Here is a 72,089-nt window from a genome sequence, read left to right on the forward strand (position 1 = left end):
GCACTAAGAGCCCAAATTGAAGGTACTTACCAGGTTATGAAATTTAGTCTTGCACCAACCTTTGACATCTTCGAAGGAATGATGAGAACCTCACCACTTAGAAATGAAGCTATTACTTTGATGAAAGATGATGTTCTGCAGGAGAATCTCTGAATCTAATCTAATCTCAGGTTTTCATCCTTTAGAGTTCGATAGAGATGACCATGGCCAATCTTCCTGCTTCATAGAGTGGGGAGGTTTCTCTCCTATATTTTTTTGTTGTTGTTTTCCAAGAAAATCCCCATGATGCAAGATTCACCTTGAGCCATCTATGATTTAACACCTTCTTAAATTCTCTAGCTTGACCCACCGATCTATTGAAATGGCGTCCAGGATGAGGGAAGGAAGAGGGAAAGCGAGCGTATTTAGTGACTCTGAGAAATGGGCTAGAAGAGGATGCAGAGTAGGTCATCACCCCTAGGGGTATCGAATTAGGGCCTGTAATGATATGATGGACGTTCCTCTGATGTTTGGTCTTCCTTATTTTGACCACCTACCAAACCCCTTCCTCTTTTCTCTTTGTTGCCTTACACATGGAGGGGAAAAAAATAGTAAGACACATGGTAGAAAAATTCCATGAAACGTGTTTTAATAAATAATTTAAAATACATATTATTAACATAATCATTTATAATCTAAATTATATTCATAATATAAATGAAATACAATATTACATATCCTTATCATATAATATTAAATCTATATAATGCAATAATAGAAAAAAGGTTAATACATTAATTATAAATAATTTATTAACAATAACATTAACAAAAGTATATAATAATAAAAATATTATTAATAATTATATTAAAAAATTTCATTAAATAATTTAATTTGATGGTTATAATTTAAATAAATGATTATAATTTAATTTATAATCCTTAATCATATTATAATTAATGATTAGGATTAAAATTAGATTTAGGATAAGGGCTAACATTAGGGTTAAAAATAAGGTTGAAATTATTTCTAAATTAAGATTACAATTAGGCTTAGAGTTAGTTTGAGAATTGGGATTATTTTTTATTTAAAAAGGATTAGGGTTGTATTTAACATTATAATTAGAGTTAGAATTAGGTTTTACAAATTATGTTAAGGTTTGAATTAGCTATAGATATTATTGTAATTTTATAACTATGTCATAATTATGGGTACTAATATGTGTGTAAACAAAATTAATGTCACGCAAGTAAATTTTTTTGTTAAAAATATACAAGTAAAAGTAAGAAAACATATTTTGGCCCATTGTTATAAGAATAGTTTTTTTCCTTTAATATCTTTGTTCATCATAAATTACTATGTTCAGTTAAAAAAGTCAAAGATAATAAATTTTTAACCTTTCTTATTATGTAGTGAACTTACAATATTTTACAAAAGAGTCAAATTTATTAATGTAATATATATGTCATTATGTACTTTGTCTTTCCAATCAAGAGTTAAATTCTTAGGTTAGGCTTATTATTTTAAGATTAAGATTTTTATCAACATTAAGGTTAAGGTTATAGTTACATTTGATGTATAAATAAGTTCAATTCATGTTAGGGTTACAATTTAGGATACAATTTAATAAGGGTTCAATTAAAGTTACATTTACGATTATGGTTATATTAGAAATGGGGTTTTAGGGATAATTTTTTTAAGTTCATTTACTTTTAAATGTCAAAGGTGAAGAGGATAGTACTTAAATTTTGATATACATACATACAAGAAATAGAAAAGTAAAAAATATTTTTTCCGTATATCTATAAAAAAACAAAATTGTGCTAAAAATATTATGAATGGTTGAAGGAAGTTTAAAAGAAAACATGATTACATATATGATTAGATATAAGCAAGAAAATATTAGGTTTTGTGAAAATATATTCAAATATATATAGACCATGTCTTTATGTGAAAACATAATAAAAAAAATTTCAATATATTTGAGATGTTTCATGTCTATGAAATATGAGAGAGTTTAGGAATTTGAAGTTTTGTTTTAAATTTGACAACGAGATTTTAGAAAATAGAAAATGATAGTATATAAGTAGGGTATTTAACATTTTCAAAATAGATTAAAACTTAAGAAATATGTAGAATTATAGAAATAACATGTAAAACATAATTAATTAAAATAATTAAAAATTTAATCAAATAAAATAATATAATTTAATTTAATTTATAATTCGATTAATATTTATAGAAAGAAAGGGTCATTTAATTTTTAACAAGTGCCACATAGTGGCTACTACTTACAGTCTTTATAGTATTGCAATAATGAAAAAAAAGTCTAGTTAATAAATGAGTTATAAAATATCAATTTGGACATATGTTTCAACAAGAGTTATATTATCTCTAACTATTGTTTTTGATAAAGATAAATGGGTTTTACATGGACCCAAAACCAAAAGTCTTACAACAACTGGCCATCAGCCAAACAGACATGAACCAACATTAAAACAGGGGAGTGACCCCGAGCACTCACGAAACCAAAGGAAATACATACTAACAAGACAAAAACAAAAGAAAAATCTCTCAGCTAAGAGAGAGGACTAGATCCTTTTTTTTTTGGATGGAAATCCTGTTGATTTCCTCAAGCTCCTCCATAATGAATCTGGAGGTACCCTTGTTGTTGCTCCTGCTTGTGGTTCTAGAACTAGGTCCAGTAGTTTTGTTGTCTCCAACAACCATATCCTCCCCTCCAAGATCTTTCACCGGTTCGCTGTGGTAGGATCTGTAATCAACAACCATGGCATTAATCTTTTTAAGCCCCTCTATACTAATGTTTATGGCTTCTTTTCTTATGTCAACCAGGTTCTTGAGGTTTTTCTTAATTTCAGCCATAGAATGCTCAACCTTTTCAATCATTTGTTGGTGATTGTATTTCATCACCTCAATGTGCTATGAGAGTTTTATCTCTAACTATTGTTAAAACATGTATCCAAAATGATATTTTATAACCCATCTATTAATTAGATAGTTCTTTCATTATTGTAGTCCTATAAAGGCAACATGTACTAGCCACTATGTGGTACTTCTTTTTATAAAAGCAAAAACAAGGATGCAATCATCAATGAGGTGCCATTGTAGGTACAACTACTTATCAGTTATTTAAAACAAAATAGGTAAAGAAAATAATATTAAATCTTACTAATGCTTAGAAAGATGATATAATGCTTGTTAAACTTAAGCTAGAAGAGTAAATAATAATTTCCTCTATCATGAATTTCAGGATAAATTCTATTTTTGTTATACTATAACAAAATTTGAAAACTTGTACTAATATCTAAGATTTATTATACAATCTAACAATTATTTTTATCCACAATAGTATATTAACATCTTGTTTCTCAACTAGGTAGAAGAAAATTAAGACACAATAGGATTTCCATTTACAATTTTAGTGGAGGAGGCTAATATTTTGTCTAACTACTACTTAGTTACAAAAGTGTAAATATTTTACGTTTATATATCATGTGTATTTAATAATGTCATCTTTAGATATTTGTAAGAGAGTATCATTTTCAAAAACATTTTTTTGACAAAGCATTGAGAATATTGTTCACATAATTTTCATACTCATCATTCATACACACATTAAGTTTTTTGCCACTTTAGCAAAAAATGTTTTGACATCTTAGATTCTTGTAACAAAAGAATATCTATTTTAATAAAAATATGTGTACACTTCAAAATATGTTGTTTGTGAGGACTATTCAACCCTATTATGTTCTAGAATAGGATCATTATTTCTTTGATCTTTTAGATCTGGACATATTATGAAGGGTCCTTTATGTGTTTCTTTATGTGTAGGTCTTTCTTTCCTTCTATCCATTCTTGAGTCAACATTCTTTCCATCTATCTTCTTTTTTATTTGTTGTTGTCTATCAACATGAAGTTAAGCTCTTGGCTAGTTGAGGAGGGGATTAGAAGGGACTATTTAAACTGAGTATAACTTCTACTAAGTTGTTTGACTGCACAAGAGTTTGAGATTCTTCCAAAATAATGTTAAGGTCCTTGACTAAGAACTCCACTTCCTCTTTATCTATATTTGTTAAGGTTATCCCTCACTATTTAGCTCAAATAGAAGGTTCAATATTAGTAATTACTAAAAACTCTAGATGAATTACAAAACTAACACACACATGTTGTGTGTGTATATATACTATATGCAAGGTGAAAGAAAAATACTCTTAGTAATAATTAAATTAAGTTCAAATAAAATAGAACACAATCCAATAAAAAATCATTGATCGTCAAAATGAATTAGGATGACCTCATTATTTAGTACAATTAAACATTGTTGGTAAATATTATGTAATTTCCAATATTTTCAAAGTTGATTAAAACTTAAGAAATATATAGAATTATTGAAAAAACATGTAAAATATAATTAATTAAAATAATAAAAAATCTAATGAATTAAAATGATACAATTTAATTTAATTTATAATTCTATTAAGATTTATAGAAAGAAATCGTCATTTAATTTTTAACAAGTTCCACATAGTGGCTAGTACTTACCGTCTTTATAGTATTGCAATAATGAAAAAATATATGGTTAATAAATGAGATATATAATATCAATTGGGACATACGTTTAAACAATAGTTATATTATCTCTAACCATTGCTGAAACATATGTCCAAATTGATATTTTATAACCCATCTATTAATTAGATAGTTCTTTCTTTATTTCAGTATTATAAAGACAACAAGTACTAGCCACTGAGTGGCACTTGTTTAATATAAGAAAAAAAGTGGATGCAAACATCAATGAGGTGCCATTGTAGGTAAAAAGTACATATCAGTTATTTGACACAAAATAGGCAAACAAAATAATATTAAATCTTACTAATGCCTAGAAAGATGATATAATGCCTCTAAACAAAAGCTAGAAGAGCAAATAATAATTTTCACTATCATGAATGATAGGAGAAATTGTATTTTTTTTATACTATAATAAAATTTGAAAACTTATACTAATATCTAAGATTTCATATACAATCTATAAATTATTTTTATCCACAATAGCATATCAAAACTGTGTTTCTCAATTAGGTAGAAAACATTAAAACATAATAGGATTTTCATTTACAATTTTAATGGAGGAGGCAAATATTTTATCTAACTACTACTTAATTACAAAAGTGTCAATATTTTACTTTAATATATCATGTGTATTTAAAAATCTGTGTATTTAAAAAATTCATCTTTAGATATTTGCAAGAGAGTATCATTTTCAAAAAGAATTTTTTGAGAAAGCGTTGAGAATATTGTTCAAATAATTTGCATATTCATCATTCATTAATACATTAATTTTTTTGCCACTTTAGCAAAAAAGGTTTTGACATCTTAGATTCTTGTAACAAAAGAATATCTATTTTATTAGCAATATGTGTATACTTAAAAATATGTTGTTTGTGAGGATTATTAAGCCCTATTATGTTCTATAATAGGATCCTCGTTTCTTTGATCTTTTAGCTCCAGATATATTATGAAGGATCCCGTATTTTCGCATTGCTAGCTCGTTATCCAATTATCTTTTATGTGTTTCTTTATGTGTAGGTCTTTCTTGCCTTCTATCTATTCCTAAATCAACTTTCTTTCCATCTATCTTCTCTTTGATTTTTTGATGTCTATCAACATCAAGTTAAGCTCTTGGCTAGTTGAGGAGGGGATTATAAGGGACTATTTAAACTGAGTATAACTTCTACTAATTTGTTTGACTACACAAGCATTTGAGAATCTTCTAAAATAAAGTTAAGGTCCTTTACTAAGAACTCCATTTTCACTTATTTGGTACAATTAAATGTTGTTGGTAAATATTATGTAATTTTCAATATTTTTAAAGCTGATTAAAACTTAATAAATATATAAAACTATAGAAATAACATGTAAAATATAATTAATTAAAATAATAAAAAATTTAATGACATAAATGATATAATTTAATTTAATTTATAATTCTATTAATATTTATAGAAACAAATCTTCATTTAATTTTTAACAAGTGTCACATAGTGGCTAGTACTTATTGTCTTTATAGTATTACAATAATGAATAATTGTGTGGTTAATAAATGAGTTATAAAATATCAATTGGGACATATGTTTCAACAATAGTTATATTATCTCTAACCATTGTTGAAACATATGTCCAAATTGATATTTTATAACCCATCTATTAATTAGACAGCTCTTTCATTATTTCAGTACTATAAAGATGACAAGTACTAGCCACTACGTGGCACTTGTTTTTTAGATAAGAAAAAAAGAGGATACAAACATCAATGAAGTGCCATTGTAGGTACAAGTACATATCAGTTATTTGAGACAAAATAGGTAAACAAAATAATATTAAATCTTACTGATGCCTAGAAAGATGATATAATGCCTCTTAAACAAAAGCTAGAAGAGTAACTAATAATTTTCTCTATCATGAATGATAGGAGAAATTGTATTTTTGTTATATTTTTTTTGAAAACTCTTACTAATATCTAAGATTTCATATACAATCTAACAATTATTTTTATCAACAATAGCATATCAGCATCGTGTTTCTCAACTAGGTAGATAACATTAAAACATAATAGGATTTGCACTTAGAATTTTAATGGAGGAGGCTAATATTTTGTCTAACTACTACTTGCTTACAAAAGTGTCAATATTTTACTTTTATATATCGTGTGTATTTAAAAATGTCATCTTTAGATATTTGCAAGAGAGTATTATTTTGAAAAAGAATTTTTTGAGAAAGTATTGAGAATATTGTTCACATAATTTACATATTCATCATTCATTCACATATTAATCTTTTTGCCACTTTAGCAAAACAGGTTTTGGCATCTTAGATTATTGTAACAAAAGAATATCTATTTTATTATCAATATGTGTACACTTCAAAATATGTTGTTTGTGAATTTTTTGAGAAATCATTGAGAATATTTTTCACATAATTTATATATTCACCATTCATTCACACATTAATTTTTTTTCCACTTTAGCAAAAAAGGTTTTGACATCTTAGATTCTTATAACAAAAGAATATCTATTTTATTATCAATATGTGTACACTTCAAAATATGTTGTTTCTGAAGACTATTAAACCTTACTATGTTCTAGAATAGGATCCTCATTTCTTTGATCTTTTAGCTCCAAATATATTACGAAGTGTCCCATTTCTTTGATCTTTTAGCTCCAAATATATTATGAAGTGTCCCATATTTTCGCATTTCTAGATTCCACTTATGTTTTATGTGTTTCTTTATGTGTAGGTCTTTCTTTCCTTATATCCATTCCCTCTTCAACTTTCTTTCCATCAATCTTCTTATTTATTTTTGTTGTATATCAACATCAAATTAAGCTCTTGGCTAGTTGAGGAGGGGATTATAAGGGACTATTTAAACTATGTATAACTTCTACTAAGTTGTTTGACTACACAAGAGTTTGAGAATCTTCCAAAATAAACTTAAGGTCCTTCACTAAGAACTCCACTTCCTCTTTATCTGTATTTGTTAAGCTTGTCCCTCACTATTTAGCTCAAATAGCAGGTTCAATATTAATAATTACTAAAAACTCTAGATGAATTGTAAACTCATACACACATATTGTGTGTATATTCTATATCCAAGGTAAAAGAAAAAAATTCTCATTAATAATTAAATTAAGCTCAAATAAAGTAGAACACAATCCAATGAGTATAATCTAATGTATAAACTCATTGATCATCAAAATGAACAAGGACGGCCTGATTATTTAGTACAATTAAATGTTGTTGGTAAATATTATGTAATTTCCAACATTTAATTCTACAAATTTCTTAAAAATATTGTTTATCTATACTTACATTTGAGTAATTTAATAAATTTGATTATGAACTCAATTCAATATTCAAGTCAAAATTTCTATAATACTTCAAACCTATCTAATTGAAGAAATCTAAATAAAATTGAATCTTTTGCATGGTTAGACATATAGGTTAAGGTTAAAATAAGCATATAATCATATTTTAGTTTATATAAATTGAATGAAAATCACAATTAAAAAATCAAATTAAATTTTCACTATTCATACTTAATTAATCATGTTTATAATAAAATCAAACATTAAGTAAATCAATTCAACAATAGATCTTAATATTGACAAACATCATCAACATAGAATCCAAGAGTTACATAATATGAAATTACGCATAACATCCCAAACAACTAGAGAGAAAGCTTGCATTCTTAGTCTATGCATGTAAAATCCCATACCATGACTATCCAAGGCTTTTCTAGATTTTGAAGAACCCAGATCTCATCTAACTTTACTATTTATTCTTTACTGACATGGCTAAGCAATATCTCTATTTAATATAATTTAGCCTAATCCACTCCACCCATCTAATCTAAGCCACTCCACACTTCAAATATAGTCTAATTGCGTTTTCTATTTTATAGGCTTGTATTCTCCCATGAGAGAAGCAACACAAAAATCTACAAAAATAGATATTCATAATTCATGACGATAGCTACATCGTAGCGTCTCAATTCTGGCATTTATGATAACAATAGAAAATCCAATCATAGCATTCTCCAAGTTCTTGATGATCTTCATCTACACACGCCGAATTGCACTCTGCAGCCCTAAAATCAAAGCATGGCCTGCTGAAGGAACCGCTGAAGCTGTGACAATACCCCGGGTGCTCAGCAGGCTCCGACGACACTGATCATATTGAAAATTAGTAACTAGTTGAGAGTTTTCGATATATTTGCATTGCTATCAAGAAATAAAAGCTGCTAATGTTGAAAAGAGGAAAAATAAATATTACCAGAAGCTGCGAGCAATAAAAGCATGAGAAACACATACATGCCCTTCGCCATATGACCAACTACAGATCTCCAAAGGTATTTAATGTATTCTTTGAAGAAACTATTGCTGCTTGGACGTTTGATTTAAACTAATTCCTTTGGGGTACTTATATAGTGTAAATGACAATCCAAAACGAGATTCACAAGATCAACATCAGATCACACAAAAGTAATTTCCTTCATTTGTTCCGCACAAGTAATGACCTTCAAACTTCTTAGACACATATCTAGCATTAGTATTGAAGCTTGCATTTCTGTTAGGATTGTCTCTACAAACATTTGCAGTGTGACCAGGTTTATGGCAAACAAAACAAATAGGTTTAAAGACTTTCTTACCGGTAGGCTTTTTGACCTCAAGAGAAGATTTGTTCTTAAAAGTGTTTCTCTTGGTATCAAAGGATTCACCTTTTTCAGATGTGTGAAAACCAAGTCCATAGGTATCACCTTTCATCCTTTGAGACTGAATTTGTTCTTCCAATAGGATTGAACTTTTGATAAACTTGTCCAACTTCCCATTTGCTTCAGTAAGCTGTGTGGTGAGATCTTCATTATGCTTTGACAGGTTCTGTTTCAAACATGATGCTAATTCAAGATCTAACTGCAGGTTCTCCTTCTCTTCTCTTTTAGCATTCAAATGCTCATGCAAGGTAGCATTTATCACTTGACCTTGGCAATCTCATGATCTCTTTCCTTGATAAGATCTTCAATAGCTCTTCTGGCTTCCAGTTCTTGACTCATGTGGGTAGTAAGACTTTCCAACTCTCTCCTCAAATTTAGCTTTTCACCGTTGAGACTTTCAACTTCTTTAGCTAAAGAATCAATATTAGCTTCATCTGAAGAACTATTATCAGATATCTCCAATAGTTGTTCCGTAAGCTCTCTCCTCTTGACTTGAGAAGCTTTTTGTTTGACCCTTAGGTTTTTGAATCTCATTTCTACTAGCTTCTAGCTCTCTACCCATCTCAAGGTAGCTCATGTCCCCCATGGTGGTTTCAAGACTTCCTTCTAACCGATTATGTTTCAAATAAGTTAGGCTCTGATACCAATTGGTGGACTAGAAAAGCATTGAGAGGGGGGGGGGGTGAATCAATGATGCCAAAAATGATACTACTTCAGCTAGTAACCAGTCAATGAACTTAGTAAAGCTTTTAAGTAAAATGCATACAATCCAAAATGATATAACAATATCCACAATAAGTAAAACGTCCACCATAACATAAATATTTATACGTAGAAAACCAAAATAGGTAAAAACCACGGTGAGATGTAACTCACAAGTTAACTATCTGTAGTAATAGATAACTAACCGATTAGGGTCTACAAAGTGCTTTGGTAGGAGTGAATCTTGTTAGAGATCCCAAAGCTTGATTAGAAGCTTATACCCTGTGAAAGGTACTACCCTGTTAGGAGTAACCTCAGTGGATGATTTCTGAATCCAAACTAATGGATCACCGTGTTAGAAGATTTGAACATTGAAGCTTGTTAGAGCTTACTCTATTAGGGGATTTGACTTCTATTGTAATTGTTAGAAGACAAGAGGAATGGTTTGATCTGTCTGAGTAGCACAATACTTGCTTGATCAGATCCTTCTAAGCATATTCAACACTGCTATTCATCATACTCTACAACTTAACACTCTGTCTCTCACACATAACATATCACTTTTTCTCATCATCATACATAAAATAATTTATTGTGATGTCAATATATAAACATTTAGATTTCATGTCGGCCGAAAGAAATCATAACACATTTTCCTAGGTACAGTGTATCTGGTCAAGTGATCATAACTCATCACAAAAATACCACCAAATTTTTTTTGTGGGATAAATCATCATGATTTGTGATAACTCATCACACTATCAATGAATACCAGTTGGAATAATAAATATCGGTTGGAGTTAAATATAAACCATTACCCTTGAATCTCTTGACATAATCTCTGTTTGATCTTCATCTTGATGCTGACTAATGTATATCCATTGGTTATATTTTATGCATATACTGGTTATCACAAAGTACGAGTTAGAGATAAAACTCTTAGTATACCACTTGTAGTGTAATCAATTTGAAGTTACAGCGGTAGACAATATGAACATATGTGTGTGTATTTGTTTCATCAATGACAACATGTGATAAATATATTACAATCATCATCAAGCCAACACTTCCGTCAGGAAAAGATTACTAAACTTAGTAATCAGTACAGAGAGATATAATCTAAATATAGAGAATAGTCAGAAGACATGGAGAATGCATTTATCGATGAGGACTATATATCGGTGTCACGTACTGAGAATGTAATCAGTATACAAATACAATCTCATAGGAGCTTGAGAAGATCATATTTTTAATCCAACCTTGGAGAAAAATCTTATTGGTTCAAGTTTGATTAATTGAAGTGGTGATTAATGAGATTTGATAGTAGTGGATGTTGCAGCTAAGTTTGTAGAGTTGTTTAGACAAGTGTGAGACCGAGCAAGGATATGAGAAGCTAAGTGTATGCCAGAAGTTGTGTGTGTGTAAGCTGATGATGAGGAGTTTCATGTGAAGCACAAAAGGGAGAATATGTTACAAAATAAGGTATAACTAGCAGAGATGAAAAATAGAGACATGTATTCAGAAACAAGTGGAAGTGTAGTGAGTGCAAGTAGGAGTAGAACCGAAAAGGGGGTAAGGAGTAGAAGAAAACTATTGAGTAGTAGTAGCGTGTGAGATGAAAGGAAAAGAAGAGAGAATAGGATGCACCAGTGAAAAGAAGCAACATTGATAGATAGAGAGACAAGAGAGTTGAGAGCCGAAAGGTGGAGAAAGAAGATTGAATCAAGCAGAGAGCAGAGAATAAGAGAAAACAATAAGTTGTGATAAAAGCTCATTTGTAACAAGGTGCATAATTTCTTTTAAATATAGGATCATAGTAATTCTCTAAGTGGGTGTTCAGAGCAGAGGTTGGTGCTCTTTTGGGCTGGTGCCCATAAAGCCAGGGGTTGGTACCCAAAACATCTAGGGGTTGGTGCCCATAAATATTCAAGGGTTGGTGCTCCTTGTGTTGGTGCCCTAAAATTTATAATCAGTGATTTACCAATGAAGCTGGATTGGAGTAGTCATCTCCAACAACATTTCTTACCATGGTTTTTCCCACCGTGGGTTTTATTCATATATCTTGTGTTATGTGTTTGCCTCTTATGTTTTTGTTGATTTGTTTAATATATCTTCTTATAGCCTATTAGTTTATGTTTTTAGAGTTTCAACCATTTTGATAATTTAAATTTTTTTATTACCACTGATTCACCCCCTGCCCGTCTCAGTGGTCCATTGTGTTCCTTCATTATCAAAGGTCCCATATTTCCTATTGCTAGATCATTATCCACTTATCTTTTATGTGTTTCTTTATGTGTAGTTCTTTCTTTCCTTGTTTCCATTCCTCCTTCAACTTTATTTCCATCTATCTTGTTTATATTTTTGTTTCCTAATAACATCAAGTTAAGGTCTTGGCTAGCTAAGGAGGGGATTTTAAGGGACTATTTAAACTGAGTATAACTTCTTCCAAGTTGTTTGACTGTAGAAGAGTTTGGGAATCTTCCAAAATAAAGTTAAGGTCCTTGTCTAAGAACTCCACTTCCTCATCTCCCAAAATAAAGTCAAGGTCCTTGATTAAGAACTCCACTTCCTCTCTATCTACATTAGTTAAGGTTGTTCTTCACTATTTAGCTCAAATAATAGGTTTAGTATTAGTAATTACTAAAAACTCTAGATGAATTACAAAACTAACACATACATGTTATGTATGTATATATTATATCCAAAGTAAAGGAAAAATAATTAAAAGACTTATTCATTAATAATTAAATTAAGCTCAAATATAATAGAACACAATCCAATGAATACAATCTAACTAAAAACTCACTGATCATTAAAATGAACTAGGATGATCTCATTATTTGGTACATTTAAAATGTTGTTGGTAAATATTATGTAATTTCAAAGTTTTAACTCTAAAAATTTCTTTAAAATATTGTTTATATATACTTACATTTTGGTGATTTAATGAATTTGATTATGAACTCAATTCAATATTCAAGTCAAATTTTCTATAATATTTCAGATCTATCGAATTGAAGAAGTCTAAATAAAATTGAATCTTTTGCATGGTAAGACATATAGGTTAAGGTTAACATAAACATGTAATCATATTTAGTTTAATGTAAATTGAATGAAAATCAGAATTAAAAAATCAAATTAATTTTCACTATTCATACTTAATTAATCATGTTTATAATCAAATCAAACATTAAGTAAATCAATTCAACAATAAGTCTTAATATTGACAAACATCATTAACATATAAGAATCCAAGAATTACATAATATGAAATTACGTATAACTTCCTAGATCAAGCTTGCATTCTTACACTATCCCATACCATGGCTAACTAGAAGTTGCCAGAAGTTGCATGTAAAATCCCATACCACGACTATCCAAGGCCTTTCTAGATTCTGAAGCACACAGATCTCATCTGACTTTATTAGATGAGATTTATTCTTTACCGACAAGACTGAGCAATCTCCTTATTTAATATAATTTAGTCTAATCCACTCCACTCATTTAATCTAAGCCACTCCACACTTCAAACATAGTCTAATTGCATTTTCTATTTTATAGGCTTTGTATTCTCCCATGAGAGAAGCAACACAAAAACCTCAAAAATAGATATTCATCATTCATTGCGTTTTCAAATCTTGCATTTATGATAACAATAGCAAATCCAATCATAGCATTCTCCAAGTTCTTGATGATCTTCATCTACACACGCCGAATTGCACGCTGCAGCCCTAAAATCAAAGCATGGCCTGCTGAAGGAACCGCTAAAGTTGTGACAATACCCTGGGTGCTCCGCAGGCGCCGAGGACACTGATCATATTACAAGAAATTACTAACTAGTTGAGAATTGTTGATATATTTGTATTGTTATCAACTAATAAAAGCTGCTAATGTTTAAGAGAGGAAAAATAAATTTTACCAGAAGCTGCGAGCAATAAAAGCATGAGAAACACATACACGCCCTTCGCCATATGACCAACTACAGATCTCCAAAGGTATTTAATGTATTCTTTGAAGAAACTATTGCTGCTTGGACGTTTGATTTAAACTAATTCGTTTGGGGTACTTATATACTGTAGATGACAATCCAAAACGAGATTCACAAGACCAGATCAGACAAAAGTAATCTCCTTCGTTTGTTCCGCACAATTATTTGCGCTGACCTGTGCATCTTAAAATCTGACAGCGCATCTTAGCCATCAAAATTATTTGGTTTGATTTATAATTAGTTTTATATAGCTCAAACACCAGGTAAAACCCAAGTTATCTCTTTCGTTTATTCCAATGATACGAGAAATTAACGATGTTTTTACATACGAGAAATCAATACGAAGCTTCCAAATAATAGCCATTACAAATCCTAAGCTAATCTCCTTCCTGCATTCCATACAATTTATTTATTGAAGCTTTATTGCTATGACAAAATTAATATAGCCACCAAAAATATTTGTTTTGATTTCAAACGTTTTAAGCTGTGTATCTTAAAATCGGACAGCGCATCTTACCAGCTAATATCCAGCATAGTAATATTTATTATTATGTGTTATATTGCTGTTGCTTAATTTTGACGAACAATTCGAAGTAAGTCTGTTGGAGTACTTGTACAATATACCCATTCATTCTAAATGGCGAATATAATAAAATTTTATTATTTGGAGCGATTTGGGGGTTTTGGGTGATAGAGGTGGCAGGAATTTGATGACTTTGTAAGAGTTGAAGATGTAAGTTATGGACGCGATCAATCCAAGTTTAGATGGGGAGATTCCATGGAGCAAGAATATCCTTTGGAAAATTTTAGAGCAAGACTGTTCAATGGTTGGAAAGCATATGGAAACCCTAGATTGGATCTGGAAATTAGGTGGTATGGACACAATAGTCATCAAACCCGCACAAACGATTACATCCTGTAGTGGGTCTTTGAGAAGGGCAGATGGGTGGATAAATTGGCAATTCAGTTTGCTCGGTAGGGGGGCTACGACAGTGTGACTTTTAGGAGACACAGAGTGAGGAGATCGGGTAAGAAATGGAATACAAAACCACTGTCGATGAGGCAAGTAGAAAATTGGAAATCATCAAAATTGAGTGATCTGATTAAAGGATCTATGACTGATTGCATAAAAATGCTAATGTTAGAATGCTTAACAAATTGAAATTAGCATGTACATAAATGTTTAATTACAACTAAATTGAAGTGATTTAATAGAAAAAATAGAGAGAAAGAGAAAGGAGACACAAACAACAAGAGTTGATTATGGAGTTCGCCACAAGTTAACTACGTCTCCGGGTCTGCCCAACTAGGTGAGACCGATCCAATTATGCTCCAAAAAAGAGTTTACAAAGAGTTACAAAGTCACTCCTATCCGCACAATGCCACTTTTCGAAGTGCAGGAGTGAAATACCAAAATCCAAAATAGCTTCCTCTCGTTTCACCAAAAAATTATCTCCTCAGATGATAATGAATTACAAAATTCTTTCTCCAGCTAGTACGACAAGCTTGATTTTAAGCTCCCAATGCACAGAGATGAACAATTCACTATGAATGTCTCCAAAAGAAATTCCCTCGCACTTCTCCCATAATTCTCCAATATTTTAGATCCCTCATTACAAAAATCACCTCCCTTTAAATACTATTTTACATTCTAAAATGGGGTTAAAACAATAATATTTTCAAATCCCCCAATTTTAAACTATATCTCTAAAACAAACCCTTAAAATACCATTTAATCTTTTTTTAAATCCCAACCCATTTAAATACATGGCTCGTATAATTCGAGCTTTAACAATATATTTCTAGGGCTGACTTGAATATAGTTTAATGTATATTTGAGGGACCCTTTTATTTCGGATCACCGCCACATTCCACAAAACTCTAAACTGTCGAGTCTTATCCTGAAATAATCACATGGCATTACGGTAGGGGAGTGGAAGCCCATAATTATGGGGTCACCGGTTCAAACCACCGGCCCTCCATAATTCTTTATAGGGCATTCAATAGTCGTTAAATAGAAGCAGGGTGAAAACATATCTGAAGAATCTGCATAGCCTAGCGGTGGAGAGTGAAAATAGGAGAGGAGAGGTTAGGGGTTCAAATCCCCCTACCCATATTTTGTTAAAATTAATCAAATCTTTTCCGTAACTGTTGCAGCATAAACCATTTTTGGTGAATGAAGAATTATCCACTTGGATCAATCTTCCCCACTAGAGAACTTTTGGACCTCCAAAAGTTGCATTTATTCATAAATTAAGTGGGGGCATGGCCTCGCCACTTGCCCTGTGTCATCTGTGCTTCTTTGTACCTAGCTCACAATCAAGATTAAGACTACAAAAATATTGTTGATTATAAACATCATGACATCACTCCCATATGCCTCTACATCAACTATTGTAGCCACTAACCAATAACCACTAAGTAGTATCAAACTGAGCAACAATGCAAATACAAAAGTGAACAAATCAACAAAAAAATGGTCTTTCACCACAAGAACATTTTTACCAGAAGGATCTCGATTATCCATGCTTTCATTTTCTATCTCCACAAGCTATCTTGTTGGCATATCCTGTAGCATTTGTTCATCAGTAGCCTTGACCACCTTTGTATCCTACCTCAAAACACCTAAACTGACAAACATGAGAGTCAAATCCTTACTCGCATTAATCACCCTCTTTAGTTGTCCTGTATTTGCAAAAGAATGATTAGTCTTAAATCTGTGAGAATGCACAATATACTGCAAGCCATCTTTAAGCAAATGATAATGATTCTTCTCTCGATAGAAAATAGCCTTTTGATCAAATAGATAAGGGCTTCCAAGCACTATTCCACAGATATCCAATGGAACCACATCGAATTGTACCTCAACAACAAACTTGCTTGTGATCGTGAATTGTAAGGTGCATTGCCTTGTTATTTGCAACTTAGCATTGTCACAAATCCAACCTAGTGGATAGGGTCTCTTATGCAGTGTGATTTTCAATCCCAAGTTTTTGACAACACTTTCAGAAATCAAGTTAACTTGAGAACCACTATCTATGAGTGCATCAATTTTCACATTCTTAATGATAACCCTTACATGAAAAAGTTCATTTCTCTTTGGATCTTCAAGAACACTATCAACTCAAGAAGTAGAAGCACAACTATCAGAAGAAACAAAAGCAATGGGAGCTTTACCTTTCAAACCCATCGCAAAAATCTTAGATTCATCCTCAGAATCTTAACCAAGATCGATGGCAACATTTGTGGTCTTCTCCTTGCCTTTCTTTTTTTGATCCTTTTTCTGAGCCCACATTAGTCTCAATTCAGGATGTAACTGCCAATAGTGTTCTTCATCATGCCCATTCCTGTCACAATGTGAGCATGTCAAAGTCAACTGAACATCCTTCTTTTTGGTAGTATTTGTCTTATTTCCTTTAGATGACTCTGCAACTTTGGATGACTTCTGTACAAAGCTACCATCACCAAAGTTCTTATCAAAAGAACCCTTTCCTCCTGCCTCTAAGTGTGTGGCTTGGACACAAACTTCATACAAGTTACTAGGGTTCAAGACCAAAATGGAATGTCTAAGATATAAGTGCAAACCACCTATGTACTTTAACAAAGTATCATGTGTATATAAAGGGACATTCAATGCAATATCCCTCTTCCTGAACTCATGGGTGTACTCTTGCACAGACTGCCCTTTCCCTTGCCTAAAACTTTTCCAGTTCATCATTAACTGTTGTATATGACCCAAGGGGTAGAATTGCTTCCTAAGAGCACCAACAAATTCTGACCAAGTCAAACTAACTCTACCATGTTGTGAGATTTCAGATCGAGTTCTACTCTCCCACCAGGTGAGACCAATACCTCCCAACCGAAGGGTAGCCAACTGGATTATAGAGGCATCATCAAGAAGACCTTGAACTCTACAATAAACCTCTACTTGCTAAACCCAATCATATAACTTCTCAGCAACTAATTCCCCACAATATTTAGGCAGTTCAAATTTAACACCCAACTTAATTTTAGGCTTATACACACCCTTAAAAGGATTTCTAGAAGAATGAGAAGAAGGGGAAGAAGGAGGAGAAGGAGATGAAGGAGGATCTTCACCACTAGGTGGTCATTTATCCTTCTTATCTTCATGATCTTCCTACTTCAATGAACCTTCTTCATGTGCCTTTCGCTCTTTGTGCTCGTTGAATAACAAATCCACCTTCACGCTCAGAACCATGAAATCTCTTCAAAATTCATCCTCACTGATATCCTCAAGTACCTCCATTTCAGATACTAACTTCTTTGGAAATGTCCTTCGTTTCCTGATTTCAGGATTGTAGCCTTCAAGCTCACCTTGGCCTTGTAGGAGCTTGGATCTTGTCAGCATTCAAAATCTGCAATACTAGTCAAACTAGCTCTAATACCACTTGATCTGATTAAAGGATCTATGACTGATTGCATAAATATGCTAACATTACAATGTTTAACAAATTGAAATTAGCATGTACATAAATGTTTAATTACAACTAAATTGAAGTGATAAAATACAAAAAATAGAGAGAAAGAGAAAGGAGACACAAACAACAGGAGTTGATTATGGAGTTCACCACAAGGTGACTACGTCTTCGGATATGCCCAACTGGGTGAGACCAATCTAATTATGCTCCAAAAAAGAGTTTACAAAGAGTTCCAAAGTCACTCCTATCCACACAACACCACTTTTCGAAGTGCAGGAGTGAAATACCAAAATCCACAATAGTTTCCTCTCGCTTCACCAAAAAATTATCTCCTCAGATGATAATGACTTACAAAATTCTTTCTCCAACAAGTACAACAAGCTTGATTTTAAGCTCCCAATGCACAAAGATGAACAATTCACTATCAATCTCTCCAGAAGAAATTCCCTCACACTTCTCTCACAATTCTCCAATATTTTATATCCCTCATTACAAAAATCACCCCCTTTAAATACTATTTTACATTCTAAAATGGGGTTAAAACAAAAATATTTTCATATCCCCCCATTTTAAACTATATCTCTAAAATAAACCCTTAAAATACCATTTAATCTTTTTAAAAATCCTTGCCCATTTAAATACATGGCTCGTATAATTCAAGCTTTAACAATATATTTCTCGAGCTGGCTTGAATATAGTTTAATGTATATTTTAGGGACCCTTTTATTTCATATCACCGCCACATTCCACAAAACTCTAAACTGTCGAGTCTTATCCCGAAATAACTACATGGCATTGCGGTAGGGGAGTGGAAGCCCCTAATTATGGGGTCACCGGTTCAAACCACCAACCCTTCATAATTCATTATAGGGCATTCAATAGTCCTTAAATAGAAGCAGGGTGAAAACATATCCAAAGAATCCGCATAGCCTAGTGGTGGAGAGTGAAAATAGGAGAGGAGAGGTTAGGGGTTCAAATCCCCCTACCCATATTTTGTTAAAATGAATCAAATATTTTTCGTAATTGTTGCAGAATTAACCATTTTTGGTGAATGAAGAATTATCCACTCGGATCATTTAGGCATCCCAACAATAGGAGAAGAAGCATTAACAGTAGATTCGCAAAGAAGCGATATCAAAATCATTCCAATGGGTGGTTTAGGAAAGGCCCAGGGATGGATAAACTGAGGGATGAGCAAAAATTAGGAGGACCAGGCATTGTTGTGGAATGGAAGGAGAAAGGAAAGGGAGTGTTGATTGAAGAGGAAATACTTTCAAAGGAGGTGGAGCAAGATCATGGTAAGTCACTAACTGAAAATCCTCTTAGTATTAATATAGATGAAAATAATATTCAATCAAATAAGGAGTTTTTGAGAAGAAAGTAGACTGTATTAAATGGGAAGGGTTGATGCAGAAGAATTGGGAGGATATTAGGGTTTGGTCTCAAAAGAAGTGGGGTAAAAAAGTGGTTGTGAGGCCATTGACAAATAAGTTTTACCTAGTTTCCTTTGACTCACATGAAGAAAAAAAGAATGTCCTTGATGAGGGACCTTGGTTTTTGGATGGGATTCAAATGCACATCATAGATTGGACACCCAATTTTGACACTTTGTCATTTATAATATCTGAGATCTCAAATTGGTTCAGATAATATAATTTGGCTGCAGAATACTTGTCAGATGACATTACCAAAGACATTGGTAGGAGGATTGGTAGGTACACTTTCACTGACTCTCCCTTGGTAGATTAAAAAAATGATTCATATTTCAAAATTTGTGTCAAGGTGGCCAATGAAATGGAGTTCCCAAAGGAGATTGAGTTTGTGTCTGAGATTATAAAATGAAAAGTAAAAATCAAATGCGAAGATAAATTGGACTTGTGTCCTAACTATAAATCGGTACAACATGGGAAGGAGAAAATATTTATAGAGGTAGTAGTCAAGGTTTTGAATAAGTTTGTGCAATCTTCGATGGTGAAGACATATGAAAGAATACCAAAGGGGGTTTCTCTTTCTGAGATGAAAAAGGAATAGATTGATTCAATTTGGTTGGAAGTAAAAATATCCTTGCACTTGGAGGATCCGATGAGGGAAGTGGGAGAACCAGAGGAAGGTGATATTGTGCATATTAAGGGTAGAGAGGCAGAGTTTCTACACTTTGAATCTCTACCAAGGAGTGGCAAGGATATAGACTCAGGAATACTGAAAGATGAAAAGAGTCATAAATTGGGCTCTATTTCTCATCAAGGTTAGCAGATAGGTCTGGAAGATTTAAGCCTCACCAGCTCTGAGACTCAGGGAGGGGAGATTATATCTATGGAGGGAATGGGGGAAGTAGAATCAGAAGGTATATAGAAGAAAATGGGGACTTAGACTAAGAGGCACAAGAAAATTTTGAAAAATTTGAAGCTGGCAACTTGGAGGATAGGGGGCTGGAGAAAATCCAATCTATGATTAAAACCCCAAAGGCGAGGTCCAATAGATGGAAGGGACACAAGACAAACAAAGATAAACTGGAAATAACAAGCAGAGCCAAGGGGAAAATCAAGCTCTTTTAAACTATTCTTATAAATGGGAAGGATTTACCCCTTCATAAAGAGCCATGAGGAACATTACTTAGAATGATATGGGCTTAATGCCCCTAGAAGATGCGAAGGGGAAAACCAAGCTCTTTTAAACTATTCTAGAATCCAATAAAAGCTACATGTGTAGTGTTATAGAAAATTTTAAACTGGTTGTTGGTCTCACTCACGGGCCATCGGGGCAGTAGAACTTGGAAGGTCATTAATTTCTATGGACCAATTTCATCATAGGAGAAGAGGAGGGTCTGACAAGATATTTCAGATGTGCTAGCTAGAAGTAGATGGGATAAGAGGATTTCAATGCTATGCTCAATGGTTCGGAAAAACAAGGTGGAAACAATAACTACACTAGGGTACAATAATACTTTCAAGAATTTGTGGATATTGATAAGCTCAGGTATGTAGAGTTTTCAAAGGGTAGATTTACTTGGACTAATAAGAGAAAGGGATTCACAACTATTGCAGAAAACTTGGATAGATTCCTTCTATTTGGCAATTGGACGAATGATGATGATCGATGTATAGTCTTTGTTTTACCTTTTAATGGCTCAGATCACTTCCTAATTCAAATTGATTTCTCTTTCTATACCGACTCGGGTGGGTCCCCTTTTATATTTTAAAAAATGTGAATTATGGATCCAAATTTATTTGATTTAGTTAAATAATGGTGGGGACAAGTATGGGTTGGAAACATTCCAAGATGTTGTTAGTCCATACAAATCTTACATATCTAAAATGAGTGCTGAAAGAGTGGAATAAACAAGACTTCAAAAGTATATTTGTCGAGAGACTGGATTGAAAAGGAGGTAAAAACATTGAATGAGATTATTATAGAGAATGAAATGTCTAAAGTGGAATCCATCAAGGAACATGATCTAAAGGCTGAATAGGCTGAGTGGATAACAATAGATGTGCAATTCTAGAGGCAAAAGTCTAGAGAGGTCTGGATCAAGGAAGGAGACCAGAATAGTAAGTATTTCCAATTCAACAATGATCAACATAAGCATAAATAGGACTTTTTAATTGACTAAGGAAGGTGGATCAATTATTCATACTAGGGAAGAGATAAATCAAGAAGTGGTCAAGTTTCTTCAAAATCTTTTGAATCAATTCAATCCAGTAAAGGACATGGTTGGAGCTGAGTGTCTTGACACAATCCCCAAGATCATTTTAGAGGAAGGGAACAAAGAACTCAAAGGCTCAATAAGTTTGGAGGAACTCAATCTGGCCACTTTCTCTTTGAACCTTGATAAATCCCCAGGGCTAGATGGCTTCCCTTCTTGTGTTTACCAAACCTATTGGGATATCATAAAGGAGGATTTTCTAAACGAAGTTTAGGAATCCTAGAAAAAGAAGACAATGCTAGGGGCTATTAATCACACATTCACAACCCTAATTATGAAGAAGAAAGAGGCAACATGCATGGGGGATTTCAAACCAACTGCGTTGTGCAACATGGTCTATAAGATAATCACTAAAATCATTGCTCAAATATTGAGGAAAATTATAGATAAAGTCATCTCTAAGGAACAAAGTGGATTTTTTCCGAGTAGATCCATTACAGAAGGGATTATTGTGGCTCATGAGGCTATCCACTCTATCAGAATGTGAGGAATTCCTTCAATGATAGTGAAATTATATATTTTGAAAGCTTATGATTTGGTATTTAGTGAATTTTTAATGAAATTTCTCAAAATATTTGGGTTTGATAATTACTATGTGGATTGGATTAATAGCTCCATTGGAAATCCCATATTTTCAATTCTAGCTAATAGAGTCACTCAAGAATTTTTGGGTAGCTCCAGAAGAATAAGGCATGGAGACCCTATATCGCCTTTTTTATTCATAATTATGAAATAAGCTCTAGGAAGGAGCATCTCTAAAGTTATATTTGAAGGCAAGTGGCAGGGGATGGAGGTTATGCCTAGAGTAGAATTGATTACACATCAACAATTTGTTGATGACATTATCCTCTTTGGAGTAGCATCAATGGGGGAAGCTAGGACTATGAGAAAATTTCTTGATAATTCTATTAAAGTTTCTGGTAAATCAATAAGCTTGAGAAAGGTAAAAGATTTATTATTCAATGTTCAGTCAGGACTACATAGAGATATCGCCAAGATCCTAGGTCTCAAAGTGGTTTTTCTTCAAGGTAGATTCTAGGGCATACATCTATTTGGAGGATTGAACAAGAAGTGCTATTGGGAGAAATTTATTGAGAAGTGTAATATCAAAATAGAATCTTGGACTGGGAAATGCCTTCATGGTGAAAGAAGTCCTTTTTGCACTCCCTGTTTACTCAATGTCTTTTTTTAGACTTCTTTCTTTTGTGGAGGAATTCCTCAATAAAATTATGAGGATATTCTATTAGAGTGTGATGCATCAAATTTAGAAGCAACCTTTTGTTTCTTGGGACAAAGTATGTAAGCCTATGAAGATGGTTAGTGTAGGGATCAGACAATTGAAGATCATGAGCTATGCTATGGGGGCCAAATTGGCTTGGTTGATGACAAGAAGTAGTTTAAAATGGGCTAGGATTGTAAGGAAGAAATATTTGAATTCAGAGGATTCAATCAACATTATCAAAATTAGGCATACACCGAGAGGGTCAGCCATTTGGGGTAAAGAGATATCCAATTATGGAAAATTATTCATTTCAGAAGGAGATGAGAGATGCTAATGGAACTCCCCGGATTAGCTTAATGACCCTTAGGTCCAAAAGGACACACTACTTAAGATTCTTTGGAATAGATCTAGTCCATCTTCAAAATATGGTGATAAATTAAGGTGGTGTGCCTTTGTTGATGTGTGGTCTATAAAATTTGTGAGGAGGATTCAAATAATCTACTTTGGAAGTTCCCTTATGCTATATTTTGTTGGTTGTAAATTAGGATGAGGTTGAACTGATAGACCGTGGACTCATTTACTCTTGCTGATTGGTTTATGGTGTGGCTAGGTAAGGGACATATAGGCTTGTTCAGTAGTATTTTGATCATAGCTCCTCCCATCATTATGTGGGAAGTGTGGAAGGAAAGGAACCGAAGGATCTTCCATGATGCAACAATGTCAATGGAAGTGTTTATAAGAAAGATAGTCAATTCTATAGTCGAAGTTGTAAATAAAGCAACCAACAGGAATTATAAACATTCCGATGTTTTTTGTAGTAAGGATAATAAGTTGATGAAAATTTTGGTGGGGCTTTAATTTCCATCAAGGGTGGTGAGGAAGTTGCAATCAATTCAAAGGAAGCTAGAAAAAATACAGTTTGGACTATCCTTGAGAAGAATTGGGTCAAAGTTAATTTTCATGGTGACTTGAAAGGAAAACTGAGCTTGTTAGGGATTGCTTGCATTCTAAGGTATGAGTTAGGTAAGACAATTGGGAAAGTAGCAGAGCACACCGAAATAACCACTAATAATGAGGTCATGGTGTCGGCTTCCTTGCAAGCTTTGTAAGTGGGTGTCCAAATGGGAATAAAAATTTTGTATCTAGAGGGAGAGTCCTTGCTAGTGATCAATGCAATTAGCAAGAATGAAAGACCCAACTAGTAGCCATGTAGATGGTTCAACCCAATTGGGAGTCTCTTGAAAAGGTCTAGTGAGTACAAGTTGAGTCACATATATTGACAGGGTAACTTGGAGGCTGATGACCTAGCCAAATTGATACCCAATTAAGTTTAATTCCACAACATCCTAAAATGATGAGGTTAGCTAATGGGGACAACCTGGATGCTCTAAATTGGGGGTGATGCCGATGAGGATGATCTCACAAAAGAGTTGCACCATGATTAATAGATGGGTAAAATATGTTATAGTGGGCTTCCAAACTTTTTCACACCCTTCTCTTGGCTAATATCAAGTCAAACAACTAAAATCCTTTGGACTGCTCCCTATCAAGTTGTTTTCTCCTATTACTCAAATCATGGTTGGGATTCACTAGAGTAAATCCAACCATCAAGTTCTGAAAATCTCCAACATACTCTTGTAGGGGTCTTAGGGGGTGTAGAGAAGGTGTTTCAATTATATTCATGTGGTTATTTGATTGGTTTCTCTCCATTTTCCCATTGCTTTCTCTTGTTCCTATTTTCTAGGCCTAGTAGCCCTCACAGCCCCTATTAGCCCTACCTTCACCATTTTTGTTTAATCGCTCAGAAAATTTCAAAAATATCTCCTAAGAGATTTAGGGATTTGAATACCCTTTTGAAAAATCTTTTACATTCATTAGGTTAGGCTGTCTGGTATGTCTGTATAGTGACAGAACCCAAAATGGCTCTTTTTGAGGGTTTGAGGGTTAATAGTATTCTCCAATAGGGTTTATTGATTTCTAAAACCTGTCACACCTCCCTGCTTCTACTGAGATGTCACTAGGTCTCTTTCTTTCATTCAAAACACTTGGAACATACACATTTGATCTTTCCTGCAAGCAGTGATAAAAATAACAGCCATATCCCTAACTGGGCTATGATAGAGCTTGCCTAGGATATGAAGGAAAATGGCTTCCAAGAAACATCCAGGACATTAAAAATAATATCTACATTATTCACAGGGTCCATGACTTTAATCCCAAGGGCCATTTAACAAACATAATGCTATTTCAAGTTGGATTCATGTCTAGGGTCTTAAACCCTTGCTCAGGCCGAGAGCAATGCATTAGGAGAAAATTTGTAATCAGACACTAAACTTGCACTAAGAAAAAATAAAATAACTTTTTTGAGAACAACAAAAACATATACTAAACCAACATAAAAGGATATAACCAAGATGAGATCATGTGGTATAGACTGCTATCACCAAATTTACAAATCTTATGCAAAAACTTGAAAAATTGCTTTCAAATATTATTCAAAACTTGATCATGAAACTTCCAACCAATTTACAATCATTTCAAAAGAATTTTATATGACTCCTTGCTAATAACTAACCTCCCATCAGTTTCATATCCACCGATTTGATTAATTTTTGAAAAGTTGGTCCAAAAGTTGCAAAACGTAGTCAAGCAACAATGACAACTTTTGCTCCATTTTGTATTTTTGCAACTTATGCATTTTTACTCACTCTAAACCCCCTATGATAGTTCTCTAACATAAAAATAATATTACCAAATTCCTAATCAGGCCTTACAAATATTTTTACACTATTTTGCAGAATAATGCCCTTTTTGGCTTACAAGGGCACATTGGCCAAATCTGAGAAATCAAACAAACCTTGTTGACAAACATAATTAAAATAACTCCAAAACACACTTTTGGACCTATCAACAATCCATTATTCATTCATTGATCCCAAACATGATCACTCACTCCAAAATTTTGAATCATGCATCAATAAAATTAGGTAAAACTAGGTGCTCCTGCACCATACTCCTCCAATGAGAAAGAAGTAAAGTGACTCCTTTAGGAAATAAAGAGAGTGAAATTCCAAGATTAGGAATGTCTAATCTAGGTACCCAAGTGGCCTTAGATTCTGGAAGATGCTTCCACTTGACCAAATGTTCCATATAGGCAATATTCCTACCCTTTCTGAGGATTCTTGAATCCAATACTTTTTCGGCTTGTAGTATAGATGTAGGTGGTTAAGGCGGGTTTGAAATTTATTGGGAGACCTCTTAGAATCTATTGCATTCCTCTAGAAAATTGGATTTGTAATGCACCAAGTCTGCAACATTAAAAATAGGAGCTAAAGCCATGTCCTCAGGGAGACCAATTTTGTAGACATTTTGCCCATACTTAGCTAAGACCTTGCATGGTCCAATCCTCCTCATTTAAGTCTTGATAGGGACACCTTTTTGAAGCCTTTATTTTCTCAAATTCAACATTACTAAATCATCAACAATAAATTGAACATCCCTCCTCTTTTCATCCACTTTGTCCTTAATTCTTTAAGAATTGTCTAGTAAAGCCTACCTAACCTGCTCATGAATCTCTTTCATGGACTAAGACATGTCAACAACATGTCTACTCTTTTGTTCCATCTTCCCAATATCTCTAATCTCCAACACACCTCTTGGATGAAGGCCATAAACTACTTCAAAATGACTCTTACTGGTTGATTTAATCACACTATCATTGTAGGGAAATTTAGCTTGATGGATGATTTGATCCCAAGCTTGTCCATACTCCTTTTTCAAACACCTGAGAAGTTTCCAAAGTATCTTATTTACCACCTTTTTTTGGCCATCCATTTGGGGATGGTAGGCTGAGTTGAAAGACAAGTTAGTACCCAATATCTTCCATAAAGTTTTCCAAAAAATGACCAATAAATTTTGCATCTTTATCTGATACTATAATGATGGGTAAATCATAAATCATAATGACCTCCTTGAAAAAAAATGAGCAATATGAATAGCATCATGAGTCACCTTACATGGTATGAAATAGGCCATTTTGCTAAATATATCTACCACAACATAGATACTATCAAATCTTGATTTGGTCTTGGGTAAACCAACAAGAAAGACCATACTTACACATTCCCATGGCCAGTTTGGTATAGGTAAATGCTGATAGAGTCTAGCATTAGAGGAGTTACCCTTTGCCTTTTGACAAACCACACATTTCTCCACATATTTTTGACATCCGTTTCCATCTTTGGCCAATAATAGAATCTTTAGACAAGTTCCAAAGTCTTATTCAAACCAAAATGTCCACTTAAACAACCATTGTGATTCTCTTCAATCAAATTCTCTCATGGACCCTCTAACACTAATACATTTGGACTAGATTTCCGATGGAGGTTTTTGACGGAGAAGGTATATTGTGACCAAATTTGATTTTTTTGGAAAAAAAACCCGAATTCATTGGAATTCCAATGGTAATATGCCATTTGGTTTTGATGAAGAAGGCATTAGTAATGAAATTTATATTTTTTCAAAAAGTGCTTGAGTTTGTCGTAATTCCGACGACAATGGGCATTACTTAAAAAAAAAGAAAGAGGGCAAGTCATTTGTGCATTGCAATCCCACGTAGGTGTCTATGGTGACTTCAACCCCCAACACGATCAAACTTGCTTCGAAGGCATTTGTGCATTGCAATCCCACACAAGAGGTAGATTCTTCACCTTAATTTCATGTTGCAAAAAATTAAACCATTCAAGAGATTCTACAACTTTTTCTTTTATACATGCTAGCTATGCCTGCATTCTTGTGGGATATTGACCAATTGTGAAAGCAACTCTTGGAGTATGAGAGATTCATTTTCTATGCAAAAGATGTTAGGAAATGAGACATGTGGTGGTTAATTGCCCAATTTTTAGATGCAAATTGGTCAATCTCATATTCATATTGATTATCCAATGTTAGGCCGGATGGCTCCTAGTCAAAGGTGTGGTTCCATGAATGCGTAATCCCTATAGGAATCCACACCTTGTAAAACCATAGAACTATGATTGAGGAGTGACCGTTAAATTTTTTCAGAGCAATCCCTTCCTCTCATATATGTTTTGATTGATCATTATTGTATGAGATAATATATAGGACGGTGTCTGTCTCTGGCTACTGAATCGATGGAAATCAAACCAACGCACAAGAAAACAATTGGAATGAATATTATTCTAGGGATTTGCAACCTTCATTCAGTGTTGTTCGGGTAAGCATTTCTTTCTCTTGCCATCCAGCCTAAACCCCTGAGGAAAACAATCCAACTAGGCAACTAAAAGTGTGTAAAAAAAAACCCCTAAGGAAAACAATCCAACTAGGCAACTAAAAGTGTGTAAATTTTTTATTTTTTTTTAAAGATTAAGTGCATAATCATATCAATAGCAAGTTTAATGACACAACCGAAGTCTAACACTTGATTCCCTAAGGGTTACCAATGAAGATTACTTCATAGATTATATTAACACCATGGAAAATCCTATTGTTCAGCTATTTAGGAAAATTAAATGTTTAAGATAAAAACTACACATACATCTGAATTCCATAATGAAAGAATCAAAGAAATCCAATATATTTATTTCCAATAGATCACATATACAAGAGATTATAGAAACTGAATAACATACATTTCAATGACTCCTTTTTACAACATCCATAAATACATGGTTACCAAAAAAAAGCAACGAATTACAAAGTTACAATATCAAGGTTCCATAAAGGTTTGATACAATGACCTCAAGACTTCAACTAAACAATGATCATGAACAAGAGCTGGTACATGAACCACGAACCAAGAACATCAGTGAAGTCCTTCCTCACCTAAAGATACATTTCAGAACATCCAATGGGAAGTGGCACTACCACCCGACCATGTGATTCCAAAATGGAACCACCCCACCGTGCTGGAGATAGTAGATAACCCTCAAGAAAGCAAAATGAGACAAGTACGAAAGGACTACAAGACTCCACACACATCCATGTGACTCCACTCACAAAACACTAGTGACTGTAAGGAAAGAGTCTCATCACATAGCTTACGATGGATACCATGGTACAACCTCCTAGGTCCCAGCCCCCATCCTGGGTTATCTTGGTAACCTCTCTCAGCTTCCGGCTCCAACTAAGTCTCATGCAGACCCTACCAATCCTTTCATGAAGACAAGGTGGTAAGTTTTCGATTCCAGGCCTTCTCGCTACATTATGAGCCCTGTACTAGCACTCACCTATGTACGAGGCACATTATCTTAATTAATGATTATCTCACCCATCCCAAATCAATTGTTATGTTATCACTTTTTAACTAACTTTCGATGGGTTATCCTGTCATCCACTTCGGGCACAACCCCCGCTTGAAATCCACTCTCTCTCATATGACACTATAGGATAGTTCTTTCCGTATGTGGGAAAAGTGGGCTGATAAAACTTAATATGTGAAAATATTGTAAAAGACTTGTCCACACACACACAGGACTTCTTAATGCAAGCTATGGAGTAACAAAGTATTACTCAACTTCCCAAGGTGGGTCCCATGGTTCTCTATCTCACAATGTCCCTCAAACCAATGTTTTTGCTCTCAGATCACTGAGTAAAATGGTTTAGGGATGGCAAATGCAAGAACGAGGGATGCTTTGATAGATTTTAGTATGAGATGCATTCTAAACTATGCATGATTCTAGAAATACAATAAAATAGATTATAAGATGACAAGGTTAGTATGGATACTATCCTAACATGATATATTAGTCTATGATTGAGCTAAAATGGTCAAGAAATTATTCTAAACATGCATATTTAGACTAGTTTCTGATGTAAAAGAGGCTAAATGATGAGCATAAAAATGATATATGAAAGCTTGAATGTATTTGAGCATAAGTGTGATACTACAAATTTGGAGGATGATTGTTATGGAGGAATGAGAGCTCTATTTATAGCAAGAATAGGGCAATGGATGGTCAAGATTGAATGGTTTAATCAAGGGTTGAGTTTGAAAGTTGCAGATCCATGTTTGTAATTGGCACCAATGAAATGGTGACAAGTGTCAACATAGGGTTGGGTTGAGAGAAGGGGTTGGAGGCATTAAATGCCTAAGGAGACCTCATGGTTATCTAGAGGGTAAGGGTGAAGCTTAAGTTAGGATTACCCAATGGATTAAGACTTAATCCAAGGATAAACCTTTGTGCAAATGATTAATAGATAATCATGGTCATAGCATTAAAGGCCTCATGGGACCCTTGGGTTGGGTGAAGGTTGAGTTAAAACAAATATTTTAACCATGTAAGAGGGTTTGAGTTAACCATTAATGGTTATTGGAGACTTTGGGGGATTAAGTGGTTGAAAGTTGGAAGCCTTTAATGGTTATCAAAGACTTTGAGGAATTAAGTGGTTGAAGGTTGAAAGCCTTTAATGGTTATCAAAGACTTTGAGGTTTGAGAAGTGACTTCCCTTTGCTTAGGGATGTGACAAATTTTAGAGGAGGGGTTAGGTTAATTAGAAGCGATTAGAAGATTCTAGAAGGGATTAGAAAGGGGTTTGAGATTTTGCAAGTGGATGGAGGGATAATAGGATTTAATTGAAATAAAGTAATTTAATTCAATTTGGTTGCAATTAGATAAATTAGATTTATTCAATTTAGGATAACTATTTAATTAATATTGAATTTAATTAAAAGTGGATAGGGGGGTTTTATTGAATAAAATGATTTATTCATTAAATGGGTATAGTGAATTTAATTTAAATAAATCGAGTAATTTACTTAATTAAATAGAGGAATGTGGATAATTTAATTAAATTGAATTTAATTAAATAGATAAATGAACATAAAATATTCATTTAGGAATATGGTCATTTTTATATGTCTACATTTTGCCCCTCTTTGAAGTGACGTGTGTGCACATGTTATTTCAAAGAAAATAATGCTTTATCATGATTTATGATCAAATGCAATTTTTGTGTCGCTCTTTTGATTTGCCAGTCATGTCCCAGATTTGTGTGATGCCCCAGATTCGATATTTGATAGTGATGCCCCCTCGGGAGATGAATAAATACTTTGAAATTTTTTGATGTAATTTGATGAGTTGCGTATGATGTGTATGATTTTGTGCATGTGAAATGTGTGCAAATTGATTCATCTCCCGATAAGTTACAAATGATATGGTATAGGGGAGACCGTGACCATATTACAAGTCCATTTGGCTAACCCTAATTTCATTTTCCTCTTATAAAAGGGGAAAAGGGCTTGAATTAGATTCATTTGTGCTTTGTTGACTTTGGAGAAAGAGAATTTGGTCTATAGAGAAAATGCCTATTCCATATCATAGACACCGTTTTGAGCACATTCGGAGGTACCGGAGACCTATAGCGCATCGACCACCAGTAAGTTCGGAGGTACCGGAGACCTCTAGCGCATAGGGTAAGTTAGGTTAGTGCATGGGGAAAAAGTTTTAGCGTGTAGAATCAATCTAGCGCATAGGGTAAATAGATTAATGCATAGGAAAAATAGCCTAGCGCGTGGGGGAATTTTAGTGCAACAGGAGTTTGTGTTAGCGCATCTGAAAAAAATTTGCGAGATGAGCCGATTTGTAAATTTTTTGTGTCATGCTGTCATGATTTTATGGATTTGTCCAATATGAGTGTCTATATAACTTATTTTGATTTGCGATATTCCAAGTTATGTATAGATATCAATGTGTTGTGTTGATCAAAATATGATATATTTGCATGTTTTGTTTCAAGTTCAATGTGTGAAGCCTGAGTTGTGTTACAAGCCGATATGGGTTGGAAACTTGAGTTGTTTTACAAGCTAATATGGGTGGGAAACTTGAGCTGGTTTACAAGTTTATGTTATTGTGGAGACTTGAGTTGTGTTACAAGTTTTGATATGGTTTTTGAGAACTTGAGTTGTTTTACAAGTTGATATGAAATGATAGGATTTTGAACTTTGATATAGATGAGCAAATTGTTTCATGTTGTTGATGTAAGTTTGATTATGATATCTTTGTTTTGATGTAGAAACTGATATTAGATTTGTTTTGTATGTTTGACAAGAGCGATTGGGTGTGGTCCAGTCACGGGAGAGATTTCTGAGGCCATCGACATTGATACCGCGGTTGTCGCAGGACGATCTCGATATCATCGAGAGATGTGGTTTGACTTCCCTCTTGGATATGCCTCGATTCACTATGAACCGAGGGTTACTAACAGCTTTGGCATAGAGGTGGCATAGCGACACCAACACCTTCCATTTTGCCACTGGAGAGATCACAGTCACACCAGAGGACTGTTACCGGATTCTGCGCATCCCTGTAGCAGGTGCACTACTACCATATGAGCAGTCGGAGGAAGGTGGCAAAGAGACACTGCGCTACATTTTCCAGGATGATACAGTCTGTGGCTATGAGATCCCATGGTAGGAGTTTCTAGACCTAGACTACGCACCACTACCATCCGTACTAGCAGGGTTCATTGGTGGATTCCTTTGTCCTGATCGCAAGTCAAAGGGATTTTCTGTGGGATGGGGGCTGGTTTTGGAGGAGATGGTTACATAGGGGTGGAGGTTTACATGGGGGTCAGCTATGTTGGCCCATTTATACAGGGGTCTACATGAGGTAGTATACCTCGGTTATGGCAGTTTGTTAGCTGGCGTGACATTATCACAGGTATGGTGCTGGGAGAACATTCCAGCAGCGAGGCCACTAGCAGACAGGGACAAGCCCATAGGATGTGCATATGCCTATGGATACAAGGGTCTAGTTGTCCAGCATAAGCTGGGCAAACTAGAGCATTGGAGGAGAGTGTTGGATGACATAGATACGGTCACCTAGCGAACGTATACAAGATGTGAGGTGTGGGCTGAGGATGGGCTAGAGATGACCTTTGTATTTATGACAAGGTACCTAATCAGGAGGACCCCATTCGTTATAGAGAGGTTTGTGGTTACCCAAGTTTTGAGGCAGTTTGGGTGCTAGTAGGGTATTCCTCAGGGAGCGTGCCTATATGCACGACGACAGCAGGATGTAGCAGATTGGGGGCCGACCATTGATAGTGCAGTGGCAGTGGAGGAGTTTGTGGGCTTGGCTGGGCAGATATAGGATTATGCCCCTGAGATTCAGGATGCGGGCATGACGGATGAGTTTGCTCGATTGTTTGCTGCGCGGGCGGTGGCCAGGATATCTGATCTTGAGGAGATGAGGCCAGCCTTTGATTCAGATGAGGAGAAAAGAGATGGGTGAGATGACAGAGATAATGGGGAGGATGCAGGAGGAGGATGAGGGAGAGGAGCCAAAGGGTGGCGTGGAGATAGAGGGAGGAGAGGGGATAAAGGTGTGGATAGAGCGGTGAGATAGGTGAGGATAGATAGGGGGAGAGGTGGATTGGCTATCAGAGCTGGTGGAGAGGGGAGAGTGGGGGAGGTGCTAGTGGTGGTGGGGGGTGATGATGAGCCTAGGCGACCAGCTCAGAGGAGGAGGACAAATGTACTCCCACCTCTAGCACCGAGGACAGGCCGAGTGGGAGGGGTTCCTCCAGCACAGGTACCACTACGGGTTCGGATCCCGGGTCACATTGAGGATGCTCAGATCCGGACCCTACAGGTGACTGTTTAGCAGCTACAGGCATAGATTTTGACCTATTAGTGGCAGATTTCTCAGTTGACCATTGAGCGAGATACCGAGATAGAGCGGTGGGGATAAGCAGAGGAGGTGGTGTCCAGCATGTAGAGAGTTGTGGCGGGTGGTCCTATGAGAGACACCCTGAGAGAGCTGGCGTTGAGAGCCCAGGAGGCAGAGTATTATAGGTAGCACTATGAGGCTGTAGTACCCAGGGATCGCTGAGTACAGAGTTTTGTACAATCAAGATCTAGTCGATCTCGAGATACTAGGTCGCGATCTGAGAGCCGAGGTGTCACGGGGCCACCGAGACAGGAGCCTCTTGGAGATCCAGGAGCAGGGACGTCTAGAGCGAGACCATCTCCATCAGGGGATAGTCATACTTGAGAGACAGGATCTCCATTGTATTTTTGAGCATTGTATTTTTTGTACTGGACATAGTGTTTTGACACATTTTGTACATTTGGATCATTTTTTGAGATATATATAATCGACACCATTTGCTTTGATCATGTGATGTGTTTATATGGATGCATGTTATGTGGGCTATTTTGTTACTTTATGTTGATGCAATGTTTAAATATATGATGTAATGTATGATGCAGGATGTATGCTTTAATATGCTATGAGATGTATGGAGATATAAAGAATGAGATGTATGATTTGATATGCTGCTAAATGTATCTTAATTACAAACATGTGAAATGATATGCATCTAATTGTAAAATGATATGCAAACATGTTTAATGATATGCAACTAATTGTAAAATGATATGCAAACATTTTTTGGTAGCATCCTCATTCTGTATTTGCCATCCGATATATCCATTCGTTTGCTTTCTTTGTAGATATCATCATTGAGCAGTGATTTGTTTAGGATATGTTGAAAATTTATAAAAGCATAATGGTATAATTGAACCATAATGACCTGAGAAAATTTTACATGATATTTGATTTTGCAAGATAGCACAAGCATCAAGGTATAATTGAACCAGGATGACCTGAGTGCACATTGCGTAAACAGACAAGATTAGATCATTTGTATGCGTGAAGTGGAATCAGGCCTTCAGTGATATTCGACGTATCACGTCCTGAGGCAAGTATTCACATAGTACAAGTGATCACCTCATAGACAGAAGACTAAGAAAATATTGGAAGTTCCCCTTGATCTCCAGCTTTGAAGCATTTTGTGACATAAGAAAGAAAATCCAATTTTGAAAAAGTTCAAAATGCAAAAATAGTCAAGATTTCTATGTAAGAATGTAACATTTAGTACTTCAAAAAATCATCCATCCTTGGTATTTTTGTGAAATGTTTTGTGTTGCGATGAAGCGTAGTTTTGGTTGTTGGATGTCATGCTCTGGAGTTTTGCAGATATCCTTGAGGTCTTGAATGTTTACCAATTTTTAGATGATTGGAATGCCCCTAGCTAAGTGTGCTTCTTGATGTGAATATGTATAGTGATTTCCAAGCCATGGTAGATTAGTGGTAAGAGGATATATATAGACAAATCAGGATAGTGACTACGCTAAGTATGTCCTAAATGGATATTTGCTAAGTGTTGGATGATGGCCGATAGTGTTTGTATGGATAAAATGGTATTGATATAGATGGAAGAGCCATTCTTTCACAAGAGCGCTTATTTACCAGGTTTTCACCATTTGTTTTTATTTGTACTTTATGTTTTTGCTTTTTTTGAAGTTTTTGAATTTTTTTTTTTTTTGCTTATTTTGGTTTTTTCCATGCACTAGGCCACTTAAGTGTAGTACCTCTTTAGATGGATGCTGCTAGTTGGTTCATTGAGCACATCTCCTTCAGAATTTGTTAGCTGATAGGGAACTGATCCATAGACTGATATGATAACATAGGGACCCAACCAGCTAGGTTCAAATTTCCCTTTCTTTTCTCGATCTTGTTGATTTCTCTTATTTTCTTTGAGGACTAGGTCACCAACCTTGAAGTTGCGGGGAATGACCTTGTGATTATAGCTCCTGCACATGCATTGTTGATATGCTTTGAGATGAGTATAAGCATGTTGGCATCTTTCATCTAATAGTTCAAGTTCTTGCAGTCAGTTAACTCGATACTCTTCATCTAGGATTAAACCTTTCAAAGAGACTCTAAGAGATGGGATTTCTACCTCCAGGGGTAAAATGGCTTCTGATCCATATACTAATGAGTATGGTGTTGCTCCTGTAGGTGTGCAGATGCTAGTTCTGTATGCCCAAAGTGCTGGATTGAGTTGTATGTGCCAATCTTTGCCTACATCATTCACTATTTTCTTGAGGATTTTCAATATTGTCTTGTTAGATGCTTTCGCTTGACCATTTCTCTGTGGGTAGTATGGTGTAGAAAACCTATGTTGGATTTTGAATTTTTCACATAGTTCCTGTACATCTTGATTCTTGAAGGGCCGTCCATTATCTGTGATGATTGAACTTTGAATACCATATCTGCAGATTAGATAATTGAGGATAAAAGAGGCAATTTGTTTCCCGGTCACTATGGTCATGGGAACTGCTTCTATCCATTTGGTAAAGTATTTTGTTGCTGTTATAATGAACTTGTGTCCATTTGAAGATGAAGGATGAATTTTGCCAACTAATTCTAGTCCCCACTGACAAAAGGGCCAGGATGTTGTAAATGGTTGTAGTTCCTGTGCTGGTGCATGTATCAGATTACCATGGATCTGGCATTTAGGACATTTCTTGGCGAAATGATATGAGTCTTTCTCCATTGTAGGCCAGTAGTATCCCATCCTTAGAAGCTTTTTAGCAAGAGTAGTAACACTTGAATGTGTGCCACAAATACCTTCGTGACTCGTGTAAAGCAGAATCGGAATCATTACGATCAAGGCAATGAAGAAGAGTACCATCTAGACCTCGATGATATAAAGTATCAGCGGTAAGGGTGTAACAGGAAGCTTGTTGGATAAAGTTACATTTTTGGTTACGGGATTGGTTAATTGGTAAGATATTATGCTTGAGGTAGTCATATATTGGTCCATATAACGGAGAATCTGAACCAGTCAAGGCATAGATAACTTGGGAATCAGAGTTGTCATAGGCAGGGGAGAACAGTTGCTCTACCAGGAACTCGTAATGACTCTGTTGTTCTGGAATTTGTAGTAATGAAGCGATTGTAGCCATTGCATCAGCTACTTTGTTGTTTAATCTTGGTATTTGCTCGAAGGTGATGTGCACAAAATACTATTTGAAGTCATCCACCATTCATTTGTAGGGCAGTAACTTGTCATCCTTTGTCTGATAGTCGTTGTTGATTTGATGACTATCCCCTGACGGAGATGGTCTCACTCTAGATGTCCCTGCTCTTGGATCTCTAGGAGGGTCTTGTCTCAGTGGCCCCGTGACACCTCGGCTCTCAGATCGCGACCCAGTATCTCGAGATCGACTAGATCTCGACTGTACTGCAGCCTCATAGTGCCGCCTATAATACTCTGCCTTCTAGGCTCTCAATGCTAGCTCTCTCAGGGTGTCTCTCATAGGACCACCGCCCGCTCTATCTCGGTATCTCGCTCAGTGGTCAATTGAGAAATCTATCGGTGATAGGTCAAAATCTGTGCCTACAGCTACTGAAAAGTCACCTATAGGGTCCAGATCTGAGCATCCTCAATGTGACCCGGGATCCAAACCCGTAGTGGTACCTGTGCTGGAGGAACCCCTCCCACTCGACCTGTCCTTAGTGCTGGAGGTGGTAGTACATCCGTTCTCCTCCTCTGAGCTGGTCGCCTAGGCTCATCATCACCCCCCACCGCCACTAGCACCTCCCCCACTCTCCCCTCTCCACCGGCTCTGATAGCCAATCCACCTCTCCCCCTATCTATCCTCACCTATCTCACCACTCTATCCACACCTTTATCCTCTCTCCTCCCTCTATCTCCACGCCACCCTTTGGCTCCTCTCCCTCGTCCTCCTCCTCCATCCTCCCCATTATCTCTGTCATCTCACCCGTCTCTTTCCTCCTCATCCGAATCAAAGGCTGGCCTCATCTCCTCAAGATCAGATATCTTGGCCACCGCCCACGCAGCAAATAATTGAGCAAAGTCATCCGTCATGCCCGCATCCTGAATCTCAGGGGCATAATCCTATATCTACCCAGCGAACCCCACAAACTCCTCCACCGCCACTACACTATCAATGGTCAGCCCCCAATCCACTACATCCTGCTGTCGCCGTGCATATAGGCACGCTCCCTGAGGAATACCCTGCTGGCATCCAGACTGCCTCAAAACTTGGGTAACCACAAACCTCTCTATAACGAACAGGGTCCTCCTAATCAGGTACCTAGTCATAAATACAAAGGTCATCTCTAGCCCATCCTCTGCCCACACCTCACATCCTGTATACGGTCGCCAGGTGACCATATCTATTTCATCCAACACTCTCCTCCAATGCTCTAGTTTGCCCAGCTTATGCTAGACAACTAGACCCATGTATCCATAGGCATATGCACATCCTACGGGCCTGTCCCTGTCTGCTAGTGGCCTCGCTACTGGAATGTGCTCCCAGCACCATACCTGTAATAATGTCACGCCAGTTGACAAACTACCGTAACCGAGGTATACTACCTCATGTAGACCCCTATATAAATGGGCCAGCATAGCTGACCCCCATGAAAACCTCCGCCCCTATGTAACCATCTCCTCCAAAACCAGCCCCCATCCCACAAAAAATCCCTTTGACCTGCGATCAGGACAAAGGAATCCACCAATGAACCCTGCTAGTATGGATGGCAGTGGTGTGTAGTCCAAGTCTAGAAACTCCTGCCATGGGATCTCATAGCCACAGACTGTATCCTCCTGGAAAATTCCGCGTAGTGCCTCTGTGCCACCCTCCTCTGACTACTCATATGGTAGTAGTGCACCTACTACAGGGATGCGCAGAATCCGGTAACAGTCCTCTGGTGTGACTGTCATCTCTTCAGTGGAAAAATGGAAGGTGTTGGTGTCGCTATGCCACCTCTATGCCAAAGCTGTTAGTAACCCTTGGTTCACAGTGAACCGAGGCATATCCAAGAGGGAAGTCAAACCACATCTCTCGATGATATCAAGATTGGCTTGCGACAATCGTGGTATCAATGTCCATGGCCTCAGAAATCTCTCCCGTGACTGGACCACACCCAATCGCTCCTGTCAAACATACAAAACAAATCTAATATCAGTTTCTACATCAAAACAAAGATATCAAAATCAAACTTACATCAACAACATGAAACAATTTGCTCATCTATATCAAAGTTCAAAATCCTATCATTTCATATCAACTTGTAAAATAACTCAAGTTCTCAAAAACCATATCAAAACTTGTAACACAACTCAAGTCTCCACAATCATATAAACTTGTAAAACAATTCAAGTTTCCCACCCATATCAGCTTGTAAAACAACTCAAGTTTCCAACCCATATCGGCTTGTAACACAACTCAGGCTTCACATATTGAACTTGAAACAGAACACGCAAATATATCATATTTTGATCAACACAACACATTGATATCTATACATAACTTGGAATATCGAAAATCAAAACAAGTTCTATAGACACTCATATTGGACAAATCCATAAAATCATGATAGCACGACACAAAAATTTTACAAATCGGCTCATCTCGCAAAATTTTTTCAGATGCGCTAAAATAGACTCCCGTTGCACTAATATTCCCCCATGCGCTAGACTGTTTTTCCTACATGCTAATCTATTTACCGTATGCGCTAGATTGACTCTATGTGCTAAAACGTTTTCCCCATGCGCTAACCTAACTTACCCTATGCACTAGGCTGACTCTACGCTCTAATCTACACCTCCCAGGCGCTACCCATTTGACCCTATGCGCTAGGTTAACCCTACACGCTAAACCCCTTACCTATGCGAACCCCTGCGACCCCTATGCGCTAGGTCTACCCTACGCGCTAACCTATTGACTGGACGTGCTACCCGACGGTTGCCATGCGCTATTCTACACATATGTGCTAACCTATATTTCCTATGTGCACACATCATTTTCTTTGAAATAACATGTGCACACATGTCACTTCAAAGAGGGGCAAAATGTAGATGTATAAAAATGACCATATTCCTAAAATGAATATTTTATGTTCATTTCTCTATTTAATTAAATCCAATTTAATTAAATTATCCACATTCCTCTATTTAATTCAGTAAATTACTCAATTTATTTAAATAAAATTCACTATACCCATTTAATGAATAAATCATTTTATTCAATTAAACCCCTCTATCCACTTTTAATTAAATTCAAATTTAATTAATTAGTTATCCTAAATTGAATAAATCTAATTTATTTAATTGCAACCAAATTGAATGAAATTCTTTATTTCAATTAAATCCGATTATCCCTTCATCCACTTGCAAAATCCCAAACCCCTTTCTAATCCCTTCTAGAATCTTCTAATCGCTTCTAATTAACCTAACCCCTCCTCTAAACTTTGTCACATCCCTAAGCAAAGGGAAGTCACTTCTCAAATGCTCAAAGTCTTTGATAACCATTAAAGGCTTCAAGTCTTCAACCACTTAATTCCTCAAAGTCTTTGATAGCCATTAAAGGCTTCCAACTTTCAACCATTTAATCCCCCAAAGTCTTCAATAACCATTAATGGTTAACTCAAACCCTCCTACATGGTTAAAGAATTGGTTTTAACTCAACCTTCACTCAACCCAAGGGTCTAATCAAGCCTTTAATGCTTTGACCATGATTATCTCTTAATCATTTGCACAAAGGTTTATCCTTGGATTAACTCTTAATCCAGTGGGTAATCCTAACTTAAGCTTGACCCTTACCCTCTAGATAACCATGAGGTCTCCTCAGGCATTTAATTCCTCCAACCACTTCTCTCAACCCAACCCTATGTTGACACTTGTCACCATTTCATTGGTGCAAATTGCAAACATGGATCCCCAACTTTCAAACTCAACCCTTGATCAACCCTTTCAATCCTGACCATGCATTGCCCTATTTTTGCTATAAATAGAGCTCTCATTCCTCCATTTTTACATATGGAGAATCCTCAAAATTTGTAGTATCACACTAATGCTCAAATACATTCAAGCTTTCATATCATTTTATGCTCATCATTTAGCCTCTTTTAAATCAGGAACTAGTCTAAATATGCATGTTTAGAATAATTTATTTATCGTTTAGCTCAATCATAGACTAATATAGTATGCTAGGATAGTTTGTTTACTAACCTTGTCATCTTATAGTTAGTTAATTGCATTTCTAAACTCATGCATAGCTTATGATGCATTTTATACTAAAATCTATCAAATAATCCCTCGTTCTTGCATTTGCCATCCCTAAACCATTTTGCTCTATAATCTGAGAGCAAAAACATTGGTTTGAGGGACATTGTGAGATAGAGAACCCTGGGACCCACCTTGGGAAGCTGAGTAATACATCATTACTCCATAGCTTGCACCAAGAAGTCCTGTGTGTGTGTGTGGACAAGTACTTTAGAATATTTTCACATATTAAGTTTTATCGACCCGATAAAACTTAATATGTGAAAATATTCTAAAGGAGTTGTCCACACACACACACAGGACTTCTTGGTGCAAGCTATGGAGTAACGACATATTACTCAGCTTCCCAAGGTGGGTCCCATGGTTCTCTATCTCACAATGTCCCTCAAACCAATGTTTTTTCTCTCAGATCACTAAGCAAAATGGTTTAGGGATGGCAAATGCAAGAACGAGGGATGCTTTTGATAGATTTTAGTATGAAATGCATCCTAAGCTATGCATGATTTTAGAAATGCAATAAACTAACTATAAGATGACAAGGTTAGTAAACAAACTATCCTAGCATACTATATTAGTCTATGATTGAGCTAAATGATAAAGAAATTATTCTAAACATGCATATTTGGACTAATTCCTGATTTAAAAGAGGCTAAAATGATGAGCATAAAATGAGATACGAAAGCTTAAATGTATTTGAGCATAAGTGTGATACTACAAATTTGAAGGATGATTCATAAAAATGGAGGAATGAGAGCTCTATTTATAGCAAGAATAGGGCAATGGATGGTCAAAATTGAATGGTTTAATCAAGGGTTGAGTTTGAAAGTTGGGGATCCATGTTTGTAATTGGCACTAATGAAATTGTGACAAGTTTCAACATAGGGTTGGGTTTAGAGAAGGGGTTGGAGGCATTAAATGCTTGAGAAGACCTCATGGTTATCTAGAGGGTAAGGGTCAAGCTTAAGTTAGGATTACCCACTGGATTAAGAGTTAATCCAAGGATAAACCTTTGTACAAATGATTAAGAGATAATCATAGTCAAAGCATTAAAGGCCTAATGAGACCCTTGGGTTGGATGAAGGTTGAGTCAAAACAAATGTTTTAACCATGTAGGAGGGTTTGAGTTAACCATTAATGGTCATTGGAGACTTTGGGGGATTACGTGGTTGAAGGTTGAAAGCCTTTAATGGTTATCAAAGACTTTGAGGAATTAAGTGGTTGAAGGTTGAAAGCCTTTAATAGTTATCAAAGACTTTGAGGTTTTGAGAAGTGACTTCCCTTTTCTTAGGGATGTGACAAAGTTTAGAGGAGGGGTTAGGTTAATTAGAAGCGATTAGAAGAATCTAGAAGGGATTAGAAAGGGATTTAGGAAGGCAAGTGGGAGATGTAGGATTTTGCAAGTGGATGAAGGGATAATAGGATTTAATTGAATTAAATGATTTAATTCAATTTGGTTGAAATTTGGGGAAATTAAATAAATTAGATTTATTCAAATTAGGATAACTATTTAATTAAATTTGAATTTAATTAAAAGTGGATAAGGGGAATTTAATTGAATAAAATGAATCATTCATTAAATGGTATAGTGAATTTAATTTAAATAAATTGAGTAATTTACTTAATTAAATAGAGGAATGTGGGTAATTTAATTAAATTGGATTTAATTAAATAGAGAAATGACTGCCCCCAGACACGTGCTAAAGTTTTGACTAGTTAGAAATTGTTGTCTAGTTGTTGAAAAAGCTATGTGCTATCCTGGGTTTGTCACGCGCTAACTGTTGGACTTTATGCGCTAATGTTTCGATTCTACGTGCTAAGCTATTGCTTCCACGCACTAGGCTTTTTTTCTGATGCGCTAAAGGATTTTACACTATTTTGCCTTAGGATGAAATGCTACTGTTTTGAACCAACATGCTAACTAGAGGTTTGGATGCGCTAACAAAAGTACTCCACGTGCTAAGAAGTTGCTCTTATGTGCTAAACTGCCCTGAATTTTGAATTTTTGTTGCAAATTTTTCAAGTTTTATGGATCATTTTCTGAAGTAATAAATGCAAACACGGCATAAAAAGTACAACCATTCTGCCTAATTTAACAAAAAGTGTATGTTCTGCGAGGATGTGTTCAAATCCCTAATGTTTTAACAAGTTTTGATACAAGTAATACACTTCAGAAAGACTCTTTAGTCAAGGGTCATAAATAACATCATAGCCCACTAGTCTCGATACTCCATCAGCTCAAATAGTTGTGTCACCCCCTAGAGGGCACCCATTTTTTTGCCTTTCGCCAGAAATTAACTCAAAGTGAATCACTTCACAATTGAGTAGTCATCTTGGGAGATATATGGTGAGTAATCTTGGGGGCGGATTCTTCCCCACCCTTGCACTATAATGTTATAAATGTCTGGTTACTGACTTGGCTCAAAGCTTCTATTTCTAGGGTTCGTAATCAGGCTTCCTGTTCAGCCGTCAGTGATAAACTCCCTCAAGAGGCTTCCCAACCTTTAGAACAAAGGCTTTACATATCTCAAGGATACTAGGGGAAGGCTAATCGCTGCGCGCAACCATTGAAAAGGACTTTCGTCACTTTCCACATTTGATTATAGTGGGTTGGAATTCTTGGCATCAAAGTCGTTCCCCACTTAGGTCGTTCCCTTCACACCGGCCATAAACTGCTTTAAGAGTTGATTCCAACTCCTTGGGAAGGCAGGCTTGCTAAAGGATATAAATGCTTGAAGTACAGAAAGCTGTAAGAGTGGGCTAGATTTTTGATCACCCAATTAAGAGGAGAGCATATTCCTTCCGCTTTCGAGATAAAGTAATCAAGTTGGTTATTTTTATCCTTTCAATTCAGTGATTTGCTAAAATCTATATAGAGATATTGCTCCATGAAAACATGGTGTTTATTTTATCCTTTCAGGGCAATGATTTTCTGATCTATGAAAAGGAATTTTGGTCAACAAAGTAAATTCGATGTTTTGCTCAGCAAAAGAAATCGCTTAAAAGGGGAAGATCTTCCCTCTTTAGCTGTAATTGACTCTGGACATGTGTGATTCTTTTACTTTACAGAAATTTGAAGTGAATCCTTTTATGTACCAAAGGATGGTGAAGTTCGTTTTAAATCCCTTTGTTGCAAAAATAAAGATTGTTTGCTGTTGTTCGTTTTACAGCCCAAAGTAAGGTGAGTTCAATTTTATTTAACTAGAATTAAAAAGACTTTAAATTTTAACTAACTTGAACAAGCTAGTAAAATTTAAACAATTTACAGTTCTTAAAAAAAAAAGACACTAAGCTCCTCCCTGTAATAAAATGTCAGAAACCCTACAAAATACCACCATAGTAGTTAGAAAAACAGAGAATTTTGCGGACTTCAACAAGTCTAAAATTTTATTTTTTGGTTACAATTTTTGTTTCTGTCTTCGATGCGCTATATAACAGACTGCATGTGCTACAATATACCCTTGATGCGCTAAAACTAAGTATTAACGCACTACACTGTTTGCTGAATGCACTACTCTGTACGTCGAAGGTGCTACTCTTGTTTTCTTTTGCGTTGAGACCCACAGGAAAGCTGGTGATTTGATGCGGTAATGTATAAATTTCGAGCACTGGATTATGGACTGTACGCGCTGAATAGTGGACTGGATGCGCTACGTTGTTTACTGAATGCGCTAAACAGTGAACTGAACGTGTTGCTCTGGTTTTCTTCCATGCTAAAACCTACAAGAAAATATTAGAGGGAGTCATGCCCTGAGGAAAGGTCTTCACGCGCTAGAGTATAGACCCCATGTGCTAAACAGTAAGTGGGATGCGCTAGACTGTTAACCAGATGCGCTAGGGAATGTTTCCCACGCACTGATTTCTGTTTCCTGCAGACCTGCAAAAGTTATTAGTTTCAAAAACTGATTTGATATTTAGGGTCGAGCACCACAGTGGGTGCCATAAATGTATGCGAAAAAAGTGGGCTAATAAAACTTAATATGTGAAAATATTGTAAAAGACTTGTCCACAGACACACATAGGACTTCTTGATGCAAGCTATGGAGTAACAAAGTATTACTCAGCTTCCCAAGGTGGGTCCCATGGTTCTCTATCTCACAATGTCCCTCAAACCAATGTTTTTGCTCTCAGATCACTGAGCAAAATGGTTTAGGGATGGTAAATGCAAGAACGAGGGATGCTTTGATAGATTTTAGTATGAGATGCATTCTTAACTATGCATGATTCTAGAAATACAATAGACTAGATTATAAGATGACAAGGTTAGTATGGATACTATCCTAACATGATATATTAGTCTATGATTGAGCTAAAATGGTCAAGAAATTATTCTAAACATGCATATTTAGACTAGTTTCTTATGTAAAAGAGGCTAAATGATGAGCATAAAAATGATATATGAAAGCTTGAATATGGTGCCTTTTCCTCCAAACTCAGACGTTCCCAAATTTGATAAATATGATGGGAAAAGTGATCCCCAAGATCATATTCAAGAATTTTGCATGCTGAGCCTTGAATTTGCTCATGATGACACCTATTTGATGAGGTTATTCCCTAGAAGCTTGGGAGGGAAAACCATGGAATGGTTATCCAAAATTTCACCACCTATCAGATCATTTGATGAATTGGTTAACAAATTCATAACCCACTATTCCTACAACATCCAACATGCCATAACCATGCTAGATGTTTGCAACACCAAACAAAAGAACAATGAAACATTCATGGTGTTCCTACAACACTGGCAACGCATGGTCTCCAGATATCCTCGAGATATTCCCAAAAAGGAGAAAATGGAAATCTTCATCGATAACCTGAATGGCGAAATGAGTTACAGACTAAAACTTCAATGCATACCATCTTTCACTAAATTGATTGAAAATGGCATTCAAGTAGAAGAAGCATGTGTCAAAAAGGGAACAATCAAATTCTACAAGGAAGGAACAAACTCATCAAACTACAATAATCAAAACAACACCAATCTTGACAAATCTTGATTTTGGACTTGAAACAAAAATGAAGGCAACAATGAAACACATGATCCCAAATCTAAACAACCAGTGCTTGCATTATCTAGAAATCCTCAAAACATGAAAAATATTAAAAATGCTAACACATATACACCAAACACTGATCAAGGACAACTCAACACAAACAACACCAATGATACTCAAAACAAAAACATGAATCCAGGACCTAACAACAATTCACGCAACAACACGAACAATTTCCAAAAACGTATCTTCACACCACTGGGACAATCATTAGAATCCGCATTCAGAGAAATTTTGGCAAACAAGATTCTTTCTTTGCCTCCAATCAACAACTATGAACCCCCAATCAAACCACCTTGGTGGAATGATTCACACTATTGTGATTTCCATCGCAACAAGGGTCATAGAACAAATGAGTGCATGAGATTGAAACACATAGTGCAAGACATGATTGATCAAGGTGACTTAACGGTGGATGGTCTCAAAACAAATGGTGATCACAGAGCCTTCAAAAATCCTCTCCGAAATTACAACAAAGATGGAGCATCAACTTCGGATGATACACGTGGAGCTTGTATCAATCACATCTACAACAACACGATCAACCACATATCAGTTGAAGATCATCAAGTCAATGTCATCACCATTCGAGATCAGCATGATCATGAATCTGTCAATGTAACAACCCGAACTCAGAAATATGTCTTGAAGGGACATACTACACCCACAACTACCACACCAAAAATTCAATATGACTTGGTTAGCCAACTACCTCAAAATCTGGATACAGACAGATTTCAAGCCATGGTCGCCCATATGATAGGACCTTATAACCTCACCTTCTAAGAGCATGACAATACTTCCTTGAGTCATCTACATAATACTCCTCTCCATATTGAAGTCATTATTTGCAAACACCAAGTAAAAAGAGTCCTAATAGATGGAGGAGCTGGACTTAATATATGTACTTTAAAGCTTATCCATGCATTAGGCTTCTCAGAGGAATCTATTGATCCTTGCAAGAAGATTACCATAAAAGCATATGATGATGAGGAAAGGTCCTCTAAAGGAATAGTGATATTACCTATTCAAGAAGGACTCGTACAAAAGGATACTATATGTTAGGTCTTAGATATTGATCTCACCTACAATATCTTGTTAGGACGACCCTAGATACATGAAATGCAAGCAGTACCTTCCACATATCACCAGTGTGTCAAATTTCCTTATGATGGACAAGAAATCTCCATATTAGCTGATCATAATCCATTTCAACATTGCAACGCAATGGGGGCAGCTCAAGACAGTTTGGTTCCTCATAATAGCAAAAAGCAGTGATCTTCAACATTAGATCCACAAATAGCAAAATCCAACTCCTTATGGGGAGACTTCAAGCAGAAGATACAAATCAAAGACCAAGGCATGGGAGAATACTCTTTGGAGCCTTTATGTTTGGCCAAATTGCCAACATCACCTAGATCGCATGGCTTGCCTACTACATCAACACATCTGGCCACTCAGCCCATCACTAAATTTGATGGTACCTTCATCCAATTGGGTACTCTAGCACATGAATCAGAAGACAAGGACGTTCTTAGCTGGTTATACAAAGATGAGGAAGAAGATCATAGAGGAGCCACTCTGGACATTGTTCTACCAACACACCTGCATGGAAAAGGCTACTTAATCATGAAGCAAATGGGATATGGCGGTAAAGGACCTATTGGAAAATGCAAAGAAGGAGTCATTGAACCTATAGATCTTCCTTCACAACCTAGTAGAAACAAAGCAGGATTGGGTTCTAAACTCACGTTCCTATTGAAACGACTGCCACACATGATTACAAAACCTCAATGGAAGGTAAAGAAGAAGTACAAAGAAGAATCCTGGCAGGAAGCACTCTTTGAATTAGCAGAAACAATCTGCAAGGCAAGGGAATGTCAAGATCAGAAGTTACATCAGGAAAAGCTTCTAAAACACAAAAGGGCCATATCTGTAGTAGTAGCTCATATTCAAACACCAATATCTCAAAAACAAGTAAAATCATCTCCAGATACCATTATTCCTCCTCGAGGAAGTACAGTCTATGAACAAATCTAGAAAGTAGAAGACGGATCTGATACAGAATCAACAAAAACCATCAAAATGGTATCCATCATCAAAGATTTGTTCTCACCATACAACATACCTGTTTGCAGCATAGATAGAATCTGAGATGATGCCCATGAGACAGATTCCAATGAATATGAATGGGGTACCTGCTCCAATGCTACTACAAATGTCCTGGATGATATTGATTCTATATCCCTTTCTCAAGAAGAACATAACATAGAAGATAGACCTCTTGAATTTGGACCGTAGAATATCTATGATGCCACGGAAAGCTAATAGAAACATTATGAGCAAGTATACGTAGAGGATAATACCATCGAAGACCTCGACGAAATCCTGAACTTCTTAAAAACCAAGAACAATCACAATGCAAACTCTGTCCTAACACTCACAGTAGCCGAACGTGATCCACCCAACGATTCCTTACCGCTTGTCTTTCCTGACCTCATCAACTGGGATGAACTTGAAACACATGATATACCAATTTTCCCAGATGATGAATCTATTATCCATTACCTATGTACCATAAATCCAGAAACAGGCTCTACCAGTGAACAAAATAATGATGTCTGTCAATCAGGGAGTGCCAAGTCTCTCAGTTGCAAAAATGAACTAAATAAAGGATTTGATGCTGAAAACCAGTCAATGGTAGCTCTAGATCACAAAAAAGTAAAAATAAAGGACGCATCTGAGGGTGAAAACCTTTTTAAGGCACCTAACGATGGGAGACTTGACACTCTTCCTAAGCACTTTCATGAGCGATCGCCCATATTGATTGAGCCCACTCAATCAATCAACATTGGTACCACAGAAGCAGCCAGAAACATACACCTTGCAGAATCCCTGACTGAGGAAGAAAAATCGGCATTCATCATCTTCTTTAAAGGACAAAAAATCAACTTTGCTTGGTCATATGTTGATATGCCCGGAGTAGATCCACACTTAATCATGCATCACTTGTCCATTTCTATAGGAGTTAAGCCAGTCAAGAAAAAGCTATGAAAGATGAATCCACAGGTGGCACTCATGGTCAAAACTGAACTAAAGAAACTATTAGATGTCGGCTTCATCCGACCCATTGACTATGCAGAATGGATTTCCAACATCGTTCCAGTATCAAAACCAGATGGTAGTATCAGAATATGCACTGACTTCAGAGATGTCAAGAAAGCTTGTCCAAAAGATGACTTTCCTCTGCCCAGTATCGATATCATTTTAGATCTCACAACAGGCCATGCAATGCTCTCACTAATGGACAGTTTCTCAGGCTATAATCAAATCAAAATAGCTCCTGAAGATCAAAATAAAACAACATTCACCTATCCTTGGGGAACGTACTATTGGAATGTTATGCCTTTTGGCTTAAAGAATACAGGGGCCACTTATCAAAGAGCAATGACATCAATCTTCCATGACATGATGCACACATTTATGGAAGACTATGTGGATGATTTACTAGCTAAATCCTTCACCAGAGCATAACATCTCAGCATCCTAACAAAGATTTTTGATCGATTGGAGAAATTTCAGGTCAGGCTCAACCCTAAGAAATGTGTCTTCGAGGTTACATCAGGCAAGTTACTAGGCTACATAGTCTCAGCTAAAGGTATTGAAGTAGATCCAGCAAAGGTACAAGCCATTATGGACATGCCACCACCAAAGAATATCAGTCAAAATAGATCTCTACAGGGAGAAGGGGTTGGAGGCATTAAATGCCTAAGGAGACCTCATGGTTATCTAGAGGGTAAGGGTCAAGCTTAAGTTAAATTTACCCAATGGATTAAGACTTAATCCAAGGATAAACCTTTGTGCAAATGATTAAGAGATAATAATGGTCAAAGCATTAAAGGCCTGATGAGACCCTTGGGTTGGGTGAAGGTTGAGTTAAAACAAATTTTTTAACCATGTAAGAGGGTTTGAGTTAACCATTAATGGTTATTGGAGACTTTGGGGGATTAAGTGGTTGAAAGTTGGAAGCCTTTAATGGTTATCAAAGACTTTGAGGAATTAAGTGGTTGAAGGTTGAAAGCCTTTAATGGTTATCAAAGACTTTGAGGTTTGAGAAGTGACTTCCCTTTGCTTAGGGATGTGACAAATTCTAGAGGAGGGGTTAGCTTAATTAGAAGCGATTAGAAGATTCTAGAAGGGATTAGAAAGGGGTTTGGGATTTTGCAAGTGGATGGAGGGATAATAGGATTTAATTGAAATAAAGTAATTTAATTCAATTTGGTTGCAATGAGATAAATTAGATTTATTCAATTTAGGATAACTATTTAATTAAATTTGAATTTAATTAAAAGTGGATAGGGGGGTTTTATTGAATAAAATGATTTATTCACTAAATGGGTATAGTGAATTTAATTTAAATAAATTGAGTAATTTACCTAATTAAATAGAGGAATGTGGATAATTTAATTAAATTGAATTTAATTAAATAGAGAAATGAACATAAAATATTCATTTAGGAATATGGTCATTTTTATATGTCTACACTCTCTATCAAAACTCTATGGTGACATGGATAGCCATACCTTATCCTGACATACCACAGGTGAAGGAAACAAATTTCACTAACCATAGATTGACCATGTGGACAAAACATGCAATGGCTCATAAGGTTATACAATCTACACCTGACCAAGAAATATAATAACATTGAACACAATGACATCTCAAACAAAATCACAACGGAATTTAAACTTGACTGCAACACCTTTTACACAAGACCTAATATAGATAGTCTTTCTTTAAATAGCCAAATGCATAAGTAGCTTGCAATTTGAGATTTCTAGAAAATAATAAGAATTTGAACTATATTAAACCAAATAAATCAAAGTCATCATTTGTTGAGAAAAGAGGTAAATAAATCAGGGCACATGGACATCTAGAGAGCTTAGGCGATATAAACTTAGAATTTTAATTCATAAGAAATGTCGATACGTTCTTAAAGAAACATATTTGCTATATTATAGCTTCCATAACATCTATCATGGTCCCTATCCACTAACCCTATAATATAACTACAAGATTAAATATCCCTATTCACTACTATAGAAATTAAATTAGTTAACATTTATTTCACTATGATTTCCATTCAGCTATTTTAAACGACTAATAATTAAATTTTTAATTAACAATGATATAAGCATAATCATATAAATCACCATAACCTATGTCCAAAAATACAAATTCCTCCCTTCCTTAAATATTAAACAAAATCAAATGAAACCCTGACCTCTTTACAAGCTTGAATTTGATTTGTGAAACTTCTGACGATCTTCCACCAATTATCTCTATGCCTTGCTTGTCAATCTCAAACTTACTATTCTCCAACTTGCTATTCTCCAACTTGCTATTCTCCTATTTCATTCTCTATTCCTTTGTTGCATATCCATCCCCCCTTCTCTTCCCACTGAATGGTTATATATATAGTGTAGCCATCTACCCACTTTCCTACTTTCGGGCTATCTCTACTAGAGGTGGATTGAGTCCAAGTGACACCACCCAAGATCTAATTACAACATAACAGTCCTAGTCGTAATTGAACACCTATGTGTTCATCATGTAAAGTTCTTCATTACTTATTTCATGACACCACACTTCTAAAGTGGTTAAGTCCTTATTTATAGATAATAGATGTGGCTTTTGACTTCAATACTAAATTGAATTTAATAAAAATAGCTTCCTAACAATGTGCAAGGTTAAATTACCATATAATTCAAGTTGAAAATGGTGGATATGGGTGGGTTTATGTCGGCTGATGAACCACGTTATTTTCTAAGTTAATCCTCACATTAATTTTTACCCTTACATTACTCCTTTCGACCACATCCCTTAATGGACATGGTTGCATCCAAATTGGTACCCCCACCGTTATTGCTGGTTGACATGGGGTTTATATAATGCAAAGGGAGGAGGGCATGTATACAAAAGGGAGGAGGGTGGTCGATAGTAATACCGACCCCTTCCTTTATTAAGGTAATATCCACCACCCTACTTATTAGTTTTTATTAAAACTTTATTAAAACTTACAACCCGCCACCCTCCAATAATTGCTATTTATATTATGTTATATTTTTTTTTAATTTTTTTTTATTTCCATTTTTTCTTTATTATATATTTTTATTATAAAGTTAATTAATTAATGACCCTTTTATTAATATAATTATTTAAACATTAATATTTAACAAATTAAATATATATGTAAATATATATATTTTGATTCTTCAATAAAACAATATTTATAATTAATTTTTTTTAAATATATTTTTTTAATATATCATAATTACATATTTATATATTTGTATATGGTCGATTCATATACATATGTATAATATGTATTTATATTTATTCTCACGATAATTGTTTATATATATATATATATATATACGATCAATTTCATAATTATCTAACTAATATTTATATAAAAATTGTATTATTGTAACCAAAATGATGCTTAATAAAGATGTATTTCTTTTTGTACGAAAGACAATAAACATTCGATATATAGTACGTTACGTCGTAAAATCCAACTTATAAATAATCCTATTAAGAATGATCAACATATTTGAATATGACTCATAATTACCTACACGTATATCAATATGTATATGTCTGAGTCTGAATCTACATATTAAATACTTATAACGATAGTATAAATTGAAAACCAATCATCGAACATAGTTTTTGATAATTCGCCTACTTCTACACGAAGGACGTTAAATCCTAGCATCACTATTATCAACAATGTTTCACCCTTCATGGACAAATAAACACAACAAGAAATAATTAAAATCACTAAACACACAAACAAAGCAAACCTCAACCAAATACTCTCGAAAATCAAACAACAAAATATGAAGGTTGAACAAACTGACCGGAGGACCAATTGACAACACTCACACAGGTGTAACTAAATAAAATAGGGTCAACTACTATCTCCTCCACTTCCATTGGAAAATATATAAGGTACGCTCAGACCTGTGAAGCCAGGTGGAGATGATACCCCATACCTACACGGTACTTGTACCTGCAATATCCTACATCATCGAACCACACATGCATATATACAATATAAAAACCATGTCATACACACTGATGAAGGAGAATTGCGACGTTCCCTGTCTCATCGAAATGAGTGAAGGAAAATCATCCTCTTGCATCCAATACACTCGTAGACACACAACATATAATTCCACATTGCATAGATTAAGTAAAATGTTAGTACCTAGCAATAATCCATAAAATGCCATAAATCACAAGTACTGAAATATTGCAAATAAGTTATGCATCTCATTCAGATAACGTGTGGAATAATGTCATATAAGTCTGAATAACAAATCATGGTAATGTATCCACTGAAAGTAAACAATAATAAAATATGAGTCTAATGAGTTCAAACGAGTAGGGGTACTACATTCTCCCCCCCAAAACTAGGCTTACTCTTGGAAACCTAAACAAATAAGAATACAACTCTCTCATCTTCACTGCATCCTCCCAATTCGCCGAGGTCTAATCATTTAGGTCCCATAGGACCCTTACCTGGTCGATGGTGCGACCCCTAAGGATCAAGTTGGCAATCATCTACCGATGAAAACACTCTATGGGATCTCCCTACATCTCCCACTATAGGCTCTGATGTTGCTGGCCTCTGACTACCTGTATTGTGAAAATCCTAAGGGCACTGCGTAGCTCTATGACCAAACTACCCACAAGAGAAGCAAGCTCCTCTACCTAGTCCTCTATTACTTATTGGCCCACTAGAATACTGAAAACTTTCTTGGCTAGGGATGTGAGATTCACTCTGTGAGAACTGCCTTATAGGGCTCTGAAATGTTTTCAGTTTTGATGATTGTTGTTGTTGCTATCCAACCTTAGCGGGTGCCTGAGGATTCCTAAATGGTGTAGCTGATTGGGACTAATTTCCCCGAGCTCTATTCCCACTTGAAGGTGCACTCCCTATCTGCACACCTAGCTAACCACCAAGTGCATGACTAAGGTTCAACTCAACTATTCTGGCTTTCACCACAGCTATCTCTACTGAAGTTGGCTCAAACACCCTAACACCTCCACTGATGTGGTCATTCAAGCCAGTCAGGAAGTGTTGTACAAGCATAGCCTCATCATTACCAATTCCAGCATACTGCTTGAGCTCATAGAACCTGTGCTCATACTGGTCTACTATCATACCATACTGACGCAATGCATGGAACTCATTTGCCCAAGTTTGTCTCCATTGGGGTGAGAGAAATCATGCCCTGAATCTCTCTAGAAATAGCTCCCATGTCACGGTGTTAATCCACACACCGATCTTCTCCTCCTCTAGTCTCCACTAGATTGAAGAAAAGTTTTTGAGATGGATAATAGCACATCTTGCCTTGGTGTTGCTACTATATGGGAACATAGAAAAACACCAATCCAGACCGATAAGCCAAGTCTCTACCTTGAGACTGGTACCCATACCATCAAAGAAAGGAGGGTTGGACCTCATCATGTCCTTTATGTGACCCAAGGAAGCTGGATCTCCATTAACTGCAATCTCCCTCCTCCTGGGTGATCTTCCCCTCTCTCTCTTCTCTGGAACTAGTTGATCAACCTCAGACCTGGGACCTAACCTAGCAAGAACCTCCTGGAACATTTATCTCAGCTCTTCCCTTTTGGGAACCTATTCTTCTGCATGTTGTGAATCCTAGTGAGCATAATGTTCCTGCTCAACACTCACATGAGTAGGTGGTGGTGAAGGACTGTGATGATCAGATCCATGGCCCCGTCCTCAACCTCTGCCTCCACCTCTTCCTCTATTGTGACCAGCCATACGGCCACCTTCCCTAGCTCTCCTAGCCATGACCTAGCACTACAAAAGTGAAAATGGTTCAGATCTATGACAAGGATAAACAAGGGAAACACAAACATTAAAACCTAAGCCAAAAAGGTCAAGTTGAATAGGCACACTACAAAACCTAGAGTACCCAGTGGTGAAACTTTTTATCTGATACTAAATGTAATGCCCTGCCAAAAACCCCTAAGGAAAACAATCCAACTAGGCAACTAAAAGTGTGTAAAAATTTTTTTGTTCTTAAAGAATAAGTGCATAATCATATCAATAGCAAGTTTAACGACACAATGGAAGTCTAACACTTGAATTCCCTAAGGGTTACCAATGAAGATTACTTCATAGATTATATTAACACCATGAAAAATCCTATTGTTCAGCTATTTAGGAAAATTAAATGTTTAAGATAAAAACTACACATACATCTGAATTCCATAATAAAAGAATCAAGTTACTCCAATATATTTATATCCAATAGATCACATATACAAGAGATTATAGAAACTGAATAACATACATTCCATTGACTCCTCTTTACAACATCCATAAATACATGGTTACCAAAAAAAGCCACAAATTACAAAGTTACGATATCAAGGTTCCATAAAGTTTTGATACAATGACCTCAAGACTTCAACTGAACAATGATCATGAAAAAGAGCTAGAACATGAACCACGAACCAAGAACATCAGCGAAGTCCTTCCTCGCCTAAAGATACATTCTAGAACATCTGATGGGAAATGGCACTACCACCCGACCATGTGATTCTGAAATGGAACCACCCCACCGTACTGGAGATAGTAGATAACCCTCAAGCAAGAAAAATGAGACAAGTACGAAAGGACTACAAGACTCCACACACATCCATGTAACTCCACTCACAAAACACTAGTGGCTTTAAGGAAAGAATGTCATCGCATAGCTTACGATGGATACCATGGTACAGCCTCCTAGGTCCTAACCCCCATCCTGGGTTATCCTGGTAACCTCTCCCGGCTTTCGACTCCAACTAAGTCTCATGTGGACCCTGCCAATCCTTTCATGAAGACAAGGTGGTAAGTTTGCCATTCCAAGCCTTCTCACTACATTATGAGCCCTATATTAGCACTCACCTATGTACGAGGCACATTATCTTAATTAATGTTTATCTCACCCATCCCAAATCAATTGTTAGGTTATCACTTTTTAACTAACTTTCGGCGGGTTACCCTGTCATCCACTTTGGGCACAGCCCCCGCTCTAAAGCCACTCACTCTCATAGGACACTACAGGATAGTTCTCTCTATCAAAACTCTATGGCGACATGGACAACTATGTTAGTGTAGGTTTTTTTATTTTCCTTATGTCAGGGGGTATTTATTTTTCCTACACATATATTATTAAGCTTGCTTAGGTTATTAGGTGTGGTTAATATGAGGACATGTGGCGGAATACATTAGCTACATGTGTAACTCTCCACCTCACATGGGTAGTTGAGTTACACACTCTCTTTTGGCTTGTTGTGCCACCTCTCATAACCACTATTTTGTCATTTCCTAAGTGGGTTATGGGGTAGTTGGGTTTCTCACCCTCTTTTGGCCTTATGTGCCACCTCTTATAACTCCTTTTTTGTTTTCATGTAAGGAGGTTATGCCACATGTTTTGGCATTTACCAAGTAGGTAAAAACCTCCCACCTTTTATGGGGTAGTAGGTAAAACCTCCCACTTTTTATGGAGGTGGGAGTTAATGCACCTCTTGGTTGTATATGCTATTATTTTTCTATATAATAAGCAATATACTCTCACCTTCACAAGTGAAGTGATAGCTCGGTGAGAGTCTTCTCTAAATTCTCTTCTTTATCTCTATTTTTCTCTCATATCAGATTTATCTTCATTCAGCTATTTTGATCTTCGATCATCCGTTGCTTGGAGTTGCATGTGATCTATGACCGACATCAGATCCTGGCTCAATTCTTGCTTCTCACAGAATTTAACATGGTATCAGAGCCGTGTTGTCTGGTATAGCTCATTGCTTTTCTGATTTATTTGAGAGATTTGAGATTGTTAGATAGCTAATATTTTTCTTAAAAACCAAGTATGCTCTTCTCCTGCATTTTCATGTGATTTGGAGAATCAGAACAGTTTAAAGGAAAATAAGCTTCTAGTTAAATCTGGTTTTATATATGTGTTCTTTGAGATCTAGGTGATTGCAGCATTTTTGGTAATATTGGAGGCTTCTTTAGCATTTCCAGAGTGTCCAGAAGGCTTGTGAAAATCATAAGTGACTTTTATTTCACCAAATTCAGAGTTTGGAGAACACAGTAAAAAAAATCAGAGTACTTGAGGGAAAGCTGGAAATGAGCACTCTTCATAATTGCAGGTCTTATTGAAATATTCTACCCTTCTTTGTTAGATATTGCAGGTTGAATCAGCTGCATGTTTTTTTTTTTCTTCTATAGATCATATCTTTCTTCTCACAACTCTATTTTACAAAAATGAATAGTTGTTGGAAAGGTATTAAGATACATTGAGCAGCTATAAGGCTAATTTTTTCAGATTTTGTGTTAAATTTATATGTATTTAAACTTTCTATTTTGGCCATTAAAGCCTTAGAAAGCATTGTAATCTGATAAAAGCCTTGTAAATGCACTAATTATAAAGTGCCAACCTTGTAATATTTGGGGGGGGTGATTTCAAAGACTAGTGAAAAGGGGGGGTATCTCTTGTGTCTTCTTTCTTGCACTCTTCTTGACTCTTTGCAATCTTCTTTTCTACTATCATGGATGCATCTACAGTTCCACTTTTAACACCATATAATTACTTTGAATGGAAATCTAAGATGATAATATATCTGAAAAGACATGGATATCATCGTGTTACTATGGGACTTGAAACTGAACCTCAAGATGTTGCAGAAAAGATTAAATGGTTTAATAAATGTGATGAATCTTTTGGTACATTGTGCATGTCAGTCTCTCCTGACCTTCTTTTTCACATTGAATCTGCTACTACACCAAATGCAGTATGGACTACTTTGGGAAACCTCTTTGGTAAGCAGGATGAACTAAGAGGTCATCAATTGGAGAATGAACTCATAGGGTTGAATCCAACCAATTTTGATACTATACAAGACTTCTTCACTAAATTTAAGTCTATAAGATTGCAGTTGGAATAGTGTGGAACTAAGAAAGATGATAAGCAACTGATCTTGAGTATTCTTTCTAAGCTTGGTCCTAACTATTCAGTGTTTGTTTCTACATTCTATGCTACCAAATGTGCCCTAGGTACCACATTCAAAATGCCTTCTTTAGATGATTTTGCAGCAGAAGTCACTAGGGAGCAAGACAAATTGGTTCAAATGGGTACAATAAAGCCCTCTAAGTCACATGCCTTAGTTGTAAATCAAGGCACAAAAGAACATAAAGGGTCTAGTAAGCAAGATAAGAAACAAAAGAACCAAGGAGAGAAGAAGAAAGATCAGAAATCTGCTACTTCAAAAGCAGACAATGAGACCTCTTCATCAAAAGGTGAACAACCTAAGAAGGAGAAGGTCAAGTGTTCTTATTGTAAGAGGCCTGGTCATGATGAACATAAGTGTTTAAAGAAACAAATTGATCACCTTTCAAATCTTCTTGAAAAGAATAATATCAAGGTTCCTGATTCAGTCAAACAGAGTTCATCAGAAGGATCTTCTAAGGACATAGATAAGAGTAAGGGGAAAGGAAAGGGTAAGGCCCTAGTTGCTATTGCCTCACAACCAAATTCTTGGATAATTGATTCAGGTGCTTCACACCACATGGCTTCTTCAGAAGATGATTTCACATCTTTAGAGCCATGTTCTATGCCTTCCATCCTAATGGGTGATGACACTCCTGTTGAAGTGCATGGGAGAGGGTCTGTTGATGTGGGTGAAGGAACATTTCAAGATGTCCTTTGTGTTCCATCTTTATCAACTAATCTCCTATCTGTTTATCAGATCACTCACACTGGTTTTGGCAAGCGAGTTGAGTTCACATCAGATGCAGTGGTAATCAGCGAAATGCATAATGGGTCTACTGTTGCTGTGGGAAAAGCAGATCATCATTCTAGATTATATCAGTTTTCTCACTTTGTTCCTAACTCTCCTTCGACAGTTTTACTCACTCATGCAGATGAGGTGAGTTGTTTGTGGCATCAACGGTTTGGCCACTTGAACTACCATTACTTGCAACAACTCAGTCAACAAGAAATGGTTTCAGGGTTGCCTTCTATTCGATTTTCTGATGGAGTTTGCCAGGGGTGCATTCTTGGTAAGCATCCAGAGGAGAAGTATGATAAAGGTAAAGCTTGGAGAGCTACACAACTATTGGAGTTGGTACATAGTGACTTGGCAGGACCATTTCCACAACCATCTTTCAGCAAGGCTAGATATGTCTTGACATTTATTGATGACTTTTCTAGATATACATGGGTTTACTTTCTCAAACAAAAGTCTGAAGTCTTTGAAAATTTTCTAGATTTCAAAGCTTTTGCAGAGAAACAATCTGGGAAGTTCATCAAGATTCTGCGTACAGATAATGGGGGTGAATATGTTAATAATCAGTTTGAATAGTTTTGTGCTTCAGAAGGTATCAACATGCAGCACACAGTTCCATACAGTCCTCAACAAAATGGTGTAGCAGAACGAAAAAAATAGGTCCTTGAAGGAGATGGCTAATTGTATGATTCACTCCAAGTCTTTGGCACCTCAGTATTGGGCAGAGGCCATCAACTGTGCATGTTACATCCAGAACCGAGTTCCTCATAAAGCTGTGAAGGGAGTAACTCCCTTTCAAGCTTGGACTGGTCAAAAACCCACAGTTAAACACTTTAGAGTGTTTGGTTCTCTTGCATGGGCCCACATTCCAGCTGAAAAACGCAAGGCTATGGATCCGCAGAGTAAGCCTTGCATATTTGTTGGATATCCAGATGATGTCAAAGGGTATAGGCTTCTCCATCCCACTACTCATGAGTTGTTCATTGAGAGGAGTGTTCATTTTGAGGAGAGTTCTTCTAGTTCTTCTCATACCACTTCTCCATCCACTATCACATTGGAGAGATTGCATTATGATGACAGTTCTTCAGTGGATCTTAGACCTCCTAATCTTGATGAGGAGTCTTCTTCCTCTACTTCAGATGGTAACAGTGATGATGAGGATTCACATTCCTCTCATAGTCATCATTCAGAGGCTGATGATTCTCCCCCAGACTCTCCAACCTCAGTGCCTCTTTGGGCTCGACAAACATTTGAGTCAGCAGGAGATTGGCTTGGTGATCCATTAGATACTAGAAGAACAAGGTCACAATTTCAGCAAGCTCCACATCTCTTCATTGCTTCAGCTTCTGATCCACAGTCCTTTCAAGAAGCTTCAGGTGTTCCTGAGTGGGATGCTGCAATGCAAGAAGAGTTCAATTCCTTGGAAAGGAATCACACATGGGATTTAGTTCCTCTTCCTAAGGGAAGGAAACTTGTACGATGCAAGTGGATCTATCGAACAAAATTTGCAGCGGATGGGTCGGTTGATAAGTATAAGGCTCGCTTGGTAGCAAAAGGTTTTTCCCAAGTTCCAGGGGTTGATTACTCTGAGACTTTTGCTCCAGTTGCTAAGATGAATTCCATCCGACTTGTTCTTGCTATAGCTGTAGCACATCATTGGGAAGTTCATCAGATGGATGTGAAGAGTGCATTTCTTCATGGTGACCTTCAGGAGGAAATCTACATGGAGCAACCACAGGGATTTGTTCAGGATCCTTCACTTGTGTGTCGACTTCGAAAGTCTCTCTATGGCCTCAAACAGGCTCCTCAAGCTTGGTATGCCAAGATGGACTCATTCCTTCTGACAGTTGGTTTCACTCGGTGCCATTCTGATCCAAACGTATACATTCTGCAATAGGATGAAACTCTCACATTTTTGGTTCTCTATGTTGATGACTTGTTACTCACAGGGAGTCACTCATCCACCATCAAAGCAGTGAAAATTGCTCTACATGATAGATTTTTGATGTCAGACTTGGGTCTTCTACATTACTTCTTGGGAATTGAGATCACTCAATCATCTTCAGGAATCTTCCTTGGACAACCCAAGTATGCACTTGATATGCTCTCCAGATTTCACATGGCTGATTGTAAGCCTGCACCTACTCCATTTTTCTCAGGGGTCAAACTTGAGGCTAAGTGCTCTTCACCCTTGGTTGATGGCACTTTATATCGACAGCTTGTTGGAAGCCTCATTTATTTGACTCATACGAGACCCGACATTTCTTATGCTGTGGGCATGATCTCTAGATTCATGCAGGAGCCACATGAGTTGCATTGGAAAGCAGCTAAGCGGATCCTCCACTACATTCAGGGTACTCACAATTATGGAATTCAGTATGTAGCAGGTGTGGATATTGACTTGGTAGGATATACGGATTCAGATTGGGCAGGTGATTCTCAGGATTGCAAGTCTACTTCTAGGTATTGCTTCTCACTTGGTTCTGGTCCAGTTTGTTGTTCGAGCAAGAAGCAGTCTGCAATTGCTCTTTCATCGACAGAGGCCGAGTATCGAGGGGCAGTCAATGCCACCACTGAGGCTATTTGGCTTCAAAATATTCTTACTGAGTTTGGTATTCCAGTCAGAAAGGCTACCATCATCTTTTGTGATAATCTGAGTGCTATACAGATCTCAAGAAATCCAGTTCATCATCAGAGGACGAAACACATTGAGATACATATGCACTATATTCGGGAGCTCATTCAGGAAGGCATCATTGATCTTAAGTATTGTTCTACATCGGAGCAAACTGTGGACATCTTCACCAAACCTTTCACCGAAAGCAAGTTCCTTCATTTGCGATCTTTTCTTGGGATGCAAAAGGTGTCTACTTCAGGAGGGGCTTCTTAGTCCTTCATTCTTTCTCTCTCTATTTAGGGGGGGTCTATTCCTCTTATGGGGGCTTCTTCTTTTGGGGGGCATATTTATGTACATGGGTACCTAACATGGCCTCATTTGCTGGGACCCATCTTTTCACCCACCTAAGCTACGCTTAAGGGGGGGTGTTAGTGTAGGTTTTTTTATTTTCCTTATGTTAGGGGGTATTTATTTTTCCTACACATATATTATTAAGCTTGCTTAGGTTATTAGGTGTGGTTAATATGAGGACATGTGGCGGAATACATTAGCTACATGTGTAACTCTCCACCTCACATGGGTAGTTGAGTTACACACTCTCTTTTGGCTTGTTGTGCCACCTCTCATAACCACTATTTTGTCATTTCCTAAGTGGGTTATGGGGTAGTTGGGTTTCTCACCCTCTTTTGGCCTTATGTGCCACCTCTTATAACTCCTTTTTTGTTTTCATGTAAGGAGGTTATGCCACATGTTTTGGCATTTACCAAGTAGGTAAAAACCTCCCACCTTTTATGGGGTAGTAGGTAAAACCTCCCACTTTTTATGGAGGTGGGAGTTAATGCACCTCTTGGTTGTATATGCTATTATTTTTCTATATAATAAGCAATATACTCTCACCTTCACAAGTGAAGTTATAGCTCGGTGAGAGTCTTCTCTAAATTCTCTTCTTTATCTCTATTTTTCTCTCATATCAGATTTATCTTCATTCAGCTATTTTGATCTTCGATCATCCGTTGCTTGGAGTTGCATGTGATCTATGACCGACATCAGATCCTGGCTCAATTCTTGCTTCTCACAAAATTTAACAAACTATACCTAATCTTGACATACCACAGGTGAAGGAAACAAATTTCACTAACCATAGATTGACCATGTGGACAAAACACGTAATGGCTCATAAGGTTATACAATCTACACCTGACCAAGAAATATAATAACATTAAACACAATGACATCTCAAACATAATCACAATGGAATTTAAACTTGACTGCAACACCTTTTACACAAGACCTAATACAGACAATCTTTCTTTAAACAGCCAAATGTATAAATAGCTTGCAATTTGAGATTTCCATAAAATAATAAGAATTTCAACTTTATTAAACCAAATAAATCAAAGTCATCATTTGTTGAGAAAAGAGGTAAATAAATCAGGGCACATGGACATCTAGAGAGCTTAGGCGATATAAACTTAGAATTTTAATTCATAAGAAATGTCAATACTTTCTTAAAGAAACATATTTGCTATATTACATCTTCCATAACATCTATCATGCTCGCTATCCACTAACCCTATAATATAACTACAAGATTAAATATCCCTATTCACTACTATTGAAATTAAATTAGTTAACATTTATTTCACTATGATTTCCGTTCAGCTATTTTAAATGACTAATAATTATATTTTTAATTAACAATGATATAAGCATAATCATATAAATCACTCTAAGCTATGTCCAAAAATACAAATTCCACCCTTCCTTAAATATTTAACCAAATCAAATGAAACCCTGACCTCTTTGCAAGCTTGAATGTGATTTGTGAAACTTCTGACGATCTTCCACCAATTAGCTCTATGCCTTGCTTGTCAATCTCAAACTTGCTATTCTCCAACTTGCTATTCTCCTATTTCATTTTCTATTCCTTTGTTGCATCTCCATCCCCCCTTCTCTTCCCACTCAATGGTTATATATATAGTGTAGCCATCTACCCACTTTCCTACTTTCGGGCTATCTCTACTAGAGGTGGATTGATTCCAAGTGACACCACTCAAGATCTAATTACAACATAACAGTCCTAGTCATAATTGAACACATATGTGTTCATCATGTAAAGTTCTTCATTACCTATTTCACGACACCACACTTCTAAAGTGGTTAAGTCCTTATTTATAGATAATACATGTGGCTGTTGACTTCAATACTAAATTGACTTTACTAAAAATGGCTTCCTAACAATTTGCAAGGTTAAATTACCATATAATTCATGTTGAAAATGGTGGATATGGGTGGGTTTACGTGGGCTGAGGAACCATGTTATTTTCTAAGTTAATCCTCACATTAATTTTTACCCTTACATTACTCCCTTCCACCACATCCCTTAATGGACATGGTTGCATGCAAATTGGTACCCCCACCGTTATTGCTTGTTGACGTGGGGTTTATATAATGCAAAGGGAGGAGGGCACGTATACAAAAGGGAGGAGGGTGGTCGGTTGTAATACCAACCCCTCCCTTTATTAAGGGGGTGGTCGATATTACTATCGACCACCCTACTTATTAGTTTTTATTAAAAATTTATTAAAACTTAGAACCTGCCACCCTCCAATATTTTCTATTTATATTAAGTTATAATTTTTTTAATTTATTTTCATTTCCATTTTTTCTTTATTATATATTTTTATTATAAAGTTAATTAATTAATGACCCTTTTATTAATATAAATATTTAAACATTAATATTTAACAAATTAAATATATATGTAAATATATATATTTTGATTCTTCAATAAAACAATATTTATAATTAATTTTTTTTTTTTAAATATATTTTTTTAATATATCATAATTACATATTTATATATTTGTATATGGCCAATTCATAAAAGTATATGGTCGATTCATATACATATGTATAATATGTATTTATATTTATTCTCACGATAATTGTTTATATATATATATATATACGATTGATTTCAAATTTAGCTAACTAATATTTATATAAAATTTGTATTATTGTAACCAAAACGATGCTTAATAAAGATGTATTTCTTTTTGTATGAAAGACAATCAACATTCAATATATAGTACATTATGTCATAAAATCCAACTTATAAATAATCCTATTAAGAATGATCAACATAATTGAATATGACTCATAATTACCTATGCGTATATGGATATGTATATGTTTGAGTCCGAATCTACATATTAAATACGTATAACGATAGTATAAATTGAAAACCAATCATCGAAGATAGTTTTCGATAATTCGTCTACTTCTACACGAAGGACGTTAAATCCTAGCATCACTATTATCAACAATCTTTCACCCTTCATGGAAAATCAACACAACAAGCAATAATTAAAATCACTAAACACACAAACAAAGAAAACCTCAATCAAATACTCACAAAAATCAAACAACAAAATACAAAGGCCGAACAAACTGACCGAATGACCAACTGACGACACTCACACGAGTGTAACTGAATCAAATAGGGTCAACTACTATCTCCTCCACTTCCATCAGAAAATATATAAGGTACGCTTAGACCTGTGAAGCCAAGTGGAGATGATACCCCGTACCTACCCGGTACTTGTACCTACAATATCTTTCATCATCGAGCCACACATGCATATATACAATATAGAAAACATGGCATACACACCAATGAAGGAGAATCATGACGTTACCTGTCTCACTGAAATGAGTGAAGGAGAATCATCCCCTTGCATCCAATACACTCGCAAATACACAACATATAATTCCACATTGCATAGATAAAGTAAAATGTTAGTACATAGCAATAATCCATAAAATGCCATAAATCACAAGTACTGAAATACTGCAAATAAGTTATGCATCTCATTCAGATAAAGCATGGAATAATGTCATATAAGTCTGAATAACAAATCATGGTAATGTATCCACTGAAAGTAAACAATAATAAAATATGAGTCTAATGAGCTCAAACGAGTAGGGGTACTACACTTATCAACTCTGGCACTTTGAAGGATTGGAAATGTTCACCAGCAAGCAAGTGACTTTATGCATATTCACCAGTATCTGGTACACTGGCAGGATATATTCTTCATCGACACTTGGAATAACATGGAAAACACTTGGTTATGTTGAAGACATCATTTGGACACTTTTTCTTAGAGATTTGTTCATTGGTATATTCGTGTTTGCATATTTGTTGTTGCCAGCAAATAGGTCCAAAATAAGCACAGACAGGCTTATCTATTCCAAATTAGCACAACACGCTTTGGAGATAATTTATCAATGTTGTAAATGCATTAAGCCAACATGTTGAGGCAGATATTGCATCAATTATTGATTTACTTGTAATTGATTTACTGTAATATCTTTTAGAGCCAACCTACTAAAATTGGTCTTAGGTTATGGTATATATGTAAGATCTTATTTGTAAGATCAATATGCGATTGGGAAATGAAATTGTAAGAAGTTATATACGAGAATAAAAAGAGCTATACATGCAGACATTATTTGAAGGTGAAGAAATGTTTTTGTGAAGACATATCAGAACTACACCGGTACTAAATCCACCATATGAATATGCTATTTTGAGCAGTATATCATTATTGGATTTAATTATCCAATTGTAGTCAGTGTGACTCCTATTTGTGTTAGAGCAACGAGCTCTAGGCACTTGGATTTTGTGCATGTGCAGACCCCATTTGTATACTATCTGCAGCAGTATCATCTGATTGTGGGTAAGGTTTCCCACCGTGGATTTTCCCCTTATAGGGTTTCCATGTACAAACATTGGTGTTATGTGTGTTTTGATGTTATTGTCTTTCTATTTTCATACATTAATCTTTACTGATACTGTAATTAACTGTTAAACTGCCTACTGACATAAAGTTTGGTTTACCGGTATTAAGCATTAAGGTTGGTTAAGTTGTTTTTGGTTTGAATTTATTTGACAACTGATTCACCCCACCCCCCTCTCAGTTGTCTCTGGGACCTAACAATTTGTATCAGAGCTTAGTCCTCCTTTTGCGAAAGTTTAACATCTTGAGGAGATCCAATGTCTACTAGCTATTTCAGAAAGAATAGTCCTAAAATTGATGGAACCAACTATGTCATATGGAAGATCAGGATGGAGACACATTTGAATTGCATTGGAAAGGACATCTAGGAAGTTACAAAGAATGGTTGTATTGCTCCTACTCCTGGTCAGCCTAATCCACCTACCTTAGGAAAAGATGAAGAAAATGATTGCAAAGAAAGGGAACCACTTTTGACCGCATTATCAGATCAGCAAATCATGGGATTATTAGATAGGTCTACTACTAAAGCTATTTGGGATCATTTAGAAAAATTGAATGAAGGAGATTCCACATTCAAAATTGCAAAACTTGAAAGCTTCTGGGTCAAGTATGAAAATATGAAAATGGAAGAAGATGAAAGGATTACTGCTTTTAGGGAAAGAGTAAATGAAATTGTTTTGGGTATTAAATGTCATGGAGGAACCTTAAGTGAAGATGAAATTATTTCAAAATTTTTAAGAGGATTACCACCGGCATACAAAATAAAAGTTACTGCTATAAATGAGTTAAGAACTATGCCTAATGCATCAGTAACTAGGGACACATTGATTCAAAAACTTTTAGTTTTTGAAATTGAGGAGTTTGGTCTATTTGCTACTATAAAGATAGATTTAGCTTTTAAGGAATCAACATGATCTACACCATCATTTGACAAATCTGATTGGAAAGCCTTTTATGCAAGAGAACTTGAGGAAAGAAGGAGAGAAAATGAAGAACTTGAAGAGCTTGAAGCACTATTTGCAAGGAAAATGCCTAAAGGTCCAGTTGGAAGAAAGTATGAAGGTAAAGCACCCTTTCAATGTTTTAACTATAATAAGATTGGTCATATGCCTTCAAGATGCCCTAATAGACATGCTATATTAAGAGAAGAAGCTAGAAGAAAATGCAAACCTAGCCCTGAATATCAAAGATACAGATTTAAGAAGAATAAAGATAAATCTTGTTATCTTATTGATGGAGTCACTGATGATTGTGATGAGGATCCGACAGACAATGGATGGGTTTTTGTTGCTATAATAGAAGATCAACTAGTACCTACTATTGAACTGGTAGATTAGGCCCTAGTAGCTAAAGTTGAAGTTAAGGATGAAAGGATCATTGATTCAGGATGTTCACATCTTATGACTAGTGACAAAGTAAATTCTTGAACTTTCAGAAGTATAATGGAGGTATGGTAAGATTTGGAGATGATAAAGCTTGTTTGATCAAAGGAAAAGGTACTATATCTCTTTATAGTAAGCATAATACTGACAATGTTTACTATGTTGATGGTTTAAAGCATAATCTTTTGAGTGTTGGTCATTTAGTTGAAAAAGGATTTCAGTTACAATTCAAGAATGGAAAATGTAAAATTATGAACAGAACTAGTTTGGAAATTGCAACCAGTAATCAAACTAGAGGTAACATCTTTCATTTGAATAACAATTAAAAGACATGCTTGATTGCACATATTGATGAAAGTTGGCTATGGCATAAGAGACTCTATCATGTGAATTTTGATTGCATGGTGAAAATTAGTACTACTAAGGTAGTTAGAGACTTACCTAAGATTGTCAAACCTCACAATCCGGCATGTAAGGAATGCCAATTTGGAAAACAAGTTAGAGAATCTTTTAAAAGTATTCCAGAAAAATCCAATAATACACTTGACTTAATTCACACTGACTTATGTGGTCCAGATAGAACTAAAAGCTTACAAGGTGATACATATTTCATGTTAATCATTGATGACTATTCTAAAATGTGTTGGGTTACTTTTCTCAGAGAAAAATCAGAAGCACTTGGGAAGTTCAAATTATTCAAGGTAATGGTAGAAAATGAAACTGGTAAGAAAATCAAATGTCTAAGATCAGATCAAGGAGGTGAATTTACATCTAAGGAATTTAATGCATTCTATGAAGTTAATGGAATCAGAAGACGGTTATCAGCACCCCAGACACCACAACAGAATGGAGTTGTAGAAAAGAAAAACATAACTATCTTGGATACAGAAGAAAATATACCACATGTATATTGGAGAGAAGCAGTGAGTACAATGGTCTATACATTCAACAAAGTTCACATTAAAGGTGAAACTGGTAAGACCCCTCATGAACTATGGTTTGGCATTTCTCCTACTCTTAAATATTTCAGAATATGTGGAAGTAAATGCTATATTAGGAGAGATGAGTATATTGGCAAATTTGATCCTAGAAGTGATGAAGAAATATTTATTTGTTATTCATCTAAGAGCAAAGCATATAGATGTTTTAACAAGAGATTGTAGAAAATTGTTGAGAGTATAAATGTGAAGAATGATGAACAGTTTAGAGGAACCTCAAGGTATATAAACTCTGAACCGGCAACAGAAATATTGACAAATGAACCTACATTGAATCCACCGGTACAAAATGAAGATCCATTTACACCGGTATCATCTGAAAATTCCACTGTAACTGAGAGACAACAGCAAATGAAGACACCCTGATATGTAACACTGAATCACTCATAAAATCAGATAATTGGGAACAAATATCAAGGAGTGATGACAAGAGGAAGACTGGAAAATAAAGAGGTATGTCTTATTTCTCAAATTGAACTATCATCAATTAATGAGGCATGTGAAGATAAACACTGGATTAAAGCTATGGAAGAGGAACTAGAACAAATTGAGAAGAATAACACATGGACATTAGTTCCCTGACCTAAAGATAAAAATGTAATTGGAACAAAATGGGTATTCAGAAACAAACTTAACGAAGATGGTAAGGTAATCATAAATAAAGCAAGACTAGTGTGTAAGGGATATTCTGAGAAAGAAGGAATTGATTATAATGAAAACTTTGCACTTGTAGCTAGAATTGAGGTAGTCAGATTATTCTTGGCTTTTGCGACACACAAGAACTACAAAGTATATCAAATGGATATTAAATTTGCATTTTTGAATGGAGATCTTGAAGAAGAAGTTTACATTGAGCAACTTGATGGATTTTCTTTGACAGATAACAAAGATATAGTTTGTAGGTTAAGGAAAGCTTTGTATCGGTTGAAGCAAGCTCCAAGAGCTTGGCATGCTAGATTGGATAAATATCTTTTGAAGATTGGTTTTTCTAAAGCTAATGTTGGCACCAACTTATACTATAAACTGACTAATGATGACATCTTGGTTAGAGAAGTTTTTTTTTATGATATAATCTTTGGAGGAGAGGATGGATTATGAAAAGACTTTTCTATTGAAATGTAGTAAGAATTTGAAATGTCTATGATTGGAGAGATAAAATTCTTTTTAGGATTGCAGATTTCACAAACTGATAAAGGTATATTCTTGAGTCAATCCAAATACTTGAAGGAGTTACTAACAAAATTTGGGATGGAGAACTCTAAACCAGTAAGCACACCTATGACTACAAATGACAAATTATCACTAGGGGATGAATCTACACCTATTAATCTGATAAGTTACAAATCTATGATAGGAGGTTTACTATATTTGACACAAACAAGACCTGATATTATGAATGCAGTATGTATTATTTCAAGATTTCAGAGTAATCCTAAAGAAAATCATGAATCAGCAGTAAAAAGGATTTTTTGGTACTTACAAGGCACTACAAATCTTGGTTTATGGTATCCTAGAGATGAAAACTTTGAATTATGTGCATACATAGATGTAAATTGGGCTAGAGATGTAGATGACAGAAAAAGAACCATCGACAGAGCTTTTTTTTTTGGAAGCAGATTAATTTCTTGGTTGAGTAAGAAACAAATTTGCACATCTTTATCAATAGTAGAATTAGAATATGTTGCAGCAACAACTTGTTGTACATAGGTATTATGGCTTAAGCAAATGTTGAAGGACATAAAGGTAAAATGCAAGGAACCTATAACTATCTATTAAGATAACATTGCTGCAATCGATATATCTAAGAATCTGGTACTACATTCTAAAACTAAACATGTTTCTATCAAATTGAATTTTTTAAAAGAGAATATTGAAGCAAAAGAAGTAAAACTAGTTTATGTGAATACTAAAGAGCAGATTGCAGATATTTTCACTAAGCCTTTGTCTAAGGAGACTTTTGAATATCTCAAAGATCAGCTTGGGGTCATACCCCCACCAGTAAAGACTTAGATAGTTGATGTTTGTCATCAACAAACAAAATTAACCAAGAAATATTTTATTCTGACTTTGATGATGAGAGCTACTTCTCAGGGGGAGTAGTTGGTATACTGAATTGGTTGGTATTTTGTATTTGAACTTGGTTTTGTAGTACCTTTGGCATTTGATGTCAAAGGGGGAGACATTGTTACTTTGGGAGAGATTGATTCATCTCTGTATCTAAATTTTGATTTTTGGTTATGATCTATTTTGGGAGATTGTTGGTTTTTGGTATTTGGCACTTTTGTTTTGGAACTTTGATGGTTTTTCAATCTTGTGTTGCCATCAATGCCAAAGGGGGAGATTGTTGGTATTTTGGATATGGTGATATGGTTTTGTCATTGATGTCAACACCTATTAACACTTATCAACTCTGGCACTTTGAAGGATTGGAAATGTTCATCGGCAAGCAAGTGACTTTATGCACAATCACCAGTATCTGGTACACCAACAGGATATATTGTTTACCGACACTTGGAATAACATGGAAAATGCCTGGTTATGTTGAAGACATTGTTTGGACACTTTTTCTTGGAGATTTGCTCATTGGTATATTCATGTTTACATATTTGTTGTTACCTGCAAATAGGTCCAAAATAAGCACTGGTAGGATTATCTATTCTAGATCACCATGACATGCTTTGGAGATGATTTATCAATGTTGTAAATGCATTAAGCCGATATGTAGAATCAGATATTGCATCGGTTATTAATTTACTTGTAATTGTTTTATTGTAATATCTTTTAGAGCTGACCTACTAAAATTGGTCTTAGGTTATTGTATATATGTAAGATCTTATTTGTATGATTGATATGCAATTAGGAAAAGGAATTGTAAGAAGGTATATGAGAGAATAAGCAAAGCTATACATGTAGACATCATTTGAAGGTGAAGCAAGGTTTTTCTGAAGACATATTAGAAGTACACCAGTACTAAATCCAGCATATGAAGTTGCTATTTTGAGTAGTACATCATTATTGTATTTAATCATCCAATTGTAGCCAGTGTGACTCCTATATTTTTTTTTGCAGTGAGCTCTAGGCGCTTGGCCTTTCTGCATGTGCAGACCCTATTTTTATACACATAC

The sequence above is a fragment of the Cryptomeria japonica genome, chromosome 9 (genome assembly GCF_030272615.1).
Source record: "Cryptomeria japonica chromosome 9, Sugi_1.0, whole genome shotgun sequence".
Lineage (NCBI taxonomy): Eukaryota > Viridiplantae > Streptophyta > Pinopsida > Cupressales > Cupressaceae > Cryptomeria > Cryptomeria japonica.